Source organism: Rhopalosiphum padi, chromosome 3 (genome assembly GCF_020882245.1).
Source record: "Rhopalosiphum padi isolate XX-2018 chromosome 3, ASM2088224v1, whole genome shotgun sequence".
Taxonomy (NCBI): domain Eukaryota; kingdom Metazoa; phylum Arthropoda; class Insecta; order Hemiptera; family Aphididae; genus Rhopalosiphum; species Rhopalosiphum padi.
The window spans coordinates 52,175,171-52,247,259 of record NC_083599.1 but is presented as its reverse complement, the minus strand read 5'-3'; the positions used below and the strand labels follow the sequence as shown (position 1 = coordinate 52,247,259).

At 28.9% G+C, this 72,089-nt stretch overlaps 1 protein-coding gene across 1 annotated transcript; it reads right to left on the bottom strand.

The window, feature by feature from the left end:
* Window positions 1-34,649: 34,649 nt before the first annotated feature.
* On the bottom strand, window positions 34,650-67,779 carry LOC132924398 (protein big brother-like). Its single transcript, XM_060988685.1, has 5 exons — window positions 67,264-67,779; window positions 60,847-60,933; window positions 60,532-60,645; window positions 39,008-39,124; window positions 34,650-38,487 (listed from the first exon to the last, which is right to left on the bottom strand). The coding sequence occupies exons 1-5, from the start codon at window positions 67,450-67,452 to the stop codon at window positions 38,344-38,346; spliced, it is 651 nt and encodes a 216-aa protein (XP_060844668.1). The 5' UTR covers window positions 67,453-67,779; the 3' UTR covers window positions 34,650-38,343.
* Between the last annotated feature and the right edge of the window lie 4,310 nt (window positions 67,780-72,089).

Genomic DNA, 72,089 nt, shown 5'->3' with positions numbered 1-72,089 from the left:
TTACACGAAATACTCTGTTAATAATAAATTGTCATTATTCTATGTAAAATGCACTGTAAATTCCAGATGTTATATTGCTTCATACCTGGTAGGTTTGGTCTAATATAGCTTGACCTAAGTACGTAATGTTGTCGAAATAGGGTCACATAATAAATATTGAAAAATTACAGACTCAACACGTGTGCCGTGTCAACTCATTTGTGAAATTTAACCCGCGACCTCTTAAGTCCTTAATCGATTACATGACAGCATACAAAATATCCTTAGCTCGTGCCAAAAACACTTCCGGCAATACCTCAAAATGTTTAACGTTTCGCCGTATTTTCTAAACTATGTATTTTAAAATCAGAGTGCACCATCTGGACTATGAGTATTGAAGAATATCAACTTATAACTTAATATATAAATTATAAGATTATACTTATTTGTCATCTCTGTAATCACAGCACTCACGTAAAGAACAACATAGATTAATGAACAAACGATGAATAATTATAGTTTATTCGAAGAAACCAAATCACTAGTTAAATGGTCTTGTATATCAATACATTTTATGGATGTTATTAAAGTAGTTTTATACTATAGAAGCATAGATAATTAAATTAAATATTATCACATTTTAAAATTTGTCAAAGTTTAAATAAGCATGGAATGAAGGAATTTGTTAATGTTTCTAATTTATTCGAAATTATAATATTATGTAATTGTTGAAATTATAGGTACTATAGGTAGTATATTATGCTATTTATGGAAAATATCTAAGACATTAACAATTTTGTCAAGAAATATTAACTTACAAATTAAACAATATAATATATTGTATAAAACAGAAAATCATGACCACACATATTGACCAGGCTTACACATAAATAATGTGACGGCTAAATAGGCTCTGAAAATATATCTTTTGGAAATTCTACTCAGAAAAAATAAATAGAAAATTTTGTATAGTTGATAAATTAGTTGTATAAAATATAAGCTGCAGATACTGTAATACATCACCTTAATAATTGAAGTAGTTGACTTAGACATTTTTAGAAGCGGGATAATTTAGTTATAAGGGGTATTTAGTTATTTAATTATAGTAATTTTAAATTTAATTATCATCATGACATTATGTCGGTTATGCTCCAATGACTTGCAGTTTATATTACGCAGTATCTATTTAACTAAATTAAGTTATATATAAATAACTCACCTAAGTCATTGGGTACCAACGCAAACTATGCTACTTAAATATCTAGCAGTTTTTTTCGTAGATTAAAAAAATGTCAGTGCGGGGGTGACTATATAAAGAACATTGCGATCCAATAAAGTAATAGCAGTTTTAATAATGTGTATATCAACTAATATATATATGCTATAAAAAGCTTTTGAAAACCTTTAATCTTTATGATTTTAAATTGTTCATTTTATCGATGTAAATAAATATAGCAACTGTAACGTCTGTAATTAAATATTTTTGTTTAGGTAATAGATGATTATATTGTACTTATATACAAAAAAATTAACATTAAATCTTATAAACCATTGAAATATACAATAAAAATAGTTGAATTTACATTAAAAATGTATTTTTATGCAATTATTGTCATGTAAGGTTAGCGGTTAGCACACTCTGAATTTCCTAGAAATTGAAAAAACTTTTTTTTAAGTCATTTTTTTCTTATAATAAGTAATGTTTTATAATATTTATATTATTAAATTAAAATTAAATTGAAAAAAAAATGTATGATATATAATAGGATAATAACGGTATCAATGCCAAAATAAATATTATAGTAAATAAATCAAGTAATGTGAACCGTTTCATTACTACGAATATATAATTCAAGATTTAACTACTATTAATTTTAAACCCGATGTTTAAGCTGGTAGGTAAAAAATGTTGTACAATTCATGTATTATGTCTTGAGTCTCTATATGTATTTTATTTTTTAAAGAATGGTAGCTATAACAATGTGAAACCACTGAATAACTATTTTTTTCTGATGTATAATGCCTAGGTATGCTAGCCGCCAAGTGGATGTTATAAACATTTAAGAGTCATCAATTAAATTCGAAATTTTGTCACATTTTCACTTAATATTTTACACTTACATCTTAAAGTTACACACACGATACATCTTCTATTCTTCTTTATAATGACAAGTTAATTGTCAAGTTATACGTTTCCGGAAATTGATCGATCGCATACGAACTCTGTGTGAATAAAGAATAATGCGTTTATTCTTCGTGACAATAATAACACGGTCTACGCAATTCTAACGAATTCTCAGGCATTTTATTCTATGCGACTTTATAAATAAAATAAACTGAAATCAGCATGCGTTCTAGTGAAAATAAATAGGACGTTCCGTTTTAAAATGTCCGATTGTGCAGAAGGTCGTTTAGAAAGTAAAAACTATAATTGCAAAACGATGTATGGTAGTGCCATTGAATTGTCACCCATTGAGAGTTGAAAATTAAATGAAGATCATGAATTGTAGTATAAAATCAATGTTGACTAAAATCTATAATAGGTATACGGTTTTAGATACTAAAGGTTCTTTTAGTTTAAAGGGACTAAATATTGTGTACTATGGGTTTTTTTATTTTTCAAGTTATTGTTATTATCTATTATATCTATCGATCGTAAATACGTAGAAGCCCTATTCTCACACATAGACACAATATTATTTATAAACATACTATGAAATAAAAGGTAGAATCATAAAGATTAAAAATTTGGAAAGTCTAATAAATCTATTACCTGCTAGCTATACCTAAACATTGATGTACAGAAACCATAATAATATCTTACAATTTTTTTTTAAAATAATTTTGTTTTTCATTCTAATAATAATCCAACGCTATAGTATCAACTGAGATTTTCCATAAAAAACATAATACACAAAATTAAAAAAAATATATATATACAACCAAATTATTATACATGTAACAATAATTATTAATTACACTTTAAGTGGAGGACTATGGCAGCGAAATGTCTGGAATCTTCTGATGTAATACGGATGGTAGCAGCGTGTTTTCATACAAATAATGATTAGAGGCATTCCTATAACTTGTGACTGTGGAGAAAAATATATTAATAATACAAATAAGACATTATTGACAGTGTTAAAAACAAAGTTGATTTACTAAATAAAACTATTATGAACATTTTTTTTAAATTAAATTTTATATTTCGTTTTTAGTACAAAATATTAGGTATTTTTTTTTTTGCGACTACCGTAATATACATACATCGTTATTGTTCTATCGTGTTACACTTTAAATTAAATTTTTCAATATAAACATTCCCCGACTGTTTGGAACAAAAAAATTCTTCTGTTGTCAAGTATTTATACGGTTTTTAACGCCCAATCGTTTGGCGGCGGCCGCGCGCGTAGACCTCCCGTGTATAATAGTGAGGCATTGAAAATAGCAGGGGAAGAGCTGCAGAGGAACACAAAAAGGGGTTAGGAATGGACGAGATTATATTACGCGTGTTGCAAATTTACCGGGCATTAAGTTCGGGTCCCCCAGTAGTAGATTTTTTTTAACACTATACCCTTTTATATTATTATTATGATGATTGTGATTTTTTTTCCTTCTTTCGTTACACGCTGGCAAAACATGCGTTAAGCACAGCATAATATAATAGAGCTCGACGGCGTCACAATGACGGGGATAGTTTTAGATCAAAATCGGTAGCCGAATGTCGCATGTACATATACATTTATGAATTATGACATCAAACTTCTGGAACGGATTATTTAGAACGACTCTGAAACACATAAACCCGAATAAATAATAATAATAATATAATAACTCATCGACCATTTACCGACATGTATAAAACGTATACTCGTATACCTCTACCTTTGTTTCCCTTAGAATTACATCTACTTATCATTTTACTATACTACTACATATAGGTATACACACAAAAATACACACCCAGACCCATTCATTTTTTAATATATGATGAATATAATATATCATATTATGATCCAACTATAATGTACAATATGTCATGTAATTTATAATTTATGAAAATTATTTCACTTTAAAGTTTATACATTGTTGCAGTGTCTATCAACCAGCGAGTCGCGGAATAAGTCCAAATATATCACGAAGTATAATAAATGACACAAAATATACAAACATTTTTGACACGATTTAAAAAAAAATAAAACATATAATTTGATATAATTGTTATGATGATTAAAAATAAGTTCTGTTATCGAAATATTTTATTTTACCGATTAAAATTAAATATTACCTATAATTTTTATTTTTTTATTGTGTGTCATAAAATATTAAATATTTAAAAATACTGTGCAACAATAACACAAAGACTGAGAAACATTACATTGATGAATACTCTACAATGTAGTACTGTTCGACATTCGTAATTTGAACATAACATTATACTTTATAAAATTGTATAATAACTATTATTTTTTGTGAAGCATATCAGTTTCACTATAAAATATTTAGCGAAAACTGTAGATATTTGAACACATGCTTATCAATTATCATATAATGGGTACCTGGATATGCAATTGCAAGTTTATTGTTCTTATAATAAATTCACAACAGCCCGACATATGTCTTGGGGGGGTAGGTTATAAAATAATCTGAACATTTCTAATAATAGTTAATAAATATTTTGATTAAATGTTTTGTTAGCATAAACAATATATATGTATGAAGAATAAAAAAACCATTTAGATTTGACATAAAAACGTCGTTTGTATAAGTATAGAAAAATCTGTTATCGTCATTTTTCTAATAGATCCGAGTCAAAAAAGCAATCGTTTCTAACCCTTTTAGATTTGTCCGGACTCAAATGAAATCATCAATCATTTCGTATTTTTCGTACGTAAAATATAAACAACCCCCTTTTTGTATGTCGCATGATGGTTACTATTGGCCGACAGTCAATTGTCGATTATAAAAAGAAAGCTGACTCCGCTTATAGATCCTATGGTCAGATATTAGTACTTACCCCAATGTACTATTAATCCGTTCCCCAAATAATATAAATGCAAAAACGAAAAAATAACAACAATGCCTTATTATATATAGATTGTATAAAGTAGTAAATAACGAAAAAACACAATATAAAATAATGAAAAATAATGAAATGAAAAAAAACATAATATAACCTACAGCAATAATGCACGAGAAAATATTATATTTAGTCAGAAATACTGTAAACACGTATTCCAGTATAATAAAGTATATATTATTACTACACCACTTTAATGTTCATAACAATCATGACACATACAACAATGTTGACATATATTGGGTGGTGTACAATTCTATACCTCAAATCCCACGATTATTTCAAATAATAATTAAAAATTTTGGACACACGAGTCAATATAATACAGACTATCGAACATATCGATTTTAATTTATTCATATATCAATATATAGCTCTTAATAATGAAACTGTTTTAAATAAATATGATAAAAAAGCATACAGTGTCGTTGAGTGTCTAATATGTAATTATCACATATATTTAAATATTAATAATAAATACGAATAATATATTTTGCGTAAAATATTACACGTAATTGATTTAAATTTATGATTAATTTGATTTTATTAATATATATTATGTCAAACGAACCAATATATGAATCTGTGTCTTCTAAAATTTATGTTTGGTACTAAAGCCCCTTATATTTTTCGATGATTTGCGCCAGTGCAGGTTACAACGATATGCCGATACTCTGTAAAACGAGATTATTTTCTAGTTATAGATAATATTGGGGTCCCGAAATAATCGTTTGCTATGTTACATTATCTTTGTAAAATAAAAAAAAGCCATTACAGTCAATAAAAAATAAATGACAAAAATATTTAATTTCCAGAAAAGTAGGGATTTTAGACATATTTACTTATACGAGTTATCCCTATAATATTATAATAGTATACATGTAATTTTTATCAAAATCAGCGAATTTAATTACAATAATTTACGGTTGTAAGCCTAAAATAGTTCTTGTATTTTATGCCGCCTTTAATAAAATAAACTTCCAAATATCTAAGCATTATAGTTGTCTACAATTTTTTTTTACTCATTACTCATTAATCACATAAAATCAAAACTTCGATAAAAAGGTATTACAAATATTGTATTTTTTTTTCCAAAGCAAAATCAAATTATTTTGTTTCATCGTTTACGTATTCGGTACCCATAAAATGATAATAACAATTATGATAATAACATAGTCGTGCACCTGTCCAGACCATTTGGGCTTGTGTTCCTTACGTCCCGGGTCATTAGAAACTCCCGCGCCGCGTCGTTATTGTCGTCGATGCGCACAGTGCCACATCACCGACGAGTGGATGAGTTGATTGGAGGGAAGTCAAGGGGTAAGGAAAAACGATTGATCGCCGGATGGAGGACTAAATTGTAACTCAGACCAAATTACCTTACGTAATTACGGGGCACAATACTCGACGATTTTCGATTTCCGAGTGTTTCGAACGCGACTGATGCGCGTGAGACGTTTATAAAACAATTTCATCGATATTTTTTTTTTACCTATCCACTGTTCATCTTCATTTTTACTGTGCAGGTAAACGGTCGTAATTGTGCCCGTCACAAAAACTAAAAACAAAAATAACGTACAATTATTTTAAACTGCTGGTTTGACTATTATACTAATAAGTCATATAACGCCAGAGAATTACCTTCACAAAACGAATACATTTTGACAGTTCGACGAGGACGGAGGACTGTTTTACAGGAAATATGTTAAGTATGTATATAAATATGCTCATATTTTTATGTACGTAATTCGTTAATTGTTATCTAATAGTTTATACATTGAAACAACAAAACTACTCTATACGATATGATGAGTTTTAATATATATATATATATTTACTGATTTATTTTCAAATTACCCATTTTTTTTAAATTAATTATTAAAATACGTATAAAACCCCGATAAAAATATAATAAAATGCAAAATCAATTTCTGAAATAAAATAGCCTGCAGTTGTTACGATATATGATGATGAAGTATAAAATAGTACTAATAACAAATATTATTGTGTTTATAACAGACGCAAATAAAACTAAAGTTATTTTAATTGATTTTTATACAATAAAATTATATCATAAAACAATATTATTTCTTGTGAATTGTTTTGTTTTTAATATTGACTATTATAACTAGTTATTATTTATAAATCGTCTTTTCTATATATTCTATTGTTCTAATAATATTTAATCATACGACTATTGGAATTAGTTTAGTTTTCTTCATTTTTATTCTTTCTTTTAGTTTCTACTTGTAATTTTAGTTTATTAAAACGTATATAATATTGCTATAATACTGCTATATTAGATATAAATCGTAAAATAAGCAGTGACTGAAATATTCTATATTATTTGATATTATATAATGAACATTAATTATAATTAATGACCTTAAACTTTATAGCTTTAGTTTTCATCGCTAAGTTAATTAAAATCATTTTAATTAGTTAAATATATAAATGGAACAACGTTAGATAACGAAAAATGCAAACGAGTATAATGTAGGGTTCCCAAAGTTCCCTTAATTTAAACAATTTTTTTTAATTTGGCGATGATTCAAAAAAATGAAATATAAAAAATTAATAAATTAATAATTTCTATATATTTAAATAATATGTTACAACCACTTTTTATTACAGTTGATATCCACTTCATGATACGTATCCATTTATTAAAAATAACTATTGACTTCAAATCATGCACATTCATTATTACCTTTTCGTAAATAGATAAATATTAGGTTCACCCATATTGTGTAATATTATATATTTATATTTTAATAGTTCGTACTATAAAATTTACCTACGTGGACGTCAATAACACACGCTTTACAGTTTACACTTATATATACAAATATATTAAATATTGTTGAGCATTGTGTGGACTTCTGCCTCGAAGATTTGTCAATATATAGAACTTATTGCCCCTTCTATAACTGAATTTAGAATCTATATTCGCATCTTTACTTTGCAGAATTTTTATAAAATAGATCGATAAAATACTTTCCAGAACATGTTTACATAAAAAAATAAGGCTTTTGTGAGCGACAGTTTTCGGTTTTTGGATATTTGAAAAAATTACGTTGTCTCGTGCCACGTACATACTTATCTAGATAATTACACGTTAATTTACGGGGTCACGCTAACAGCTGTATTATAAATACATATTGATACCTTTTTATTTTTTACAAATGTATTTATATGTATATAATAAACACCCGCTTTATATTTTGTGTGTAATAATAAAACGATGTGTGGGTGTGCGTGTCTGTTTGTGTTTAGGTTTATGACAGATATAATATACAGGAAGTACATTAAGCATACGGTTGTCGGTCAATTTTAAGACTCGTTTAGACATAATAACAGGTGGATAACACTTAACCGAGACAATACTAAATTATATACAAAGTGCCATAGTTTATACGACTCTTAAACGTGTCAAACTGTTTCTTATTTTGTACATTACCTAATTTCGTAATAATGAATGTATAGAAAAATAAAATCTACTCAAAAACCCCAAAAATAAACAAGCAATATAATAATATATAACTATAATGATAATTTTTGATTATCTTACATTAATTTAAAAATTATAAGAATTAATACAAGACTTAGTAAGAAATAATATTTAATGTATATTGTACAATTTTTATTCTATTATATTAATTTACTTACTTAAAATACATGTTTCATACAAATTGATGTTATGTTTTATTTTATAAAAATTACGTATTTTATGTTATAGTAGGTATAAGAAAGTATATTCTCTTAATAGTTTATAGGCATGGTCTTATATTTTTTAATAGCTAAGAATGAGTAATATTTAGTCCTAGAAATCAATCCAAAATCCAAATCTAAATAGTGTACATGCATTATTTATGTTGCATACAAAGGCCGGAATTGTACATTTCGCAATTAGTACAGTGATTTTAGTTCTCACTGCGAATTGTACAATGTTGCTGTACAAAGTAACTAGATTGTACATAAGTTATATTATACAATTCGTGATGTGTACAATTCCGGACTTTGTATGTGACATATATATTATGTACTAGAATGCTATAAGAGAGCAAACACACAGTATTTTAATATCAATTGATTTACAATCAACTATAGTCTCGTCTTTAGACTTTTTCGACCCTTTAAAAAAATATATATACAAATATACATTATTTATAAATAAATAATACATCGAAAATGTATACAATTAAAAATGGTGAGCATTTAATAAAAATGAAACAATTCCCACTTGAATTCGATCCTTGACACTACCACTCTCAAGCCAAGGCTTGATGTCTATTTTCATTATTATTATTATTATTATCGTGTAGGTATAGTGTGATTAGTGTGAACAAGTGCACGATATAGTGTACAAGTGTACAACACACGTATACGCGGGCAATTATATGATATTCATCATCGACTAAAATTATATAAACACGCATACGGCCGAGATAGAAACAGAAATGCACTTATGATACATCTATTCAGTGTAGGCATTATAATATTATGAGTGGACTACAATGTATAATACGCGACTGGTGCAGGTGGATAAACTGACCCGGCTGTCTGGTGCAGACTCGTGAGAATGTGATGCAATCTATACTCCGAGGGACAATGATACTATTACACACTGTTCGCGGATATTCAAACCATATATTACTATCTAATACATTAGCGATCGCGGACATTATACGCATCGTTTTATATTATAACTATTTTTTTTTTCGAGGGCATTAACGTCGTTCGATTCCACGACGCGAATATAATATGTATACACACGTAGTATGACGTAGGTATATACACCACACACACACACACACACACACACTCACACGCACACGCACATATCGTATATTATGTATAGTAATAGAAAACGCCATATGTTTCGTGGAATGGATACAATATAAATGGTAAGAAAAAAATCGTTTCATGTGACAGAGCGTGTTGTATATGTTTTATGACGCCAAAACCGTGCCGTAGAAAGAAGAGGGTGACTGCATAGCTGCTGCACGCGGTCCATATAATATTGTATTATACGACGTGTAGTGTGTTGGCTAAACATTGAACGTTTCAGCCGTCATCTCTGATACTGCTCAAATTACTTGTGCTGTATACGTCAACGTGTATATATGTATAGGGTATAAGGTGCGAGCGTTCAGACTGTTTAGTATCGCACATTAAATCATTTAATATTTTGTTTAGTATAAGTACTCGAAAAACTTTTATGTGTGGTTTTTAGAAAAAAACAGCTAGGTAAAGGCTAAGACTTACATTGGCACTGAACGGGAGTGGTAAACTGAGTCCCAAATAATTGGGTGGATATTGGGGCTAGGTAAATTGAGTCCGGAAAAATTTAACGTGCTAGGTAAAACTGAGTCCCGATATTTTTCGAAAGAATAATTTATAAATAACGACGATGTACCTATTTAGAAATAAAAAATCTCTACATTCAATGAGTACTGTATAGTGACTAGTCACCAATTGATGATTATCGATTTGCTTACTTAAATATTACATTCAAATAGATACTTATATAAAAATACGCAGCAAAGAGGTAATTAAAATGAAAAACAATAGAAAATTTTTTTTTGAGACAAGAAATGTTGAAATATGAAAATAAAAATATTTCAAGATTCAAATAAAATTTACCATGTACATAATAAGTAATAAATTAATAAATGAAAAAAAATATTGACTTGAATTTGTATATTATATATTTAATTAATTGTGATTTTTATGTACAACCTAGTGAATTATATTAGATACTAAAAACAAAAAAAGCACATTTTTAACCACGCCAGTTGTGTTAACATAACAGATAGTACTAAGCCTGTAAAAATGAGAAAGAAAATGTTCTATTTTGGAAACTAAACTTATTATAACCTAGGACTCAGTTTACCTTTTCAAATCCGGGACTCGGTTTACCACAAAAACGGTATTTTGGACTCAATTTACCTAGCCGTTTTATATAATATATGGTTACGGTAGAAATATGTTACACCAATATAGCCTATAACTCTATAACAGATATATCAATAGGTTAAATTTAAGTATAAAACCTGTTAACTCCCTTTGCTGTATTCTATAGGTTTCGAGAGTGTACCTCATTATCATTAAGTAGGTCATTGTAGCTAATACATTTAATACATTTTAACGCAATGATATAAAATTGTTTATGAAAAACGACTCTGATGAGTGAAGACTAACTGTGTTAGGTTTAACTCCAAACGCTTTTTATTATTATTATAAGAGTATGTATATATTCATAATACAGTAAGTAAAAATGTAAGAAAATATATTGTCTCGAGAGAAGACTAGCGACACCACTTCAAGAACTATATAACTAAAAATTATGTATTTACGATATTTTTGAATTATCGTCAGAAATTTTTACGAGGAACCTTGTATTAAATCACCAAGCTTTTTGATACACAACATACTTATTATCATATAGATATCCCGTGTCTTGTATTATGTGCCTATGCCTTACAGCTGATTCTATCATATTCGAAAACTGGTAAAAATCATGATTCACGTATTAAAATTTAATGTCATCGTGTTGTAACTCTTATATTTCTAGAAAAAGTCCAATTTAACAGTTTCGCGCACTCTCCACGTGCATCTTAGCCAAGTACTTAATATATATATATATATATGTATAAATATGTGAATCTGCGCAGTGCGCACAAAACGCCAGCCGACAAAATCCATCGCCTCTTTTGGACCGGCGCGTAAGCTGTTCAAATAGAACAATTATTCGCACGGCGACTCAGTGCGCGCGTGTGCCAGTAGTGTCTGTGTAGCTGAATACTCTCTCCTCCACCCCTCCCCGTTTGACCATTTTCCAATTTCATTCACCCTCTCTCTGTCACTCCCTCTCTATCGCCACTGATCCCTGACACGCAGTCCTATTGCTATTGCAGCAACGACCGTTAATAATATAATCTGTGCGCACGCCGCACCCGTCGGCGGTTTTACATACGTTGCTACACGTTTTTCCCATTTCGTTCGATCAGCGCCCGTGCGAGAAATAAGACGAAATCAAACACAAGTGCAAAGTACTCTCACGGTGCGGCCGCGGCATATATTAATCATCATCTCTCAGTTCAGTGATGCAAAGCTGCTAAAACACCAATATATACACAGTACATATAAATGTTACATATACTATAATGATTATTGTTTGTGTATAATACATACTTTATATTTATATAATGATATATATAAATAACTGATAAATATTGACGAAACGGTCTGATTATATATCTGTATAATGACCAGGATATGTATATTATATATATTATTTTCTCTCTATCCAAAATATTTAGACAAATGACTAATGTTAATATAACCATTTGTTATATTTTCGGTAAAACTACATGGGTACAAAAAAAAAAAGATTTAATGATGCCTTTTAAAATACTTACAACATTTTCGATACGATATGATAAACGATTAATGTTTTATCTGATGAAAAAAAAATCCTCGGATTTATTTTAAACATAATATAGGTACGTATACTTGTCAACGTTGGTATACAAATTTGAATTTTTTTCTTTTTTAAAATAAACAATAATCTATACATAAGATGCGCAATAAGCTTATACTCGTATGCTAAGGATGGGAGTTGATATGAAGGGATTAATTAAGTAGCCGCCCATTAGTGACACTTATTATCTTTATTAATTTTAAAATTGTACCTATATATTAATAATTTAAAATTTATATTCTTCGTAGTATTAATAGTAAAACGAATAACAATTTGTTGTAAATTATTTTACGTATAAGCATAGGTAATTATGAAAATCATTAATCAGTTATAAACCTGACCTAACCTAAATTATTATTCTATGACATTAAACAAGAGAAAATATGCATTAACTATTATAGTAAGCAGTAAGCACTAAGCCTAATATAATATCTATACAATACTCATTTAATTATAATTAAGCTATTATGAATAATGATATATAAAGACTATTGAATTATAAGGGGGAGAGTGTTAAAGTTTTCATATTTTTATTTTTTTTTTTGATTAATACAATTAGGAGTTTATACGTATACATAAGAGCTCTTTAATATAATAATAAAAATAAACTTTTGAAAATTTACCTTACTTCATTCGATAAAATAGTTAAGACATTTTAAAAATATAGTAGTAAATCGTAACGACAACACTAATGAGTAATGACCTATTTTCGATATTGAAATATGTACATAGGTACACGAGGGAAATATAACAATTTTATAATAATATTAATAAAACTCAAGACTTTTAGTTGTCCGCGAAAATATTCGAGTTAAACAAGATTTTTTCACATTGTTTAAATAGGAAATTCTAGGGACCGGAGAAAAAGTTCGCGGATTTCAAGTTAAAGAAGTTCGAAATAACCAAGTTCGACTGTATGTCTGCATTATAAAATCAAGTTGCGAATAAATTGTATAAACAAGACGGCCCAAGCCCCAAATGATTCGTATTTTAAAATAATTTTTAAATATTATTTTATATACGAATGATTTCATACAAGACTTTGAACTTGAAAACTACTAAAAATAAGGGGAGGGAATGAAGAAATGTACGATGTAGGTTCCTGGTTGTTAATATTGCCCAAAGTGTACATAATACAATGTCAATGTTTTTATACTCATTACTCACCAATTGTGTATTACCTATGTTTATGCTTTATTTGTGGAAATAATAACGATTTGATTCGTTAACTATATTTCAATAATTTTAGATGTTTCTTTTACATTTACGTAAAATTATACATTTGTACGTATTAAATTACATTTTTAATGCTTTTATGTTTGATACCTACAAACCTATACCTATAATGAAATAGTTACTAAACCCACTTCTATATGTAATGTAATTACATATAATGCTAATTTGCAGCCAAAGTAAACTAGTACAATGGGTGGGTGCTGTATAGTTAAGACATTATACACGTGTGTTTTATTACGTTAATTGTTTGTACACGCCAATAAACTCAAATACATATAATAACTAATACGACATTTTATATGATAAATATTTTAATTGTCACCTCAATATTTTATTACAAACGTGTCATTATGGATAAAATTTAAATTAACTTCAGGTAGATATTATAATATTTCAATTTTAGAAATTTCACGTAAAATATTTTACTGTCAATGTAATATATTTAATATGAACTACCTATCATATTTTATGTATTTTTATGACTTTATTTAACGGTTATAATGACAAGTTATATAATGTACACAGAATTTTTCTTCGACTCGTAAAATAGGGGCCGAAAAGTGACATGACTGGTTTATTTTCTCATTGAAAAACACACATAGCTTAGCTAATACTAAACGTTTGATGTTATAAAATCGTAAAAAAAAAAAAAAACTAATTACGCATTCACAATGTGAAACATACCGTGCGATGTGTTCGTCACGCCCATTTTACATTAATCGGCATTTAAAATAGCCCTTTCCAGCATTGTTTCAAAACCGGCCCTTTTAGACGGGTCCGGTTGGAAATTTGAATACAAGAAAAATGATCATTTTTTTTTTCAACGCAAAGTAAATGCACATTGTCCAGAACTGGTCACGCCTATATCCCGTAAAAATATATGAATGGGTGACCAAAGGCCTTTTGTACACATATTTGTTTGGGGGTCGTCCCTTTGCCTGGGGTTGTTATTAGCTTCCCGTAATTAATATTGTGTAATTGTGTCACGCCCCAGATACGATATTAAAATTCGAGGCTATACTATGATTATACTACCTAAATTCAAAGTAATTGTCCATGGTTGTATTATAATATGATGAGCGATGTCATTTAATGAAATATAATATAGCTTGAAAATCTAACTTTATTCTCGACTGCGTCCAAACTATTGTAATTCTCCGATCACATATTATGTAGTTAATTATCTAAACGCATCACGAAAACGGGACTAATTTGCTTTGTGTAAATTGCAATGAATTATTTGTTCGTCTGTTGACATTTTTTTGAGTCTTAACTCATAACTTATTTTATAAGTTAAACGTATACGTGGAATAATAAATGAAAAACATGCAGTTCTGTTAAAACGTTTAGAAATGACCCTGATTTATGGTGATTTAATGTATGTGCATTTTTATTATTTCCTTTAAATTATGTTTATAATTAATATTATAAAAAAGGTTATTTTTTAGTTGAATGAAGTCGTTATTATAAAAATAAAATTGTAGAATAATATATTAATAATTAATTTTTTGATTAAATAATTATGTAAGAAGATGTTTCATCTGCCGCGATAACAAGCTCATATTGGTACTTACAAACAGGTGTAGACTTTTTGACTATAATTAAAGACTATTATTAAGCATACGCTGGTTTTAGCTATATGTATGCTATACAAATATAATGAATGAATAAATAAATATTTTATTTATGAAAAATTATAAGATCTCATTAGTTATTCGGGACAAGAATTTTAATTGATTTTTATAGAAGCACATTGTAAACTTTATGTATAATAATTAATTGACACTATGACAATTTTACTACTACATATTTGTTTTGAAAGTGAAATTTTATTCTAAGGGTTATAAAAAAATCACTGGTTGTATTCAACATTTCATTGTTTTTAATTTTTGCATGATATTGCGGTATAGGACTTAATACTACCTTAAATGTTTATTTAAATTTAGTTTTAAGATTTATCTATTATATCATGATGTGCAGAACTTATATATAAATAAAGTTATTATTTTTTTGACTAAAAATTATATAACAGTCGTATAATAATATGTTATTGTTATTATGTACATTTTATTTGCATATAAAATTAATTTACTACCAACCACTGGGCTGCAAAAAATATCCACTGCAAATAAATTACATATTTTTTACAGCGTTCCGTGCATATAATATATCATATATTATTGTCGAAATCACAAAAATATTATCAGTTCAATTTTCTAGTGAATTTTGTATACGCAGCACCATCGTTGTACAATATATTTTATGTATCTAACCGATGTATGCGGGTATTGTGTTGCCAAGTCCGGTGACTGAAAGGTCCGGCCATGTCGCAGGAATTTGCTTTGCGAATTTTCTCTTAAGCACATCCTACTGGCAGACATCCAGCGTTAACCGGAACTTGGTTGTTGTTGGTTTCCGCGGTAAGTGCGGTGACATAAACGCTATTGATCGTAGTATTGTTTTATTGCGTCACGCGCGTGATCCTCGGAGAACTTGAATAATTGTTATGCGAAATGGTAACGTATATTGTCACGGTGGCTAGTTGTAGTTACTTTTCTCGATAATGGTTTATATTTTTGTAAAAACTGTTCTCAGACATAGTATATAGTACATACTCGTAAATATACCATACCTATTACCAGACATCGTCTGAATTAAAGTTATCCTGTATGTATAGTGAGTAAATTTGACACTCAATTGTGGTAAGAGTGCAATTCGTCTATAGGATGGCAATATTATGTATATTGTTTATTGATGTGATTTAATAAAAATAAAATGATGAACGATTTAAGTTTAAACATTAGATACTTATTTAATACCTTGTACGGAATAGCACAATAACGTGAATTAGTGGAATATCTGGATACCTCGTTTTATGGTTTTTTTCCGTGTAGAATATAGACTGCCAGTATAGTATTCCCGAGCCTGTGTAGAAAGAATTAATAATATGACGTTTAAAATTAACAGTTAGGTATTTATTGTCTTGATATAATATTATTTCCTACTGCCCGCTTTGGGGTTTATCGCCTGTAATAAAAAATATAAGACATGCTATCACTTCATTTTTCTTCTCCGATTGTATTGTTACCGCGAAAACTGCTATGTACTGTGTTGGAAAAAAACTGCAGTTGCATTTCAATAATGCAATTCCCTACGTCGTGATGACACGAAATACACGCGTTGTCTAAACACGAGTAGGTAGGTAGATATTTTATATCATATCGTACGACGTAAGAGGTATACTTACTTTTTACTCATATACTATTTAGATTTAATGTATTGGATATATATATATATATAGAGGCGTGGGTACAACGTGCTCTCTGCGCAACGTCTTATTTATGTACGCGCCGGTAAAAGATGTTCGTTCGGGGGGGTGAAATTTTCGGCGTACCTATATACAGTATTCCCTTTCTGGTAGTATAATAACATGCTACTTATTATTTATTATCTACGCGGATCATCTGCCCCTCGCAACGAAATTGATACGTAACATCGTGTACGGGAGGATAATCATACGCATATATACTATACATAATATACACGCACACACACGCGCGCTTGCTTATCTACACAGTACATCTCCGCGGGGCGTTATATATACTTGTTATTTCGTCGGGTATAATGTATACACATTTTATGGACACTACTGTTTCAGAGACACCGCGCCGCCGCCGCCGACGACGACGGGAAAACGTGTTTTTTTTTCAAATTTCGTTATTTACCCTTCTTTTTTTCGCCACCAAATGTGACGGGGAGTTTTTTTTTCATCGTAGGCCGCTTGCTCGGTTTGTGACTCAGAACGATTATAAATATATATATATATATAATACGCGCATGTCGTAGTGTGCACTACACAACTGAGTGTATACATATACACTCTATATATAGCTGTATGTATGTTGTATTATATTCATCTCACATTCTCACCCTTATTACCGTTTTCCGTTTGCTCGTGTTTGTGCGCGCACCGTACGTTCCGACTGAAAATGTATGACGATGATGATTGTTATTATTAAGTATACACATTATTATATAGTGTACGTAAAATATATTACGTACATGCGCGTACGGCGTAAACAGGATGTTGTACTGACGCAGTGACGCCGTTTAAACGAGAAAAAAAAATATCAAATGATTTTAAACGTCATGTTATATTAATTCTACAGCCATAAGTTTATCAGACATGGAAATACTACTACCTAAGGACTTAAAAAAAAAATAATAATAATAATAATAATAATATGATAATAAACTGAAAAATTCTATAGCGCATAAATATACGCAGTGCAATAAATCATACTCATATAATATGTACTCTATGGTGTATTCGATATTCATTTATTTCACCGACTTTGGTATATTGTTGTGCATTTGTGCTTATATTACGAGTAAACAATTATACATCCAAATATGAGCTATGACTTCTGACTCAGTCGTCTATTATTGATTATTTGACTTTTGTTGCAGATATCGTCTTACTTATATCTGTAGATTATAAATCAAAGTTATTTTTTTGCTTATATAGGGGGTGCTGCAATCTAATTTATACTACATTTTATATATATACAGTGTATCACTTTGTTTATTTTGCAAAATATATTATATATTTATTATTATTAATAATTACATATATATGACTTAATAATATAAAATGCGTCCGTATCGATACATCTGTAAAATCGTTGAGCAGTGTAATGCGTATTTAATTCAATTTTCTTAGTTGTGACTTTTGTACACCGCCGACTGTGATTACATCCGGTCGACATCCCAAATTTGACTCCGCGGTGGCCTATACAGAAAAGGATTTTCGTTATACTTATAAATATTATAATCGCTTTAATGCGACTCCGTTAATAGTGCCCTCCTCGCATACGTATATTATATATATATATGTATGGCGTAATTCGATGTTACATTTCATTAAATTAACACGTTGGCCATAATTTACGATTATCTAAATCCGCCATGCAAATGCGGGGTCGTTTATCGAGCTTATAGACACGTCGCTGAGCGACGAGGGTGGACAAGAAACGATTTGAATATCGTCGTGGATCGTATTATATAAAAAAAAAAAATCCCCGGGCCGTTGTCCCCCCTCCGCTTTCTCCGTCTGTTTTTTTATAATTGTCGCAGTCGTAAAACAACCCTTTTCGCTTTTTTATTATTTCATTTATATATTGTTTTCGCTTTGACAAATTGTTTGTTAATTACGATATTACACATGTCGCGCCCGATAACAGTGTGCAGTGCTGCTGCAGGTGCACTAAACGATCGTCGATATTTCATCGGACGAAATATGATTTTATAAAAAAAAATAAAAAAATCTAATAACAACACGACTGAGAGCGTTTTATTGAAAGGGGTCGTGACAATAACCCTTTGCGCGTAACGTATGTCCTAACTATATTATGTGTGTGCGTACGCGTAATTTGAATTTTTGCGTCGGGCGCGTTGCCGACTTACACGCACACAGGCACACATGTGGTTCACAGTTCGTATGCATTATAATAGTAATATATATACGACTCGAGCAAGATTTGCGAATTGTTTGGATTTTAGAAACGGGCCGACTTGGCTGACCCTGGACGGACCCCTATTATTTAACAATGCGTATCCTACTATTCGTATACGCGCCCGGCCACTGCAGTGGTTTATTAAAAACGAACAAAATATTACACACAATAATAGGCTCCATCGATTGGAATTTTAATAACATCGGTATATTACGCATACATGCGTGTATAAACTTCCTACTACGAGTAGTGATAGTATATATAAGTACGTCGGAAAAAAACCAATATAAATACGTTTCTATATTAATATGTGTATAGTAAAAAATAGTAAAAATGCACTTGTGCGAACCGAGTAGTATTTCAATGGAATAATAATATCATTTACGTAATTAATATTATTATTATTATTATTATTCGCCAGTGTAGACGTTCATTATTAATTTATCAATATAAATTATTATAGTTAAACGTACATCACACGTGTACGTTGAAAACCGTATCGACAGTAGTGAGGTTTTCGTGAATTTTTGCTTAATAAATAAAAATTAGATTATCTCATGAAAAATGTCGAATTATATGGCAAGGCAGTGTTTTAGGTCCCGTTTTGTTCATACTTTATATTAATGCAGTTTGTGACTTAGATATCGATGGCAAAATTGTGACCTACGCTGATGACACTTATCTGTTATTCTCGGGTAAATCTTGGTAAGAGGTTCACCTTAAAGCCACTAAAGGTCTAAACTTATCACACAAATGCATAAGTGAACTGGGTTTAAAAATAAATTCGGATAAAACAACGTATGTGAAGCTATCAATTAATAAGACCAGTAGTGACGACTTTCCTTTAATAATACATAACTGCGAAAATCAATTGATTTGCAATATGCAAGTATGTAAACCAATTAATCTAATATCAAAAATTCGTTATTTGTGTATTATTTTTGATAATAATCTAAGGTGGAACCACCATATTAACAATTTATTGGGAAAACTCCGTTATATTTTACACAAATTTGTTAAACTTAAAGACATATTACCTTTACAAACTCTACGTACTGTCTATTTTTCATTTTATCAATCCATATTCCAGTATGGCATTCTAGTTTGGGGAGGTGTCAAAGAAAGTTTTTTAAAACCTCTTCAATCAAATCAAAATAACGTTCTAAGAATAATTTTACATAAAAAATCTTTAGTTGGCTCAACAAAAATGAATTACATACATTTAGGAATTCTTCCTATAAGATACCTATAAAAAAAATTTGCAATTTTATTTATAATAAAAAAAAGTATGAACCCCATAGACAACACAAATTTTTCACATATTAGAGAGCATAGAGCCTACAATATATCTGTAAAATACTCTAAAATAAGTCCTTTGGACAATCTTTTATTGATTATTTGGGTGCAACGTATTTCAATCAAATGCAATTACTATACAAAAAAAATATTCATGAGGGAGTAATGAATAGGAAAAAATTAGTCTATAAATGGTTATTTTATGAATTAATGACTCCCTAAACAAATAAAACTCATATTTTTTGAATTGAAATGAGGCAAAGGAATTTTAAATTTGTAAATTTTTTTATATTCTCTCTTTTAGTTATTTATAAAAATTATATTAGTATATTTCATTATATTCAATTATGTTAACAATCTGAATTTGCAGTTTCAAAAATATACTCTTAATTTCTATTTCTATTTATTTCAATCTTATGTAATCTTAAATTAATTAAATATGATTTTTTTGCTAATTAGTACCATTATTGTATCTATACTATTGTATTAATTTTTATTTTGTTAATCGTATGCTATATAATGTAATCATATTTATTTTATTTTGATTTCATATTATGATGTTACAGTTGTAGTATTCTTATTTTATTTTTATTTTATATTTTATTTTATTTATTTTATATCTAAATTTTAGGCATCTCATATAGGTGTTTTTATGTTATGTTAACTCTCTACTCCGCCACAAGCTTAGGCTTAAAGGAGTAGATATATTTCTTTATTGTTATTTGTATGAGTGTTTATGTAATAATAAAGAAAAAAAAAATATGGTCTTATATAATCCCCAATATATATTATATCTATGGGCTACATAATATAGCGAAAAAACTGTCACATAAATATTGGTATATTTTTATGTATAAGTTTATTTGTAATTATACGAGTACAACGTGTGAAAAATCGAATTTTAACACAAATGGACAGATAGTATAATATATTAAACAGGTATACCGTAAATACATCTTCGAAATACCACTGCTTTTTATTAGTACTTGCTACTTACCATGTCTGTTATTTATATGATGTGATAACTTTAAGTCAAATATTAAGGAGTATTGGCTGGAAATATACTACAGCAAATCTAAAAAGCTGACTATTACAATTTGAGCTCAATTAAAAATAATTAATAGAAGTATAGGTACTTATTTGAGCTCAACATTTTATGAAAAACTTGTTTCATTAGCGTACAATTAAAAAAAAAAATTGTATAAAAACATTATTCTAGTAATTTAGTAATAAATATTTAAATTTATTTAAAAATACATCATTCTGTTCATTAATTATGTTAAACCCATTACTTGTGAAATGAACAAAAATTAACCTAAGCCGATATTTTATAAAAAGTGTAAACATTTTTTTTTTTATGTATTCTTGCTTTAATTTTAAAATAACAAAATATTCGTTAATATTATATTAACTTTAAGTGTATCTAAGTGCATTAGTACCGTATATTTTCCAAAAAATATACATCCTTAAACTTTTTTATTGAATTAATCCGTTCTTGTAAAACCAAGAAAACTACACAGGATGTCGACTTTAATTAATAAAAACACATTAAAAATATTAAAATGTTCATTAAGAATAAATTACTTATTAAAAAATAACATATATTTGTGTTTTAATTTTTTAAATACTGTTTAAATTTATTTGTAACACTCTTAAAAATATTAGTTATATAAAATTAAACGGGTTCTACATTTAGCAAGGAAAATATATAATATTATAATAATGACGTTAAAGATTTTTATATTATTTAAAATTTAACTGAAAATAGTCATATAAATGCTATACACTTTTTAAAAAATACAGATGTTTTCTTCGTTTCACAAGTAAGGGTTATCTTAACGAATAAATATAATTTATATTTTTAAATTATATTACCACAATAACATTTTTGTGTAATTTTTTTAGTTTTTAAACCTCAATTGGTAGTTGGTACCTACACGACAATGAAACAAATTTTTTACTTTTCTATTAAAATCAAGATTAAAGTGCGATCTGTTAATTATATCCAATAAGGCTTAAATTTTATCGAACAGATGTTCATATGTATTGAATTAGATTTCTAGTCAACTAAATCCAAAATTTAAAACTCCAAAAATAACACACTCTAAAATACAAGTCTTACATACACAATAATATCCATATTAAAGGTATATTTATATTTATTTTAATAGTTATATATATTTATATAAATATTATTTTACCGTGAAGTAATATTACGAGTATATATAAAGTACCTAACTATTACGCCGCCGTCATCGCCATCGTAATAATTGTAAAGTCCTTGGTTTTAATGTAATTTTTTTTATTGATGACTAATACATATTTATATTCATATCTTAAATACTAAAATTACCTGCGGCGAACAACGAAGCGCAATAATAATATTGCGTTTACGTAAAAAAATAAAAGTTTACGATAAAACTATAATTTAGAGATTTTATCGTTATGGCCGCATATAATCGTAATTTCAAAAACAATATTTACTAATACGCAATTATTATTTTAATAGGTATACATAATATGATTCATTATTTTTTCTTTAGAAAATACTTTGAAGCTAATTTATATAAATTGATAATTTTTCGGGTCTTGCGACATATTATATATACATTATTATTCTAATATATTGCGCTATTTAAAAACGTTTTAAATACTCAAAATGATAAAATAAATATAAAAAACTATACTTTATTATTATGAATAATTACCAAATTACACTGATGATATACTTATTACCTTAAAAAAATATGAATGTTTTTTTAACAATTTGATGGTCACCAAAATTACCCTAATGATTCACATCGGAATATTTTTTGTAATCAGCTGGACGAAGTTGGAGGACCAAATTATTCATGTACATAATTTTAAATAATTACAAATCACCACTGAAATGACTGAAATGAAAGTACCTCGCAAAATATTGTTTTGGAACGTCATAAAATTTATAATACATTTATAATAGAGTAATTCAATAAACGTTTAGCGTACTTTTCATGAAAATATGTGATTATTTACCTTTAAAATCTCCATTATACCTATATGTGTAGGCAAGTATATACTGTTGGTCAGTGACATTTTGCGTGTGGAAACAGTGGCTGAAATACTATAGATTATACCACTGTCTGCTATTTCGCCTAATAAACAAATGTGTTTGTTACCGCGTGAAAATTACTAACACATGCGACTCGTGCATCGCGAAAAACAATTGTAGATCATATTATATTATTATTTATTGTATATACTCTTGTTTGTGCGTAATATATTTCCTATGGTCGAGGACAATTCGTGGGAAAAAATAAACGGAATAAAAAGAGAGACAGAAAAATTGTGTTCGTTGACCTCAAAACGACATAATATATATATATAGGTACGCATTTCTTTGGATCGCGTATAGATCTTTGGCGCGCATTGTGCCGGTTCTTCGAAACCTCCGAATATTGTAGGGCCGCATAATAATGTATACCTCGTACAGCTTCCCCAGTCTGCAGTCCGAGCGGTCTGTCCGCTTTATACAGGTATATAATGTACAATATTTTAAATAAATTATATTATAATAATATGTATATGTGCGGTATGTCTGTGCGAGTGATGCTCGCGCTATAGGGGACGCGCAGTGAATACTGTGAAAGAAGTTCGCGTCGAATAGCGTGTGTACATGTATACAATGCCCGCGCGTTCTGACGTCGTCCTCATACAATATAATAAAATATGTCTAAGGATACGTTATAGATATACCATCTACAAGCGTGTACATTGCGTACATATACGAATCCTAAAAGAAAACAAATTTATTACTCAATCAATTTACGGAAATTTAAAGAAAAACGTTGAAATATTACCGCCGAAGATCTCGCTATTTATACGGGTAGACGGATATTAATCGATTCTCGACCCCACGTACGTATATTATTATTATGTGTATACTACATCATTGGAACATTATACTGCTACTTAGTAAAGGGAGACGATTCGAGACCTCAAGATTATCTTTACCCAATATTCATCTGCACGCGCGTTCACTGGTAAAATCCCGAAACAACACTCACTGCTTTCGAGGGATATCTGTCTGTGTAGGGAATGTATATTATTTTCGGTCCTTTCTCACCCCCCTCACCCCTCCCCAACAGACTCCACCTTCGCCACCACGGCCGTCGGCGATCTCTTATCTTTGCGCACTGCACAGGTACTACTAATAGCCTTCCATTAGTATAATATATGATACCGTTGTGTATAACATTATATGTTATACGGTGCGCATACCTATCCATATAGACACAGACGAGACGAGACATTATATTATATACTATAGAGACAGACGATGTATGAGACGAGACTGCAAACTGCGTGTGCAGACAGACGGATGTATTGCAGTCGAATCATCGCGGACGACTGAAAATAATATAAGACGAATGATATTTTCGAACATCACTTATAATCAATACAAACATAAATTATATAGTTTCCAGTTATTGATTTTCATCGTTTTTCGTTGTATGATTGATGAACGACACATGTTTGATATATATATACGTACATAATATATACATGTCCTATATATATATATATATATATATATATAGATAAGTCGTGGGTCCATAGGCGCCTGGAGGGGGGGGGCTAGGCGGGGCATTTGCCCTCCTCCTTGGAATTAAAATAGAATGTTGAACATTTTAACTTTTATTTTGGTTTATAAAAATTTCATCGATATTTTTACTTTAGTGTGTGGGGTTGGTATTTGATTTCATATAATTCTAACACATTTTATATAGTTCACAAGGATTAAACATTTTTTAATATATTTTTTGGTGTTTAATGTCATTATGCCCCTCCCTGATAAATTTCCTGCGGGCGCCCATGCGTGGGTCACTTCGTGTGATACAGTGAAAAAAATATCGTCGAATATACGTATGCATATATGTATATAATATATATTATATATAACGTATAATATGTATATGTACGAGTATAATATAATTTCCACGTCAACGCAATCTCTATATACGGCGTACACACGTAGATATTATAACAATGCGTTTGGCTAATACGTTTCAATTTCGCGTCCCCTTCAATACATCATCTATATATAGTGTGTATGCCCATATTATATTATATTATACGAGTAGGTTTATATTTATATATATATATATTACATCACACACCGCTCGACGATCTTATGTCGCGATTATTCTCGCCGATCCGGTAGGCCGCTGCACCTGTTGCCGCCTGACTGTGATCTCTTAAATCCTCCGCACACAGCAACGTGAGAGTTTATGTAGTATATACTATAATAATAACTTACAGGCGTAAATACGGCGAGTTTGAAGGGAAAATAGGAATGACAGGATGTTAGGATGGCTGAAAAATTTTTTTTCGGCTACCGTACACAATTACGATCGGTATATATCTAGTGCATTATAATATATTATATAGTATTTCTATCACGAGTACCTACAAAATTATGTTTGGGTTGACACACGAGTCGAAGTTGTTGGTCGCCGGAGTGAGTCCACCGTGTACAAGTTTAATATGTGTTTCTTAAATATTATCTGCAAGTATGATATTATCTTTATGTTTTACTTTAAGAATTATATTTGTTTCTTTTGGTTTTAAAGGAATTTTAAGTTTTACATTACTATTTATACTATTCGCCATACAACATAATACAAAACATTATTCCGTTTTTTAATCGTCGATAGTAATTTCGTTGTTTCTTGCTTATTACATTTTTATTTTAAACTTTTCACTTCACTAATTAAAAGTTTATATTTTTAAGCCTGTTAAAAATAAAGAATTAGCGTGCCTTTTGTTAGATGCTACAACGATAAATTTCCCGTTTAAAAATAATGAAAGATAACATCCTTAATATAGTGCAAATCAATCATATAACTATTAAATATGACGAATTACAATATTGTCAATAATATATGCCTATACTAAATGGTATAGTTTAGCGTGGCTATATATATTATCAAATAATATAATGCAATATGTCGGGTAAGATAGTATCAAAAAATGATCGACTAGTACGATTAATGAATACTTCATAATAATGTAGTATTATATTATCATAATATTATTATTATTAAAGTGTCAATTTTTTTTTAAATATAATTTATAACATGGATTTTTTTTTTAATTTGATAAGAATTTTTTTCTTCTTCATCACTAAAACCTAAAACGTATTGTGATTTTCTGTTAACTATTAACCGTATTTGTCATTAAAAATGTTATACGGTTGATTAAATCGATTTCAGCGAACTTTTTTTTCAAAATCTAAGCTATGCAAGACATATCAAATTTGCGTTATTCAGCAGAATCAATTTTGTGTTGTCAGTTTCAAATTAGAGAATTATTCACTTATTGTAAGATTTAAAGATTAGAATATTATTTGCTGTTTTACGTTGCCTCATTGGATTTTTCACAATATTTGAGTTTTATGATTTTGTTTAAAAAAGTTAAAAATAATCAATGATAATATATATCACAGACAAATTGAAATATCGTAAATAAATGTCAACGTGGACAAGTAAAAACACAGATAATGTCAATTATAATTCATAATAAGTAATAACATATCGTAAACTCTGATATAATTTTATTTTAGATTTTGTGCGGGAGCAATGAATGTACGATGTACGTTGTACCTATATTGATTACAGTGTTATTATTATTATTATTATTATTAATAGTGTAACTTTTCCGTAATCTAGGATGATAAAACTTGAAGAAAAAAATACACTAATAGTCAATACCTATACCTCCCATATAACTATGTAAACGTCAATATCAATAATGAATATTTACATATAGTGCAACTTTAACCAATAAGTCACATTCACTACAGCACGTACTATTTAAAATTTGAATAAATAAATTATCTACAATAAACAATACATAATAATATACTATCACGGTAAATGAGCAGATCTCACGTGACCAATAAATTATATATTATTATTGCAATATAATGTCTAATATTATATTCTCTTTTAAATATTATGCTATACACATTAATCTTAACGTGGTTTTGGAGAAAAAAAATCTAGTGGTTTAATTTCGTTTGTACATAGTTGCAAATGCAGTGAATGCCATTATTATATATGAGTTTTATTAAATGCAAATTACCCATGTATTGTTGCAAAACATAAACATAAAGACCGATAAAATATGATTTATTGTAAATTATAAATCAATAATGACCACTCGACGCCATACTCTGACCGCAAATGTCATAAAAAAAAATCCAACATGCGATATAAAAGAGAAGAAGATAATGGCTCAAGTATACTTAAACCCAGTGTATAATGTATAAACAATATATTATATACTTATATTTATATAGGCATGTACTGTACTGTCTAATATTGAACTTTTTTTTTTTTCTACTTAAAACTTGTGTCTACAAATGGTGGACATTATGAAAATAGATGGGCATCCGCAAGGGCGTCCTCGAGAGGGAGTAAGTAGAGACAGTTATCCCCTCTTAGACTTATTTTCATACAAATTTCACTATTTCGAGTCCATGACCATAACTAGAGCATAGATTTTCGTGCAATTGTATATTTTTTTCTTTTTATACTTTTGGATTTTTTTGTGAGTTATCTTTACGAATCGTAATAGTGTCAAGGCAATGAAAACATTATTTTCTGCACACTTATTCAACGATTATTATTTATTGCATATTGAATTGATATTAAAATATATTTTTATACTATATTCAAAATCTAATGAAGTTATAAATTAATATTTCGTCTATAAGAAACTTCTAATAATAAACTATTTATTTTACATTTATACCTAATTAAATTTTTAAATATATTTTACGTTTTGTTTGGTATACGATGCATAAATAATTATGAAAAAAAATTTTTAATAATGAACTTTTATTTTTACCTATTTTTTGTAAATAATCACGAATTTTACTACATATTATTAAATACGCGAAAATGGTATACCTTTTATTATTTAATGTATAAGAATCTATGCTTTTTAATTTTTATAGTCATAATAGTAATAGCTGTATGTTAAATAATACATCTTACAACAAAAATAGTGACAACATTAATTATCAACTTTTTCATAACTATACAATTTTCAGAATATCAATATAATATAAAAACTTTTTTTAACATTAAAAAAATTCTTACGATGTTTTAAAATTGGAAATTAATTAATTTATAGTTAATGCAACGACAAAAATTGTTCTAAAAATGCACGTTTTTCGTCATGAAAGTATTATATTCTATAATTTTTAGTATTAGTATTATATTTTTATTATTATTATTATACTTACGTATCAGAGTATATTTTAACATAAAAATTAGGTTGTATGAGTGCCACCCTGTGGTTAATGAATGTGCACTGTACCCCATACCCCAAGTTTGGAGGCACATAATTATAATTATTATTTCGTTATATATAGTGATAGTGCCACCTAGTAAAAAATTCTTAAAATATGCTCTGAAACGTATTGGTATTTTGGTTTTTCATGAAATGGCAGATATTAATAGGTAGATGACACCTACATAATTATTACCTGACTATTCAGGCGGATCGTTATTAAACGTAAATAGGTATTATAATTTCAATTCAATAAATAAATATTTATCTTTAAGCAGGCGAAAATCTCCCCGTTAGTCGTTACAGTGGGCGTTTGTTGTTCGCTTATGTTGATGTGTATAAATCGAAATTGGCGGAGCTCCTTTCATCCGAAAAATGTTTCTCATCATAATATATCTGACCCAGCGAAATAAAATATAGGCACTGTTTACAACACACCATAAATGGCTATAAATAAATATATATATATATATATATATAATGTATAGTATATGAAGACTTATACTACACAGGCGTATGGTCAGAATACATTTTTTGAAAACTTTGTTTGGTAAAAATAAAGAAATGTTTACACACAATGGGGTAGACTTCAAAAGAAACCGTAAATCATTTACGCCAGCCGTCGTTGTGCATCGCGGAAAGTAAAAACGTTTCACTCGACGCCGAAACATTGATGATTTATGATATTCCCCCACGGTTTCATTATTAATATTATTATTATTATTATTATTATTATCATTGTAACGTGTATCTCCGTCGAGTGCGAAAAAGAAAATAAAGGAAAAATGATATTACACGGAATAAAACATTTGACGTCGTTGAAATGGTACAGCAGGTATACAAATACAATATTATGTCGTATGTACACTGCGCGCGGCTCTTTTGTACAAGTCCGATGAAAAATACGATTTTTCGTTTTCACTCTTTTCGACTGCCACGAGACACTTTTGAATTCCTCCGGGGCACTCGCAAACACAGCCATTATATATAAATATATAATATATTACGTCGGGACTTCGGGAGACATTATTAAATATTTTATCACTCTCCGTACAGCCCCATTGGGACGTGTGACAGAATAATACGCATCCTCCCAAACATAACGCACAGATCACGGAACGGATTTTATTGAATTTTTATATTTTTATTTTTGTGTAGATATAAATTGCATTTCATATTTTCGTAAATAATTGTATAAATGATACATTTTATATTTATATCACATTTCTCTCATTAAATTTTAAGGTCTTTTTCATATTAGACATTATACACGGATCCGATTGAGCTCTACAACAACAGATAATTATAAAAATTTTAAAAATATATCCAATAAGTTATTTGTTTTGAAAACGTTTTTTTAACAATTTAATCACTGAACTATAGTGAGTTTAGAGGCGTCACTGTCATTTTCTAGGTCAAGAGAACCCGCCAGATCTTCATTTTACCAAATTTATTGGACCGAATTAAAACGACATTTAAAACTAACCTATATAGAAGATAAAATACATTAAATCGAATAGTATTTCCGTTAAAATATTGTATTCCTTATTAAAGGAAGAAAAATTTTCCATTTATATAATTTTTATATTATTAGGAAAACAATGACAAGACTTTTCGTTATAACTTCGGCAATTTCTATATATACCTTATGACCTATATGAAACGAAAAATTCATATCTCATACGAAAATATTTTAAAAAAGTCGTTCATAGATTAAAAGATATTTATGCTTTTGAAAGGAAATTTTTATTTCATTGTATTTTTTGTGTATTTGTTTGTTTTAAAATATTAAAATAAATTAATAGAATTTATATATCTTCTAAGGTACATGCTTCTATATTAATAGTTTCATTTCAAGACCAATAAATAAAATATCCTATCTTTTTAGTGTCATCATGAAAAGTATTAATTGATATTTGCTTGACTAACCTGTGTGCGGGAAGGATGTAAATACAAAAGATTGCGTTTATGTATGACGTGTATGATATCGAAAAATTGAAATATATAACGATTTCTTATGATGTGAAAGGTTACACGGAAAGTGACAGGAATTTTCAATTACTGCATGACGTGTTGTCGTGTTATATTATAATACAGATATTTTCGAACAGGTATCATCGTGCAGACACATATAATACAATTCATATTATATAGGTGATCGCAATCTAAAGTTTAGATATGAATATACTCATATAGACTAATAACTAGATACATTTATAATTTTTTATAGCTACTGAAGTATAATATGTGGTAAATAGATTGCAAGACACTATATTTATCTAACATCCGCATTTATTTTAAAAAACAAAATTAATATACCTGCAGTAATAGCTCTAATCTTGTTTTGTTGTTTATGTTGAAATAAATATAAATCAATATTTTAATTAAATATAAATAATCTTATGTTACGTAATTATATAGTATTCCTATAATATTTTTATTGACTCAGTTTTGCTACCTTTTAATTGTAACGACAACGAATACCATTTAAGTGCATAAATATAATATAATATAATATATTAATAGTGAAAGAACAACTCACCAAATAGAAGTGATGTTTCATTTGATTTTTTTTCAAATAGTAGAAAATAGAATATTTTAAAACCAAATCCTTTGGAAAAATGTTCGCTATATATAATAATATACAGTGGCGTATGTAAAATTCGATGAGAGGAGAAGATTATATTTTCACAATACGAAATAGTTTTCCCTCCTCGAAACTCATTAACTAACTTTTTCACTTTTTTATAGTAATGTTTATATTTTTGATTCCAGGTAGTAGGTGGATTGATATATTTATTCACTTTACAAAGATGTGTGTTTTTTATTTTTACGTCTAATGAGTGGAGAAAATGCCTTCATTTTTCAAATTGAGAGTGGTTTCTGGTAAAAAATTAGACAGGGTTTATATTTTAGGCTTTATGGTGTTAAAAGTAAAAAAAGAACTTTTCAAAATAGCTAGGTCCAAAAAAAAATACGAGTATTTTATATTACTAAATTAAAGAATTGTTTGATATTGCTCTTTAAATAATGTATATCATAAAATATACTTTGTAAATAGCCTTACAGATCGTTTTCGCTTAGAATCGTTTTTTCTCCTATACAATGATTCGTTATTGAATTAAAACTTGACACATCTATCACAGTAGCCTATTTAATTACCGGTGATTCACGATTCCGCGTGTACCTTATCATTCACACAATTCCACACAAAACTAATTTGTAACGTTGCCGATTGTATTTTAAAAATTATTTTAGACATAAAAATGTCATATTATAACATTATTTAGGTTCTTCCCCTAATGCTAGCCGAATAGGAACAAATGGACGTAGCCGTTTTGATTTAATAATAAATTGGAAGTAAAAAAAATATATAAAGAAAATAAATAATATTATAATAGGTTATCATCAAAATATAATATATATCAATCTAACCTAAAAATTATTTAATGGTAAGACTAGTGTATTTTATTTTAATTTTAGTAAATTAAAATATTATTTTTACACGGATTCGTTCAAAATATTTCTCTGCATTAAAATGAAATATTAATCATTTTTTAATAAATTACATAAGATAAGTAAAATAATTAATATAAATAACTATATTTGACATTCATACATTTTTTAGATATTTTAAACAATAAATAATTTGTTTTATATATTTTATATACATTTTTAAGTAGCTACTAAAATAAATATATTTATGTAATAGAAATAACTTTTTTTAATATTATATTTTAATTGTCGGCGTACCTATTATAATAAAACATTTGTTTTAGATATTTTTTTAATTTTAATATTTTATATAATGAAAAATGTGTATATTTAAATATTTTATATTAATTTTTGACTTATGTTAATAAACATAAATGGCTTATTAATTGTATTTACTGATTTATATTAATTTTCTTTTTGACGTCTAATTGTCCCTATGTCCAAACGGCTATACGTCCATTTGTCCTAGATCAAGTATTAGCTTATCTGACTATAGTCTACACTACCTACTCTACAGTATATTACATATGTTTTATATAAACTCATCAGTTCTCTGTTCGATCCCCGTCCGTACGTATATATTGCGATCGCATTATTGTGTTTTACATGTTAATTACAAAAATACAAATTAAAATGAATAATTAATTCCAGTATCAGAATAAAAAAAAATATAATGTTTTTCCAAGTTATGGTTGTTCTGTATAACTATGATGTGTCTTAATAACGATGCGACGATTAGAGGTTAAACAACTCGTCTTGCAGTTCATCTCGGCAATCGGAAACTATTACATTTTTTTTTTAAACTGCAGCGTTCAAAAGCTATACTATATTGACAAAATTATCGCTTTTGACCCACTGTACACGCACACTGCAGTCCAGCACAAGAATTGATAAATTTAAAAAATATATATATATATATAAAGCATATGCACCGAGGACGCGGAAATCAAAAACACCGTTATGCAATATAGCAATAATATAATTTATACCCATATAAATATAAATATAACGTTTATACGCGGTTTTTATATAGTCCGATCAATCATCCGTCAAATCGAAGCCAAACCGTCTACAAAACCGTATTTCCTGCAACGGGGAATCGACGATGATAATATGCGCACGGGGAAATCGAACATTATATTACTACGGGTGACCGCCGATTTTTATTCGGCGCGTCATATTTTTACTTTTGCGCGCCAATATTGTATTGCATTATTATAATATAATATATATATTATAACATTTAACAGATCGATGACGTTTCGACGCGATGATTGACCCGTCTGTCAAGCGACATATACCCATCGCTGTATCCGTTACGATGGCTGAACGTGGGTACCTATACATATTATCCTCGTGGATATGCCGCGCGACTGTTATTATTATAATTCACCGGTCGCAGCAATGTGACATCGGCGGACGGGGAAGTGCTCGTGTCAAAAAGTGACGAATTGGCGACGCGTGCACGCCGCCGTCTCATTGTACGTCGGACTCGGAGGTTTTTTTGAATTTATCTTTTTTTTCGTCACATACCGTGTAAGTACGCGGCGACCGCTTTTTTCGTCTTATCATTGTTGTCGGTATTGTTTCGTTTTTTTTTTTGCCCCCCGTCAAAAGGTGTCCGGCCGGCGCCGAGGTGTCGATCTATCGGCCGCGTGTCACTCGATCGGGGGAAATCGACCGTGAAAACTGTATACGATCCGGGGGGGGAGGAGAACACTTGAATGACGGGCGGGCTGACGGAAAAAAATAAACGGTCGCGTTTCGATGACAAATAAGTAATAACCGTATACGTATACTGGTCGGTATAATAGGTATACACGGATTAGATATGCGTGTTTGATATACGTACTCGACGACACGATAAAACATATTTTCTGCACCGCGGCTAATGTACACATATAGGTACGCTTTGCGAATGATGTCAGGCCCACGGCGTCTTCGGTTGATCGAGTGCCATTATTTCTTTATATCGTTCTATGACATCATACGTAATATTGCATAGAAATTCCGCGCACGAGTCTCGACCACGTTTTCGATTTCTTGCGAGTATTATTGACATTATCGTGCACATACGATGTAAGTGATAATATTGTATTCTTCTGCTGAGAGGAAAAGGATAAACCAGCATGAAACGGTTATGGATGAGAGACTGTGAAGAGAACTGTCGGAGAGGATCGATGACCTACATGGAAAATACAAAAATAACCAAACAACATAATTATTAAATATCTGTATATATTATGATGGGTACATATAATATACTATAAAATATGATCAGAATACAATTATTTATAATATTTAAATTTGTAAATCGGTTGACAAATTTTATAACCGTACAATATATCGTTATAAATTATAATGCATTATATTAATTATATGTTTTACAGTTGAGATTACAATTCAACAGTGGCGTATTTAGGATTTCTTTAAAGGAGGAGATATACTTAAAATTGTCGATGCCAAACGGCTCAAAATTGTATTAACTACTGATAGAGTGATAAATAGAAATAAAAAACACAACTATAACCATATAAAAATAGCTAAAAAAGATGGGTCAAGGAGGGAGATATATTTCCATAATCTCCCCCCCCCGTAAATACTCCACTGCAGTCCAGTGGTTTATTAACGGTTGGTCCGTACCCCTAGAAGCCGATATTATTTTTTCCAAAGATGGGTAAGTCATTGACAACAATTAACTTGAGTTTAAAGGTTAAAAATGAATATGCGAAGAAAAATATAAACTTAACTCAATTAAAAAGAAGTTAATGAATTTTTTTTAATAATAATTACTTCTTGGGACACATATAATATAGTAATTGTGCAACTTTCATATTTTTGAAATAATAATAACTAAACATTATGTTATAAATTCCGGTGCACCGTAACTGCGCACTTATCGTGGACATTTTATAATAATATATCACTTAAACTCCGCATGCAAAGTTTTTTTTTAATACCTTAACTTTACACATATGTTTTTGAACACCGTAACTCCGCACACAATATAATATATATATATACATATATTAGATATAGGAAATACCGGACACGGCCTAAACAACCTGATTTAATATTTATATCTAATGAAATTCATGTCACTACATTAGTTCAGTGGCGGATTAATTTTCACGGCGCCCTGAGACACGCTCAGTGTTTACAGCCTCTTTTTTTTTTTTTAATACTATCCAAGGATTGTAGTTTAAATGGGCTAACGTCGAAGAGTGATGAGTGATAGCCGCCCCGGGAGTGAAAAATAGTAATGGTTCAATTTTTTTTTTAGTTCATTTTTTGGGAATAAAAATAAAATAACATATCAAATTTGTTACCCCCCTACAAGTTGCCGCAGTAGGCTTGAGCCTCATGAGCCTATATGCCTATATGCACTATAGTGGTTAATCCTCCACTGCATTAGTTGCTATTTTAAGTTTTATTAACTTTGAGAGACGATCAGTAATATAATCAAGTCCCATTCGTTTTTTTCTATTACTAATCGTTCTAATCGTTATTTATGTCGAACAATAATATTGTTATCGAATGTGTCGATATGTTCATGCGAATGTCTATGCTCGGTAGAGTACGATTGCACGTAGTGCCGGAATAACAAAGAACACGAATTTGACTATTCAACGGCGTACGATTGCGCGTGAAATTGGGTGCGACATTGCGAAATTTTCTATAACAGATTTAAAATCATGGTTATTTTAATATTTAAATACAGATACAAATGTCAAATACACCATTTAAAACGTTTAACATTAATGAATCTTCATTTTACAATTATTTTAATTGTTTAATGGCATCTTATAATGATGTAGGGTAGGGAGGGGAGTTTAATTAATTATAGAAGTTTAGTTAATTTTATTAGCTACTATAGATATAGTACTTGTAGCTTTTCGTTTGCAACTTTCCCGTAAAACTTTACTATCAATTTTTTGATTTGAATCTATACAGAGTAGTTATGTTTACTGTATAGACCAGGGGTGCCATACTTTTTTTGGTCACGATCTACTAAAAATATATTTCACCTTTGAGGATCGACTTCCATAGACAATTTTTTATTATTGAATAACTATAATTATATACAACAAGTATTATAAACTATAATTACTAATAACAAATTCTAACATGATCGAGTTTGAAATTGTCCGCGAGACCGACCGTTTGGTGCCCCTGGTATAGACGTACACTGTTTTTTACAGGACTTCCATCTGACATATCCATCAGTCCACTGTCTGAAGTATCAAAATGTGCGCCCATTCACTTACTAACCAATCACTTCCCCTTTCCGAAGTATCGCACCCATGTGAATGTGTACCCGATTCCTGCGAAAAAATATTATCAACGGCAATTGTGTATAATTTTGATTAACATGTTTTTTGTTTGCATTTCAGTCCGATTTATCCGGATTTTAAGTCTGTATACTTGAAATATTTATAATTTCTTTTTACTATCAGCACATTTTTTCGTTGACTGTTTACAACAATTATCTTATTTGCCATATTTAAATAAAACTTAATTAAATGAATAGGTAGATATGTAATAATTTAATAATTTTAAAGAATAATATTTTAAGCAACTACTATAATTAGAAAATAAATATATATGTTTTAACATTATTAATTATATTAGTTGTGTGCCACGCGGACGTTTGGTGTTTAAAATATTTTTAGAATGCGGAGCTACGCGTTCGTTTTTTCGACCGTGCGGAGATACGGTACATGCAAAATTATTATACCTGTATTGAAATCATGATCTAACTTATTATTTTAGATTCTAAGCGGCTCCAATAAATGAATGTATTGATTTTACAATGAGGTGTGTTTTTCTTTGTGTGACATAGTTATTATTATTGCAATGTATGTTTTTTTTTCCTACGATTTTTCGACTATATATTACCAAATTTAAATTAAAAATGCACCCTTTATTCGTATTAAATAATTTTAAACTGTTATTGAAAACGTAAGAACAAATAATAGTTTCATTTTAGAAAGAATAGCTAAAAGTCACTGGAAATGCGCCACTAAATCTTCTATGTTAAAAAAGCATATCTACTATATTATCAAAAGTATATAATATGTATATACCAAGTTGCATAAAAAATTGATAAACTTAACGGTTTTCTAAAATTTAATGGACCAATTTCCGGTCACTAAATCATGTTTAAGAGGCCATTAGCTCATTAATCATTATATATTGATTCATTGAATACTTAGTAATTATCACTGTTGTTTATGCAACCTAGCAATAAAGTTACAACGATTTCCAAAAGTATACGAACGGTTTTACAATCGAATACAGTTTGAAAGTTTGTTCGAAAGATTAAATATCGATTTTTGCACGTTCCTCAAAAACTTATTTAAATTTAGATAATATAAAATATAGGTATATATAATGGTATGATGATATTTTAAACTATTGATTGTTTGACGTGCAAACGCAATTCATAATAATATATAATAAATGCATTATACGTAAATCACTGCAATGGCGGATCTAGGATTTTTTTTGGGGGGTTGCTTAAAATTTTTCATATTTTTATATATATCATGTCATATAATTGTGTAAGCACAAACACAATATTTAGGATTTTATGTTATGCTTTACAATTAATATAATATAACTGTCATGGGGGAGGGGGGTAGAACCTAACCCCTTGAATCCGCCACTGCGAGTCAGTATAAATATAATATATATAAAAAAAAAAATAATAATAATAATCATAATATAATAATTCTATAAATAAGTAACAAAAATAAAAACCAATTATAAAAAAAATAATAAAAACATGAGTATTTTTTCACACACACGCACATAAATACATATAAATACAAATACACTACAATATTATGTTGATGTATATTGTGTATACGTATATGCACGTATGTCGTATCTGTATGTAGGTATCTAATGATTTAATAGTTCAATCTTCTTTTCACGTCTAAATCCGAATCGGTAACACCGCGCTCTTGGTGTCTGTAGGCACGAGGTTTGTCCTGATATTCTCTGATACGATCGTTGTATCTCTCGATTTGCTCTTGCAACATCCTGTTCTCGATCTATCGTAACGTAAAAAAAACCCCGTTTAGATAAAATTGTTACCCACAAACAGTTTTTGGGACACCATTATACCATAATAATAATAATATAATATATTTATATACATCGAAATATATTATAACGGTTCGTTAGTAGGAATGTACATAACTTTTCTATAAATTATAGCTTAAAAAATCGCTTTAAAAAAATTGATCGAATGTCGGCAATTGACTAAGTGGGCCTAACCGACGCCGATGGCTATTATATGCATTTAGACGTAATAAGTATCTCTTAGAATATAAATATATAATATATTAATATATATAAGGTATACAAGTACATAAAAACTCGTGAACACGATTATGGATGAAGAAAAATGTGTTGCTTATTAAATACATCAAACCTATGTGAATTTAAATTGTTTTAAAACGTCAAACCCAAAACGCTTATAGTGGAAAATTGAACACGCGTCGGATACATATTGTTTCCGGGGGGCACGATATTCTCGGCGCGCGTATAGCAGTAATAATATGCACTCACCATTGCTCGTTCTTCGTCAAACTCCAGACAACCGATGCCGTCCAATTTGTCCAAGTCGATGCGTCCTTTCCACCGGACGCACACTCCATTCATTATGAAATGCGACAGTATGTGAACCTGTGTGGGCAAAGACAAATCGACGAAAATTAGTTACAAGTAAGTGCAGTGCAGTGTGTTAGTTAAAATCAGAAACAAATAACAAAGAAAAAACAATTATACCATACAGGTATTATACCAAGCTATAATATAATATACGACCTATTCGTATACATTGTACACGTGCACAACAAGGTGAAAATATTTTTTAGGAAAAAACAATACTCTATTCATAGCTTTAATTTTAATTGCTAATTAATAATTATTGATAACTATGACATATAATCATAATTCAGTAACTTGAAATTTATAAGTAATGCGTAATATATATATATTTGTTTTTTGTGACGAAAATTAAAATTTGTTCAGTCAGATTACAAAAGCTGTTAAATATCCACTGTATTTCAGAAGTATATAATTATGATTTGAGAACGCGAAGAAATTTAAAATTCAGCTTTTAAAAACATAATTTTGATTTACATAAATTATAGCTCTATAAATTAGCTGCATTCGCTTGTGTAATAATATTTTTAATGTATTCGTTTATTAATTTTAAGTTTAGGTAAATTGAAAAAATATATAAATCGTATTTTACGACTATACCTAATATACTATATAGCAACCGTGACTATGCTAATATTTAAAAAATATGAATTAGAAAAAAAGTTATAAATGGGGATAGAGACGGTAAGACATGTATAATATATTTCAATTTATAATAACATATTATATTATTATCTATTTACATTCCACCACTGTCGTGTTTGAATAATGATTAATATTTTATTTGAAAACCTACCATATATTTTATTTATTAGGTAAACAAAACCATTATATTTGATTTAATTATTATCATATCATCAAATGTACAAAGTATGTATATTTTTATCTTTTCTCTATAAACGGAAAAGACCTAAATTCTCGTCTCACTCGTATATTTACGTAATAAATATTAAAAATTAATACACGTGTAAATTATACAAGTATGTATTATGTCCTGTCATATCTTACACATATATAAATACTGGAAATCTATAATAATATCGTATATAATCTAAAAAATCGATAATAAACAATTAAACATAATTTCCGCGTATAGAGCACGATATTATGCCGTAAATGTATAACCGTTTATCTGTCGTATTTAATTTACTATTTCTATAATCAAGGGCTAAGGACATCACATGTATATCACATGTATAGGTTTAGTCATTATAAATTCAGCTAGGCCGTATACGTACAAAGCGTATATATGTTGTGTGAGAAAGAAAATGAGCGAAAGGTAGGGACGAAACGATGAGAAGAAATCGGCGGCGTGTCGGTCAAAACCGAAAGGCAGAGAACACGATAAAAAAAAAATTAGTATGGGGTCTTGGCAAATTAAGAAAAAAAACAAAGTATACTTATTAGAAGAAACGACGATATTATACTCGCATACTCAAACACGGTCGCCGACAAGACCGTAAACATCGATTTATGTGACCCCCTCAACCACCCACCCACCCACCCGCCCACCCATTATTATAATAATATTATATACTTATATTCTGGGGAGGAGTAGAGACGGACGGATGGATACGGTGCTGCTAGAAACCAGTACTGAAATCGTCGATAAATTTCATCCTCCGAAGACACAAACGGCCTCTTATTATATATAATATATATATATATATACCTCGTCTGCGCGATTGTATTTCTTGAGACAATATTGGAGCCGAACCGAAACAAAATGGTTTTTTTTTATTATTATTTTTTCTCTTTCCCTCAATACCGTCACATTATAATCTGTTCGGTGTCGTGATTATTACAATAATTTCTAAAAGAGTAACGTAACAAACCCCGAAGTGGGTAGGTATGTATACTATATATACGTCCCGTGGCGGGTTGTTTTCAAACGTACCTATGTGCGATGCCGCCGCTTCGTTAAACGACGAAATTAATATTAATAATAATAATCCGTCACAATTACACTATGTGTAGGTACCTCCGTCTGAAAAGTAATCATCTAATAATACCTGAACCACTCGCAGAATCGTAAAAATCTACGACCTAATTTTACGACATTCACGCCGACCCGCAGCGCTGAGTTTGTATACGATTAATCGTAATCGAGAAGAAGACAAAACATTGTATGGCTAGGCGCCTAGGCATACGATAAATTATTCAGATGGTGATTTTTCAAATACATATTATATTATTCATAGTGATTGTTATAAAATATACAATTTAGATGAACGTAAAGTATCCAACTGAGCCAAAAACAGCAATAGAATACCAATAAAGTATTTAAGCCGCACAAAAAACTCGCCCATCGAAAAAACAATATTTTATAAAATTGTTTTAAAATTAGCGCTAAGAACTGGAAAAAGGTTATAACTTATAACTCATAAAAAAATAAATTGTACATATACGTATAGTGTTTACATTTTACACCGAACTATCTCTCTCTCTTACATAGTTACGAAAAAAAAAACAAAAAATTGTATTTATTTTTATTTTTATTTTTAATTAATTTTCTAATGATTCTGGTGACTGTGGGCCACAAAAGAAGCTTAAGACAACGTGGTCTGATGGTGAGATCTTGGGTTTGAACGTATAACACACATGTGTATAAGTATATAGATTATAGCCTAAAGGTATATACTAACAGGACATCAAGTACTACCCCAACTCACGGCGATATATGCAGTTATACGTATATATACGATCGCTACAAAAAAAAAGGGATCACGAGCGAGTCCTTTTGTTTACCAACATCCAATTAGATGTGAAAACCGAATACAATCGCGTCGCACAGTAACGCATTGTTTTTACTCTGATCTATTGTGGAAACACGCGTGCCACGTGTTCTCCTCAAGACGTGTGCTTCTCATTAGCGTTGCACGACAAAATCAAACAAAACAAAACAAACGCGCGTACGACGCATTGACAATAATATTATAATAATAATAATAATCGCGAAACGTATACGTGCCGACGTCATAGTGCATTATTCACCTATATATTATATTATACTCGTACAAAGCACGCGGGAACATATTTTACTAAAAATAATATGATTTCGTTCGGTGATCATAATACACTCGTGTATGATTTAATAATAATAGTATAATATATAGATAGGATTTAGCGAAAAATAATCATATATTATAATAAGAACACAGCGTCAGTGTTCACAGTGCGTCCTTTGTCCCACGTTATACCAGAACTCGTTATTAGCGTATGCGCATACAATAAGATTATGTTTATACATCGCACGACGTATATATTAATGTAATCCACGTACAAAATATTTAATGCCATAAAATACGTAGGTACCTATAATAGGAAAGGCGATAAGTTTTTAATTTCCTTTTACTTTTTTTTTTAGTTAATAGATTTAAATTTTAAAGTTTCGAGAAGCGCAGCAATAATGAAACGCGCGATGCTCGAATTTAACAACAATTGAATGATAATATTATAATTTTACCTAAATGTCTATACTCATTAACCGTGGCATACCCGTAGGTACATCAAACAACCCTTAAAAGTTAAAACTGTGTGTTTTTACATATTTTTCATAAATCGTGTGTACCTAAATATAAACTGGGCAATAATATCATGTTAAATATTTATTTTACGATTATTATTCTAACCATTTTCGTAAAAATTATTCCGTATTAAAATATTTAAAATTGTAAAAATTTAAACAGTAAATGGCCGTCAGATAATGTATATCGGTCTTTTGTATTATAATAGATCTACCAACCTGCAGGGGTGGATTTAGAATTTTTATGGATCAGGGCAAAAATGATTACGATCCTCTGGATCTAATATATTTTTCTTCGTTATTCGGTTTTTGCGCGAACAGTTGATATATTTTATTACGTTTAAGTGTTTAACACAACTAGTCTACGTAATAATTGTCAGGACAATCAATAATGTAATCTAAACCAATTAACTGCGAGTATTCCAAATTAACCTAAGCAAATTTTGATCAAAAACTCTCTTGTATTTATACACAATGCAAAAATATATTGTATTATTATTATTTGTATTATACCTATTAATATATTCACATTTCATAGTCTATTATAGGTACTGTAAATATGTTTTAAGATGATTCGATTAATACGCATTTATCCATCACAGAATACTTAGCTAAAATGTAAAGTGTAAAATATGATCCACCACTGTTATGCACCTATAACATATTCCCGCAACCCTTACTACTCGTATACAATATTTCTGTAACAAAAAACCATTATTTCTGAACGGTAGATCACAATATACACCTGAACGCAGGCGTTTTGATCCCGTATACAAATATACCTATAGGTATGTATAATACTTCATACTTGTTTACTATTATATTTATTTTTCTCGTTAATTCCTTCATTCTTCTTTCTATTTTTTCAGAGGCGATGAAACGGACCCGAGTAAACACACGCCATCACAACAGTGGCGTGAATGCGGAGAAATCGATCCCTTATAGACGGAGTATAAACACGTCACGGACACAACCCTTTTTTTTTCTTTTTCGATCATCCACACACAAGTTTCAATAACGATATAAAGTCACGAGAAACCGGATCAACGTCAAATAAACGCGAACAATGAATACGCCACATTTCTGTCCTATTTGTATCATACCATACACTTTGAAAATAATTTCACAGGGATTTATAATATGTATAATATATATATATATATTATTATACGAGCCCCGTATACTGCGAATAGCCCCCTCGGCATGCATCCCGTCGCATTCTTAATCAACTCTCAGCTGCTGCGTTTTAAATTTACTGTACATAATAATATAATATATATATAATATAACAAATATATATGGAACATGTTATTATATTGAATATGGAATTTCTTTCTTTACAATTCTATAGGTCGATTTATTGCCAAAGAAAAAAATTTAACAACGTTTATAAAAATCCAATCTGCAGAGCATGTCATACATATTATATTATTGTATGAATAGCTGTATATTTACGAATATAATATGTATAATATTGTACAGAGACACTTGAAAATATTATTCCAAAGAGTAATACGGACAATAATTATTTTATTTTAAATGTTTCCAGGTATACGGATTCATTAATATAATACAATATTAAGTATATCACGATATAGGTGTATTGAGTAAGTCTTCGTTTGATGCAGTGAAAACACAGTAAAATTGTGAGGGTCCTCGAAGGATAATCCCTCAAAATCTTCAAAGACCCCTAAGTTAAATGTCATTTATACAAAATTAAAACAATAATAATAAACATAATATTATATTATAGGTATATCAATAACAATTATTAGTCTAAACACCCTAAACGATATTATGATGTAATATATATATATTATAAAATTTCATTAAAAACCATTATTTATCTAAGGTTAAATATTAAATTACTTCAATACGACAGCCACAACGTGACCTTTTTAAATAAGTAATAATAACCACAAGTTTCAATTTTTAAACAACATGAAATCATAAATCATTGCATAACACAAAAATACATCATCAATTTAACAGTTTAACACCTCATAATTCATAATTCATAAGAATATTATCTAATATTATCCGACATCCGTCCAATGTTTTCTAAGCCACAACAGTACTGTACCTACTTTGAAAATTTATCAATACAACTTTTTACAATATTTGCTAATATTTATATTTATTTAAACAATTTTAATGTTTTGAAAAACATAAACATAGAATGTCCATTAAAACTAGAAAAATCTTCGGGAGTCTTCGGTATTTTACGTATTTAAAACCTATTGTGGTTTCCTAAGATTAAATATTGTAAATCTCGCAGGGAAAGTATCAATGTATGAACATCTATAATATGACCGCGAGTCCGCGACAATAATAATGTATTTCATAAAAATATGATATATTTGAATTTAAAGTGTTTTTATACTTCATATATAGAGCGTAAATCATTAAAATAAAACGAAAAGTGAAAACTACGTTTATATACAACCAATAAGTTTGTATTAGAAGCGTTTCTCAACCTTGCAAACATTTGACATTACGACCACATTTGAGGAAGCGACCAATTTTAATTGAACACTACCAATTAAAATAGTTTTTAATTGTTACAACTGAAACGTCTAAAACTGATCACAAGAACTGCAGAAAAAAAACCATATCAAGCTTTCAACCGAATATACGCAGTTTATTCGATACATTAAATTCGAATGGTTTTAAACGACAAGACCACGAAAACTTTTTGTATCATGAATTCATGAACACATATATTTTTCGTACATCGAAAATCGACACTCTATATAGGTATATAGGTATATTTTTACGATTATAATCAGTGTTGTCATTTGTGTAATGTCGGATACAAGGGTGTATTGCATTTTATACAATATAGACTCATCGCTATTAAATTTGATAGACGTCTTTTTAACACTAATCATAAACATTTTTGATATTTTTAAACTTTTTAATGATAAAAGTGATAAAAGATTTTTTTATATTTTGATTCATCTTGTTAGTTGAATACATTTATTAAATATTATAAATACTTTTATATTAGTTAAATATCTTGAATAATTTTTTGGTATTTATTTTAACTTATTGATAATTTTTCATGACAAACCATAACTACTAGTCTATTCTTGAATAAAGCTTTATTTTACAACTATAGATGTTTAGGTATCTAGATTTAATTTTATTACAAAAAAAAATAATGATTAATTATACAACAATTATGCAATGATTAATAATAATTGTTTTAACTGAAAGTAAGGGTATATTTATTGAGTGATTTTTATTATGATTTGTTGTCTGTAAATTATTAAGCATTCAAGTCTTTTACGCAAAATCCTGAAATGACGCATCCGGGCTTAATAATACTCGTGTACTTTTACTTTAACTCTCGTCTCGTCACCGCGCATCGATAATATCGCTCTACCACTACCTATGCATACAATATTCAATGCACCAAGTTGCAGAAAACCTAACGTGGCTAAATATCAATAAAAATAACACTCGTATAAAACAACTCAATAATATATATTATACATATTATGTCAACATTGGTCGGACATTTAGCGGGTACTCTGCAGTTTCATAAATTAAAAATTAAAAAAATAGGTACCTATCTATGAAGTATAATAATATATTATTATATTTGAAGATGTCGCACACTATGTGAATGATATATAGAACCAACAATCGTTTATCGTTTATTGTTAATGGTCGTCGATCGTTTGCCATATACACATTAATAGGTACGCATTATCGTCTACTTCGAAAATATTTCGCCCATGGCAGATTGAATACAAAATTGAATTGCCGCACTATGACTGACAATACATCAAATTATAATATTATTGTTATTCTAACAACAACTCGTATATAGATACAAATTATATTATACGCTTGTGCATTATTATAATATTGTTACATTATATATGCCTACGAGTTTGAATTGATCGACTCGGAGTGCTGACGGTTTGACATCGTAATAATATTATATTATTATGTATTACATAATATACACTCGTGCGCATTGTTTAATGTAGCTGCTGATCGCAGGATGGGGAAGAAATTGAAAACAAAATTCAACGTCCCCGCTGTGACGTATTTACGTGTGCGCGGGTTCGTCTCAATTACCAGACGACTGGCAACGGGTCGCTATTAATAATAATAATAATAATAATAATAATGATAAAACATTATTTCTCTACTCTTTTGTTAAGTGTCCGATGCGCGGATAATCGGTGGATAACGACGATACGCGACCCGTTATGTATATATGCGCGAGTTATACTACAAGCCCGCCGACGAAGAGCGATAAAAAAATGAAAAAAGGGTTTGGACATTGTACTCTATCTCTCGCTCAATGCAATGTACATGCACCGCGTCGTACTATACACCCGTTTAAATAATAACAAAAACATAAAACCCTTTCGCTGCAAACTGCCGTAATTAGATTTGTCACGAGTTTTTATCATCACGTGAACGCGTCCGAGTCATAAATCCGTGTTGAACACGCAATCACACGGTCGTTTCTATATAATATTATATTGTATCATGTTCCGTCCGTGGACTAATCCGTGAAACGGACGAAACGGTATCTCTCAATCTATAAAATAAAACTGACGGCGGCGTATGTATTACAGAAAGAGCTACTACATCCCGCGTTGACATACAAAGTGATGATTCACCAAGCATGATCACCTCCATTTATTTATTCAATAACCAATTGATTTAAATTATGATTTTTTTTGTACTACTCAAGAATTTGTGTTGTTTGAGTCATAAAATGTTCTGTTTATAAAATGAGAAGCCTCGTTTTTCTGTAAACTAATTAGACAAGAATTTTTTTAGAAAATTTTAAGGCTTAATAGAATTTAGTATCGTATATACTATATACGATATACATTCATTATTGTAAGTAGTCAGTAGATGCAATACCTTCTAATATTAGGATATGTTTCTAAGCTGAATAATAACCAATACAAATTTTCTATTTATAATAACCAAAGCAAAGTATTAATGTATAGTAAATAAAAAGTATATAAAATGTATAAAATGTATATGTAAACTATATTAATGTCTATAATCAATATGTTTAACAACCAACTGATTATAAGCATATCAACTTTATCAAAATCACCGGAATACACGTTTATGATTATAATATTGTAAATAACAAAATATGTGTATCTATATGTGCAAGTGATTCTTTTAAAGGAAAGTAATCAGTGAATACTAATCACTTATTTTCTCGTAAATTATTAATGTTTTTAGAAATATTTTTTTACGTAAATTTGATATTCATTAAAAAACAACATTCATGACAATAATTATGTTTTTACTATTTTTTAAATTTTTTATTTTTTTGACAATTTCATATTACATACATATTTAATTTAATATTCCAAAAGTAATTGGATTAGTATTCTAATTTCATTCGAATATGTTTTTAAAAGTTCCAATTTATAAACATTTAATTTCAAGACAGTAGTTAAAAACGTATAACGTTATAATTTTTTTTCTTGTGGTAATAACGTTATGATTTATAAGTATAACCGAATGGAGTGATAAAGGCCTCAGGACGTTCTCGCAAAATGTTTGTCAACTACTCCTACTATAGTCCTACTCCACTATTATCTAGATTCTAGATCTATGGTTTTGATTCATAAATAAGAAGATTCAACGAAATTCGTAGGACTGCTTTAAATATTTTATTGATCGAAAAATATTGTATACGTCTCGCGCTTGTCTTCTTGTAATACACGCACACACTACGATGTAATATTCATCATTGGACGTGTGTGGCCGTGTGAGTGTGATACTACATATATAGAACTATAGAAGACGGCACTACAAAATATGGACTCGGGCTGTGTGCGAGGTAATGAGCAAATGCGAAGGTACGTTACGACGTCATTACACCACATATATAATATCATATGGGTATATGGATACATAGTGCAACATACGATACATGCGCATACCGAGTTTGCCGATTCGGAAGTAACGTCCGTAGACAGGGCCACCCAGACTATAGCGGCTGTAGCGGTCGGGTAGATACTATATTATAATGTTATACTATATTATGCGATACATTACGATGATGATGTTACTCGTGACGGTGGTTTTATATTTTTCTCCGTCGTCTCCACGCGCGCGCACACATGCACAATATATTATTATTACTATTATTTTAATAATATATGTGCCTATGTGCGCGGACGTATTGTTGTGATATATTATAATGGTATGCCCACAACTATAGCATACACTTATATTATATAGGATGATTCGCCAAGCATGGTTACCTTCTATTCTTCAATAATGCACTTATTAAAAAACGATTTTTGGAATTTTCAAACATGCCTAAAGACCGCATTATTTTCAAACTTTGTATTACTTAAAGAGTACACTGCAGAGTGCAGATATACAAACTTGTGTTTTGGCAAACGAGAAACTCTCGTTTTACCGTAAAGAGAATATTCGTTCTAGTAGTTTTTGAGTTAACTTTGAAGTGTATACTACGGATAAAAGCATCATTCTGATATCTAATGGGTTTAGAAGATATGGGAACTACGGTGATTTGAAAACTTTAATCGTTTATATTATTCTATCAATATTTATAATTTATAAAAATGCTCCAAGTAGGTTTATTAAATAATTAATTTGATATTACTTCTAATTTATAAAACCGTTTTTAAAAACTATCTAAATTTTATCTTATTATATTAAATTTGAATAACTAAGAAACTATTTGTTTAAATTTTTAATTAGGCATGTACATAAAAATGTTTGCTTTTTAATTTACTGTAGAAAAGGAGGTTTGTAAATTAAAAAATTTGTTTCACCACAGGACACTGCTTAAGTAGTACAAAAAATGCCAATAATTTGAATACATGGTCATTGAATAAGTTTAAAAATCCGAATTATCAAATGAAAAATAGGGGTTAGTGTGCTTGCAATCCTTCTGTACATAAATAATATTAGATAGCTATGAATAAAAAAAACCTAGTATAATATTATATAAAGGTACAAATACCTATACTGTTTTCAGGAATCGGTAGCCAGTGTAGGATCACGGCAGGACCGGAGATATAATATGATGTGTATGTGTGTGACTCTTCGATCGCGGTTATGATATTATACGCGTAGCGGCGGTCGGTCGGTCGGGGAGAAATCGGATATGTAAATTCGATCTTCAAAAATCACTGCGGTCGTACGTGTGTGTAATAATAATCATATATTGCGGTCAGTACAAGTCGGTGGTTTTGGCCGTTGCGCGCGCGTATCGTGTGTCCTGCGCCAGGCTTTTTTTCGTATAATCAAAACAATCCGAAAGAAAAGTAACGACCAAAAGCAAGAAACAAAAAAAACCACACGATATGCGTCAGTAATCAGTATTATATTATATTATGATTATATCCAGTCAAAATATTATTACACGGCCGAACGACTGCAAAATATAATACCCGCATGTATTATAATATAATATAATGTACTATAATATTATTATGTAACGGACAACGGTCGACACCTCATCTCGTGCGATTGGTAAAAAGTGATCGCTACTGCAGTCATTATATACATCGCATAAATCAGAAAAACAATGCACATATACTATGCCGAGAACGACGTTTCCGTCACGTAAGCACCACGCATTAAAAAATATTAATAGTTTTCAGTAGAAAATTAGCATCATGAATTTTTCGGCTAATTAGATAAATAATAAACAATTCGCGAAATAAATATAATATACCTATAAGTACCTACGTTCGTTTAAGCTGATTTCCGATGATTTTTTTATTTTTATGACGCATGAGTTGTGGTGTAATTTACGAATCTAATATTTATCCAATAATTATATTTTAAACTATTTAACAATATGGTTAGGTACTCATGGGGAATACACGTAAGTTGCGTGAACTGCGAATGAGGCCAACGAGAAAGTCAAAACTGACACACATCGCGATGACTCGTTTTTATGTCTATAATATAATAGTGTCTATACGCACACAATCACAATAATATTATAATATTATAAAATACGCGACTTTATGGATTTCGTTTTGCGGACAAAAACCATAAAATGGTAGATTCCTAAAAAAAAAAATCTTAATTCCTAATCTATTGTTACCTACGTAGTTATATATATACACAGTACACATGCATATTATTTAGGGCGGCACGCGTATTACATATCATATTAAATGTACGTTTAAACGGTTGGCCTGCACGGCTGCACAGTGGGCTCGTTCACGTCGGCGAATAATAATTTATGGACATCGATAAATAAAATAAAAATCGGTCGCGGGCAATAAATGCATAAAAATCGCATATTTGTATAATAATAATAATAGATAGGTAATATGCGTTTAGCGGCCGATCGGGTTAGTGGGCCATTTTCACGCTTGTCGTTATTTATTTAGAACGGTCGTAGCTAGGGGGGTGGCGAAGAGGGCCCGCAGTGGCATAATATAATATTATTTATATATAGTCGAAAATGTGTACATATTATATAATATTATGTATGATGGGGACGGACAAAAGGGTTGCGTAAACGGACTCGGCGGCGGTGACTGTTGACAGATGTCTGTCTGCGATAAACAAACACGTATACACAGTACACACGTCGTATGTATGTATATAGACATAAATTTAATATACTGATGATGGATACAATTATTTATTGTTATGCGTCCGTCGAGTGCGTTCGTTTTTTTGTTTTCGCGTACAAGTGCACCGCGCGAATCATTATCGTAAATGCACGTCCGAAAGACTCGACATAATAATATATTATATTATTATAATACGTTCGCGAACTTCGCCGCTGGACTTACATGCAAGGACAGCGGATGCGATGTGTACCTATAAACACATACATATTCGCGGTGTTTTTGGATCACGCTGGGAGAGTCAAAGAGGCCTTAATGTGACGACAAAACGTTCACGCTGGCAGTTGTACGCGTACGAGAGGGTTCGAATAAGGTACAAGTCATTACGACACGAGGGTAAATAATAAAAATAAAAAAGGGTAAAAATAATCAAATAATATCAACGACGTGTGTGTGTGTTGTTTCCAGCTGAGAAATTCTTCCGAATCGACGCGCGTTCTCAATCGATTGGCTGCTGTATAGGTAGGCAACAATTATTATTCTACACAATAATATAATATGAGAGGTACATGTAGAAGGCACACTACAGACATGTACAACTGTTTTATTTCTATAATATCTCATACGCGCGTTCGAGTGGAAATCAATTAAAACGGTTTCGTACGCTAAATCTTTACGGAAAAAACGAACAAACTTTTTTTTTTGTTCATCGATCATCATAAATATTTGCTTTTCAAATTATATTAAACACACCAATACATCATGCATTATAAGCGCCAACAATAAAAAAGGGGGCTTAACTACAAAAAACTGATACATTACGTAAAAATGTATAAGTATCATAAAGAAATAAATTTGTCAAATTTTATAAGTATAACTTATCAAGTAGCTCCGCATACCCTCGAAAAATGTGAAGCGCCTATATACTTATTGTATATTATAAACTATAAAAGAAAGACTCAACTACTTAAGATAAAATATCCAAGACAAAAATGTCCAAATTGACATATTATATTTCACGACGATGTTAAAAATTGTAATACCAGCGATACAATATTTTGTTTTCAATTAAGTTTCAGTGAATCGTGGAACATATAATATATCTTAGGCATTAAAATTATATTTACGGGTTGCGCTTCTTTCTTAAGACGAATAATTGCCGATAATTGAAATCTGTGTGATCACGTCATGTTGATTGGTATAAATAGCTTTTATTTAATATTTTAATGTATTATTATGTAATTTGTTATTATTTTAAACAACTCCCGTGTTGTTTTTAATAACTTTGTAATATAACGATGACCACCGGCGAAAAATCGCTCGCGTTCTTATTTTAAGTGCAGCACGTATAAACTCATCCATTCCCACGTAGTTAGTTTTGTTTACTCCGAACAATGCACCATATATAATATGAACCTATATTATTTTTTTATTATTTCATCACGCGTTCGTATTAACACCAATATCCGTCGTTGCAGACCGGTAACGCACGCGGTCGTTATAAACGACCCGCAATTAATTTCCGTGTCACTCGGGACAAAACAAATAACGTTTTATAAAGAAATTATTATAAAATAGTCATATGAAAAAAAAATAATAATAAAAATAACAACAGAAAAAAACGTAAAACAGATCCCTTAAACGGCGGGAAATTTATATTATAATATATACGCAGGTATAACGACCATGCGGAGGTTATAGATAGGTACCTACGACACGTTAATAGATGTTAAAATGCTCTTCTTATTGTTTTAACGTGTCACGATTATTTTACATGCGTTATAATGCTGGAGGACTATCGGATCAGCTATAGTTACCCTTGGGCTTTGACAAATGTGAAGTCGTTTAGAGGGTTTAAAAAGGGGCGCGCGCGACGTTTCATTATATATAATAACGAGCAGGGGGGGCTATTATTCTTGAAAAATAACTCAAACAGAATAAAACGTTTCGGGACGAGGTCATCTGCCGGAGCAGCAGCAATTTATACATATATATATACTATACGTATACACTATAATATTGCATCGCTTAACGACGACGACAACGACGACACCCTCCGGCCTCCCCATACACGTAGATTTTCGTCAAGTCATTACAGTACTATTATTATCATTATTGTTATTCAACAACGGCAGGGACCAAATAAGCAGACCGGTCTGCAGCAGTGTACACACATAATATATAATATTATTATGTAAATACTAAATACATAAATTGCACATATTATAATACACCTATTTATAACACACGATGCCGGTCTAACGATGCGCAATAATACGCCGCGGAGTGCAGGTTATACACCTATACACACATAATACAACACGAAGTAGTGTAGGTGCGTGTGTATGTTATATTATAGGTACTATCTGTTGCAGTGACGATTGCAGTTTGCAGTTGTTATTATACACTTTGAACGCCAACACTGCGTATATAATATAATAATAGTATTAAATGCGTATAGTTACCTAATATGCTGTCACACCTGTTCACCGTTTAGCCCCTCGTTTTTATACATTATAATTATTATTTATATGATGACTGTGAGGATAGTTGGTATCGTTTAAACGTTTTATGTGAATAAACGTTAGAAATCATAGTTTTATAATTTTGATACGCTATCGATGTTGATTTTTTTCAAAATAATGTAAGTTTTTATTTATATTTTTTCTAGACACAAAAAACTATTAGTGATGAATGATGATAATTAAATGCACGATAATAAATGCACAAATAAATGCTTTGTTGAACGTCAAACTGTACTAAAATACTGCTGCTCTAAATTTAGTCTCCTCGCTTGAAATCACTTGATAAATATCACCTGCGCTTACCAATAATTACTATGTATATACATTTTTTAAAACGAAGATCTACGCATCAATATGCCAACATAATACAGTCGACTACTGGAGATACCGCCATTGTGCAGGTAAATTTGTAACACGTTTCGTTTCAGTCAGTTTAAATAATTCCTCAAGAAAAAAAAATATCTTCATTACTATCATCCGCACGGAAATGCATTCACTCAATTTCACATAATCCGGTACTATAACAAATCGTATCTAATATAATATGTAAAGGAATACCCAAAAGATCCTTTTTCCTTTCTATAGTATGATTCTTGGATCGCACCGACCAATATGTTCTATACTAAAAACGTAGAGGTTATTTTTTTCGAAACCTTAAAAGAAACATCCACGTGGACCGAAGAGATTTAGATACTTATGTGTACCTCCTATTGTATTTTTTTAGCTAAATGACCATAATCTGTTTTCCCTTTTATTATTACAAATCGTTTTTTTTTTGAGGGGGGAGGGGACATTAATACCACCACCAAGTAACTTTTAAATATATTGTATTCGTTTTAAAGATAACGGTATTTTCATTCATTTTATAATACCTATATAAGGTACCATTAACTGCAGCAAACTATTGTACTCAACTAAATAGCCGTTATAGAAGATTATTATATTATATTACCAAATAAGTACCTACTAATACAATATTGATAAAAGTACAGTAAGTACATAAGTAGATACATTTCTATATTATATTAGTTATGCTTTCGTGGATTTCGGAATTCGTCTTAACATTTCCATACTCACATATTATTATTTCTGAATAAAATTAAATTATAAGAATGGACATTGTCACATTGATAGTAAATAATAATGCTCTGATTTGGGTAAAGTAAATTCAACTTGAAAAAATGACCATAGATATCAACGTTACAAAGCTAGCAGTCTAACAGAATATAAAAAATATTTTTCAAAAACCGGTATAAATAATGTAACGTTAGGTATATACATAGATGGTATAATACACCTATATAATATTATCTATATCGCGTTTTTAAGTCTAAATAGAGCAATTACATAGTATATTATACAATATACATATTGTCTTGTTATTCTTATAATTTTTTTTCATATTATTATTACAACCACATTTTGTTTTACATATTATTATTAAAAATCATCCCAGACCGTGTTGAATTATTTCCATTCTTACGGCGCCAATATGGTATGGATGAATACCAATATATGTGAGTACAGCATGTTTTTGTGTGTCCAGTAGATAGATATATACAATATACACGCTTTTATATTATAAACGGCTTTTCGCGCTACCAGTTCGCGATAAAAGAGCATCCTATACCTATTTATACACTTAAGTTACGGTGTACGGGGATATGTATTTTTTTTTATACAAACATCTGAAATTGAGACCCTGCAGTATAACATTCAACCGGCCCTTCAGAAATTTGTCAAGCCTGTCTAGAACGCATGTATGCTATCAAAGAAACACGTCCACATGCCCTTTTATTATTTTATTGTTCATGGCCAATTTTGAATGTGACGTACAACGTAACCAATTGACATGAAGATATTATGCCGTCGACGATTTTACACGGTAGTCATGTATTCTAATTCAGCGGTGTATATAGAAACACTGACATAAAAAATATGCATTACCTATTCGCATTATAATAATGCAACTTGAGTCGATTTCGATACACGAAAATTATGCGAATCTTGTAGGTACTAACGAATAAAATTGATTTTATAATTAATGATTTTTCAAACAAATATAAATTTGGAGCAAGAGTGCAAGACAAGTATATATATATTATATATGTATATATAAAATATTATAATCAAATTAATGAAATCAATTTTTATATTTAGTCATTTAAATGCGGCTCAAATTTCCAAGACCACCCCGTACGATTGACGATATATATTATGGTCTTTATTATATTATACGTACGATTTGAACACAATCATATATGACTTGAGGGTGTATAATTTCACCGAATATATTATTTTTAAAGCTTTTATTGCAAATTAAACTATTGTGAATGTACCAGGGTAATTTTTTTTATATTTTTTACCCAGCGTGCGTGTGTTCGCAGCATGTCGGGATTTGTTCGGGAAACAAATAAAAAAAAAAGAAAAAAGAAACTACTATTTTTTTGTTTCCCCGACAAAAGTCATAAAAGAGAATAAAAACATATTCTGAATATTAAACAATGGATTATTGTTAATGATATAATAGGCACTCAGGGTGGCGGATCGGCGTGAAAACTAACAGTTCCAGTCACCCGTGGTGATTTGACAGACAGCTAACGTAGTGACGGGTATGAGTTTTATATATGTATAATAATATTAACCGTTTTGACACCACCCTCGTAGATTGCTTTATTTTTTTTAAATAGTTATTGTGTAGGTGGGTTAAACGATGTAATAATGAGCTATATCGCGTATAAAACATGTCTAATAACTAAATCATGTCCATTGCCAGCGATACCAAAAATTACGGAAATAATAAAATGTGACTTTCGCTTAAATATTTTAACAAAATATATGGTCATATAGACACTATTTAGTATTTATGGAAATAAATAAATGTACCTATTTAGAATACTTATATAAGTATGTTAATATAAATTATACTCTTAATATTCTGGAATTTAAAAATACAGTTTGGTAAAGGTTAATCAAAGTTGAAGACTAGAATACCAAAAGTAAAAATCTAAACATCTTCGTTTAATCTTATTATATATAAACTCTCCCAATTTTAATGGCCTGTAAACTTTCCCAATGATACACTTTCCCATGTTTACCTATTTCAGTACTATCTAAAGGATAAACGTTAATTTTCCTAAGTACCCGTCTACGCAATAACATCGTTTTTTTGTCGTGTTATAGTATCATTATAATTTATCTTTAAATTAATATGAACATACAAATATTAAAAAATTCAAGTATATAAATTACGTATAGTAAATAATATAAATTATTTTCTTTAACTGTGCGCTATAATAATAGTAAAGATACCAATAAAGTATAGGTTTTAACTTTTAAGTATAAACTATAAGTATAAGTTGATTATATAAATTTCACTGTTTCAATAGCCTAAAACTTTGAACTTTTAATTTTGTGCAAAATATTTATTATATAGATACTTCAGATAATCAATAAACATATTGCTAACCTGGAAAAGTTGATTAATTTTAAAAATCGGGAGAGTTTACCATATTCCCGCTAAAATATCAAGTAATGAATGATAGTAATAGGCAACAATAGCTTAAATATTATAGTTTATAACTAAGCAAAAGTTTTATTTCAAATTAAATTAAATGTAAACATGTAAATTTAAGTTAACTAGTTCATACTGTTTTTTTTTAATAATATTTTTACGTAAAAATACATTTTAAGAGTTATTTTCTATTTCTATACAATTGAATATAATAATATTAAATTCATAATACATATACCTAAAAATTTAGTCAAATAACAGTTAAATATTGGCCATTCTCTATAATTCCACGGTCCTATGGCTTTATGTGTCGTATAAAACGCAATATTAGGTACATAATAATGTAGTAAAACTTATACCTATTATATATAGCAACTCGTCATAAATTATATTTATTATGTTTGTGTCTGCATTCTGCTGCAGTGATGTCTAATACGCATTTCTAAACAATAATATATGATGCATATAATGTGTTTACATATTATTTTCGGCTATATAACGTGTGAAGTACGATAAAATGGTGCATATCTGTTTTTCCATTTTTTTAACAGCTATACAATTAGGTTCGAAAAGAAAAAAGTCGTAAAAAAAATAAAGTAAAACATCCGATTAAATGTTTTGTTCGGCTTTAGAATAAAGAATGTATAATAGAACGTCTTTGTCGGTCTTTTTTTTCGGCGACACATGCATATTATACACTCAGGCGATATCTTAAATAGCTATATATGTATAAGATTTCCTACATTTTTTTAAACTTAAACTGGCAACAAATCGGTTACAATGGCCGTCGCATCTGGTGTGCGCCCGGAACAAAATGGCGGCGACGGCACCCTTTGCGCCCTTTTTTTCTCTTTCACTATTGATTTCCGTTTCCCCTTGTATAATACCATACACGTATTTGTCGCCGCCGTCTCTGTATACACGTACAGAGCCATTTGGCCGAGTGAGATGTTACATGTGCGCTGTGTCTATGTGTGCATGTGACAATAATAATATAAATCCCAGAGGAAAAAAGGGAGAACGCGTCCCTCTCGTGCATTACATATACATATATGTTACGTATATATATAGTTACAGAATATTACGAGTATTATATTATTATTTTAAAAGGATTTCTTTTTTGTCTCCCCTACTTGCCCTTTTCTGAATATAATATACCTAACCTACAATATAAGTGAGCGTTTGTATTGTAAAAAAAATCGTAATCTACGCGAAAATCCATACAGACACTCCTCTTCCTGCTGCATTTTCGTCGCGTAAACACTGCCCCCCATTGATTGTCAACGCGTCCATATTGTTATTGTTATACTATTCAGTTGTTGATGAAATGTAATAATAATATATTAACATTGATAACACTGCGTATACATATATAAGTATATATCGTGTATTATATGTGTGTGTGCACGCGTGTAATATATAGATGAGTAGAATTGCCATGTTTGTATTTTTCCCAACAGAACGTTTTGACAACCTAAAACGGGCTATACGAGTGGAACACTGATTAATCGATATTATATGTGAAAAGAAACGTGCCGTCATCAACTATATATATATATTATAAATATAAAGGTACCTACCCACATACATACAGTATACAATATCGTAATTTTCGTTCGAAACTTACGCGCCTATATCTATACTATACAATATATAGGTACAAAGTACGGTTTACACATATTTATACGTATAAATGTGTAAGTGTATAACATATATTTTAATTATAATTTGAACTTAAGCTGTACTGGCTATACTTAGTTAAATGTATTTGTATTGAGGCTATCTATCCTTATTCGGTTTTTGTGATTTCCTGTATGATAAAAGCTCATAAAGTAAAAGCATGTGAATTTCATATAACCATATATATCGTTCGTCTATATCGAAATAATAATCCTATCTTCCGTCTTGCATTATTGAAATATAATTAACTAGTAAGTAAATATAATCGTCTGTGTAACGTAAATATAGGTAGGTAGGTAATACATTATACGCCATACGTCTGTAGAAAATATTTACATTTCGTACTACGTCTAAAAATATTAAAACGGTTCATAATGCCATTATAGTAGGTACCTATACTAATTGATAGAAGAGTTTTATTCAATTGTGCATAAACTATCTTAAACTACAAGATACCAAATAATTTGAATACCTTTTAGAAACATTTGAAGTACAGGATAAACTCAAATTAAGTATACAAAAGCCCAAAGGTATCTAAATATTATAAATAAAATAAAATATTTAATATTATGTACAACCATATCTTTGTTCTTTATTATATTTTTAATTATTATTACGATAGTTGGCTAGTATTATAAAACAGATTTTGCATTGGTATTATGATAGGAAAATAAATAAATATTATGCATCCAACCATTTATAATAGTTCTATTATTTTCGTTATAATTAAAAAAAACTACATTTAAATTGATTTATACTTGAAATAAAATAATAATTCAAACAATGGCGTGTCAAGGAAAAAAAAGAAAAGAGCCACATGATGAAGACAAATATTCGTGCCAATATTGGAAAGATGTATACAAGAAGAATAAGTTTACTTTGGATTCAATTATTTGTATAGCGTGTTTTGGAATTGGAGTGATTGTATCTAACCATTTGATTAGATAAACGGACCTTTTTTGTCGCCAATTCAATGCAACTGTTTAAATAAAGTATACTTACACAAATCAATTTTTGAATTTTAAAATGCATTTATTTTTATACATTAAAAATTTAAAAATAATAAATAAATAAAAAAATAAAGTTCATCTTTCAAAATATATAGACACAATAATATTTTTAGAAATATGATATTAAATTTAATATTATATACGTCTGTGTATTTGTTTAATTAAAAATTAAAATGACAAAAAAAATACTATTAAACCGATGCATTTTTTTATCATATTAACGTAATCATATAGAATTCCAAATTATGTAGTCATTATTCTCATGTTAAATTATGAAACGTGGGAGTATAGTTTATACAAACCTATCATATTTTTCCCGCAATAGTTAAAAACATGCTGTATCAACCTAGATAAAACCATTTGCAGCAATAATTGACCTAAATTACTTCGACCACAAAATCATATTATACTGAGTTATAAGCGGCTATTAGTTATTATATAATGTGTTGTTATAAAACTATAGTAATCGAATAATGTAAAAAAATAATTGTATGAATAAAATATCAAATAGAATATATTTTTGTAGGTTTTAGTAAATTTTTAAATTATGTTTATTCTTAACTTCTTAGTTATTTTTTTGCAGTTATGCGTTTTACTTACCATTCCCCGTTCTTTTTCGAAATTACAAGTACCATTGGTAGATTGATGGTATGGAGGAATTGGCATACTTGGAGTAAACATTAATTGCAAATTGGTTCCAGTCGCAGTGAATGCCTGCAATATAGATAAATAAATAAAAGATTTAGGTAGTAGGTATTTGGGTATATCATAAGAATATTATATTATATATTATTTTTTTACATTCTTTAAATTATTCTATGTTAATTAATAGTTATTGTATGAAATGAAAAAATATTTAAATACGAGTTTATATTTTAATCATTAATAATTGTGTTTAAAATAAAAAGAACTTACAATGTCTACATGACCTTCACGGCATCCGATTTGAAATCTACTTTGGCGTTCTTCGTGTGGTCTGTCTCTGTAACCGGTGTATCGAACCTAAAATCATATTATAAAACAAGTTATTTATATTTCAATATACAATATACATTATACATATTTGACAAAACATTAGGACTCGGAATGTATATATTATGTTGAATCTAACTTTTCAAAATTGTATCATAATCTACTATATGTTTGATATACATGAATACTATTAAAACTTTCAACTTCTAAGTTAAAATAGCATATTAGCGTATCATTGCTCATACTTTTTTTACATGATTAATGAAAAAAATTTAGTTACTCTTTTTTATTAAATTTTGATATCATTCAATTTATTGCATTTTTGGTTAATTACATTTGTCAATTTTAATCTATTGCACTCAGTACTTAAATAATATATGTTTATAGAAACAATTGAATTTATAAGGATTTTCACAAAAATTTTTATTTTTTTAATAATAAGGTTAACTATTTATATTGTGTTAACTATTTCTCTATGACGGGATAAGTTGGTTTGATTATTTATTTTTAGTTTTATTCGTTTGATCAATTACAGTTTTTTTAAATAAAACGATAACTTAAATTAATAATATAGCTTAAATATTAGTAAAATATTTAGTGTAGTTTGAGCTTTTAACTTCAAAGTCACAACACTTAATGAATTTAAAATATAATTAATATAAAAAGTAAGTCATCAGTCTCTTCTATGTAGTTGTTTAATTAACTTATGTAGTAGATTTTTAATATCTTGAGCGAATTACTTATTGATACAACACCTTTCATATCATAAAAATTATTGTAAATTTATATTTTTATTTAAACCAGTAATATCTCATATTATTTTTAAATTCACAGGACAGTCTTCAATAATAAAATATATACTTCCAAGTTTATCCAATATTATAATTATTTATACGTAGTGTAGAACTATATTAAGGCATAAAAACTATTTAATAATAAACAATTTGACCTCAAACTCATAAGTTTGGAAATTGTATCTGTATGTTATCTTGAATTGTATGTATATATTAATGTTTTTTATTATTTATTTTCTATAAGCACACAGACTAGTCAAACTATCAAGTTTAAGGCATAAACACAGTACCAAGTACATTAGTGGCGTATCCAGCACAAAATAATTTTGTTCTGTAGTGTGGGCTGGATTTAAACTTTCAGATGACAAGGGCAAATATTTATTTAAGGTCCCTAACAGTAAAAAATTTTAAATACCCAATATTTAAGTAGTTAAGGAAAAAAATTAAATTCAATATTTGATTGAAATGAATAATTTTGTGTTATATCATCAGTGTTGAGTTATATCTAAGTACAAATTAAGTACCTACATCTGCTACATCTTATATAGATTATATAAATTAGTATCTCGTTGGTAACTAAGATTTAAATTATGGTATATTATATAAATCTCGATGTGTTATGCATTTTCAATGATCGTTTACTCATTTAGTCGTTTAAGCATTTTACATTAAATATAATATTACCACAACACTATTTATATATAGTATATACGTATGGCTATATGAGTACAAAATAATAATGCTAGGCTCTTATACCCTATAATAATTCTCTTCTATGCTGTTGCCATAGTTTTTAGATTATAATATTTTAATGTTCGGTAAATCATAGAACTATTCAAACGTTTATATTTATATACTAAAATATTGTTCTCTGGATGCCCCAATGTTGTTCTAGTTAAATACTCAAATTACATCTTGACGTATTAATTTAAACCCCAAATTATAAAAATACAAATCAATATTTATTTTTTTTGAAGGTGATATATTTTTATACAAATTTCCTAAACCAAGGGACAAGTTGTTCAATTTTTTTTATAGTATTCTGGCATCCGGATGCCCCTCAAACATCTGCTGTCCGGAGCAAATGCCCTAAAAACCCTCCATGAAATTTGGACTGTAATTATAACTATTAGGGTAGATTTTTCCTATCACATGGGACATACGTATGATAATAAGATAATAATATTCAATAATAAATATTAATAATAATAATACTAAAATTTTTATTTTTGATAAAAAAAAACAAAACAGTCAAATAAAAATTGGGTAGGCCCGGACCAAGTCAGTATAGTCGGCCTACCCTGTAAACATGCCACTTATTTTTATAAATACGTACAATGTGTTATTATACCTCCATATTTATATATATTACGAATAAATAGAACATATATTGCAATATTTGATTTTACTAATTATACTAGATAGTAGATGATAATCTAGATAGGTACTAGGTATATGTAATTATGTTTATAACAAAATAATTTTCATAAATACGTATTATAGTAGTATTACATTTGTTAATAACATCTATATATTTATGTGTAAATGGGTTGTGCAGACTATGTAAATAAAAAGGAATAAATCATTTTGGTCATTTTTCAAATAGAAAATAAAAACATTAGTAAAAATGTATAATATAATATAGTAATTTTAGATATAACTATAACCATGACACAACCTCATCGTCATACTTGTGAACGTAACTATTGTAATTAGTCGCAAAAAATATGAAACTCGTTTTATGCGTTCAGTACAATATACAATAATGCGGTTAGTTACTTATAAGTAATAACGCATTCATTAGGTAAGGTTGGGAAAATTCCGTGATTCACCTTTCATTTTCTGTTGTACAATCTTTAACCTTTTTTTAGCTCTTTTAGATGTATGTCAATAGTATTATTAAAATATACAAATAGACTGGAATATTAGATAGGTAGGTAAACTGAATTACTCACTACTGTTTTGAACATACCTTATATGTCGTAGTAAATACAGACTTCTTACTCACTATACACAGTCATAAACTCAGCATTGATCATGCTCATGCATAACAGGGTTTTATAATAAAAATAAATAAATAAAAAATATTTTATAACAGGTCAGTCAACATTGTCATACAACAAATTATTTAGGATTTGAAATACCATCGGTGTATCAATGAAATAATAATATATTCATATAATATACAATGAAGTAACGATTATTAGATCTACCTATTATTATATGAACTCATATAATCTACTCTATTTCATTAAAAGCTAAAAATAATATTATATTTATAATTACGTTGAAATATATTATTGTATAAAGTTATTATATCGAAACTGATTTAATATAAATACCGACATATTATAATATATATTCCCATATTGGTGCTCTAATATATATTATTTTATTTACTGTTTAAGCAACTCATTGCTATAATATGCTTTATAAACCCCTCCTCCCCAATCTAAATCGTCAAACCATCTCAGGTATTTTATTTAAAATATTTTTCTGTATTTCAATACTCATAATTGTCTTTTATTTATTTGAATTATTATTATTTATTTATTTTTGGCTGTCATGCTAGTTATAAAACAGTGAAAATAAAAAAATACAAAGCTCTTTTGTATATTTAATAGAAAAACAAATAAGTGAGAACTGTGAAGAATATAAATTAATTAATAAAAATATAAATTATCAAAACATCTAATTATTTATTTTTAATAAAATAACATATAATGTATTGTGATTGTGTAATATTAATTAAATTATTATATTTGAATATTTGATTATTAAAACTTTATTTATATTATATAATAACGATAAAAGGCGTCAACTAAGATAATACAAATAGTATACATTTTTAAACCTTATTTTTACAAATTTATAATATAATCCGTATGAATTACAAAATAATAAAAGTTTATTGAAAAAAAAAACCCAGTAAATTTTCTATAGTTAAGTACCTATGAAAATGTTCATAAGTAGTGATGATGTACGTCAGTTTAAAAAAATTAGATTAAATGAAAATCACTACTTATCGTATTAATTATTAAATAAACACTTCAATTTAACTGTAGACATTATAATAATATCATTATTCATTAAATAATAAATAATAATTGTAAACCTATACTTGAATTTTATACTTGAACAATTTTATAATGATACATTAAAATTTGACGACATTAACTAATTATGTATTTTTGTACTTGGTCATGTATATCTACTTTCCTTACCACTGTACTTGTCAGTGTTAAATGAATTTATTACAACCCAGAACCCTACTGTAATGATCATAATCATAATAATATAACCCTATGTAATAATAATAAAAGAATACTGTGTCACCGAATTCCAATGATACAATACCCATACACTTAGGCCATTTATATTGCCGGCCGACTTTTTCTCATTTAAAAATTCAATACCTACTCAAAATGCAATTCATACCATGACGTGATAAATAACAGTCTTTACACCCACCAACCTGAATCAGCGGGGGGCTGCTTTGAAATACTCGAAAATCGTTTTAAACACATATCTACCATTAACCAGTTGTACCGCACGATATATACTATACATTTAAGTCACTAGAAAACCAAATTTCACGGTTAAATTATTCTGTTTAATTATGAATATAGGACTTATAAAAATACACATTCAGTGATAGCTATGAATTATTCTGTATGTATTTGATATATTTTTTATGATGCTTAATAAAATAACATAGTTTTATACAATTGAATATGAAAATGAATACCTCTATATGGGGCTTTATTATTTAAATGTATAAATATGCATTATATCTAAAAAAATTAATTAATTAATTAATCAAAAATTCTTTTTTTTGTATAATTGTTGGTATAATGGCATAATGTTATAAGACTCCATACGTATTATTAACGCAGTATCATAGTACATTTTAAAATATTCTTAACTTGCTTCAAAATTAAAATATCAGCAAAAAAAAATCTAAACAATATTCTCAGGCACTTTTAAATTTTACAATAAATCAATTCACTCTAATATTACAAATAACATAGTAAAATGGATTCTTCATTCTTAACGTATGAATGTCCTCTCTTAAAGAATATAAACTGAGGGTTTTCACACTAGTGGGTCTTCCTCCTCATATAATTCATGTAGTATTATAATAGTAACAAACTAAGTAACTAAGTAAGTTTGTTACTTAGTTATAAGCTAATAATTAATAGAAATATTTATCTGTATACCTATGCTAATTTTATATTTATTTTAAAATAATACAAACTCCGTTCTTGTGTATAGCTATATACAAAACACAAATAACCAATACCAATAATAGGTATAGTTAAAAAAAAATAGTGCTACGTGTATGAAAACACCAATTTATATAAAATATTATATTTTTTCTGTAACAACTAATAAGTAAAGTATTATAATATCTACCCGATAAGTAATTAACCTACTTATATTTTTTACTTAAATGTGAGTTAAATGTTTACACAATATACTATAATTTTATATGTATAATATTATTATTTATTACATTGTGTATGCGATAATTTATATGACTTAAGTCAAAATAAATTGAAAATATTAATAAATTGTTCATTCAAATATGAAAATGCGGTTTTTCCATACTACCACTATAATGTTCAGACATACAAACATTAAATTTCGTTATTTGCAGTTAATATAATAGCAAGCTTTACCAATAAACTTATAGCTTAAATCCTGAAATCAATATAATTTATTTTCTCAATAATTTATAATTACAACTTACTATAAATAAATACTGGTAAGATTAATTTTAAATGGAACAAAAAATTTATGTAGCCTTTTGTTAAAATATATATAAAAAAAATAAGGCAAGTTTTATAATATATAGTTTTTGAAACGCAGATATACGTTAACTGATAAGTTATATACGATATACTTAAGTAACCACAGTCAAAATAACATTAAAACTACACACTTTTATAAATAGTCTAAATACTACAATATTATAGTATGATTGTTAATATGTATAATTATCTAACACTTAACAGTCTACTTAATCTATACATCTCGTAGTATTCAGTGCTACTCGTCTATATTTATACGAGGAAGTACCTACCTATATTATGAGTTATAACGAGTATAGTCAATAGTAGGTATATTCCTATCAAATAGTAAAATCATATATAAATAAATAATATCAAATAATAATGTATTTTTTTGATTCATGACATGTAAAAACAATTTATGGATTGCATTGCGTCGTATAGCTTAAATTAAACTTATAAGTTACTAAGTTAAATATTATTATACCTAACTTAGTAACTTATAAGTTTACAAAAAACCATAATATACATAGTTAGATATGAAACTATTTAAATTTGTATAATATAGTATGTAGGTACCATACTACCATTATAACGGAGTGTATCAATAGTAAATACGCTTATAGGTATCTATATGGCCATATATCATGAAAATAATAAGCCATAGGGTACCTATAAAAAGTAGGTGCCTATGTATAATGTATAATAGGTATTTATCAATGGGAATGACTTTAAAGTTATATAAATATGTAGTGGTAAAATAGGTTACTCACGTCACTCTCACGACTCAAACGCCTGAAAAGTTCGTCGGTTTCAAATTTGTTCTTCTGGTCGGGCACGACGCGCGGCATCTTGAATATGAAGCGAGGCTTGGGCGGCTGTTGCTCGTAGAGGCTGCCGCACATCGGGTCAAACGGCATCATACCGGCAGCCATCGATCCCAGATCGTTCATCATCAACATTATTTCAATGTATTTCGATTGACTTTTTGATTTTTAATATACACCTATTACGTGTATATAGTTAAGTGTATACGTCGTGTGAACGGTACAATATTGTACGACTGCAGTGGTCAATGGTCAAAAAAAGAACACTTATCGGCTATAGTATTGTCTCAGAGTACCAAAATATGATTTGGAGTGTGCGCTGTGCGCAATAATCGTGTAGTGTAGTGTGCGCGTGAAAATAATTACTAGTAAAAAATTTTCAAAAAATCCAACGTGCGTTCGCAGAAGCGGACGGCACGACGACGCGGAACCGTTTGCCGCGCGCGGACGAGGTGACGGCAGCAGCAACGAGTTTCTGGGGGGCGCGCGCGTCCGTCCCGACCGAACGACCAATAGCGAAATTTCACGAGCAATCCGGTCTCCACCCATTATTGTTAGCGGCGGCGATCAGAGAGGGTTCTTGGGTTTTCACCCTTCGCCGACTATTCGATGTCTTATTAAAATCACAATTATGCAATATACTTCACTGCAATTGTGCACGACGTGAAAAATTAAAACAATATTTATATGGTCCTGCAATGTCCATTATATATTATTATTTTATGTTCTATAATACTAAGCTGATACTGCATGACGTTGTTCGTGATAAATTAAATACACACATTCTTAAACTGCATTAAATGTTAACTGGGCAGATTTTTGGTTATTTGGGTTGTTTTGACCAAACATAAAATACAGGTCTAAAATTATATCTAATCATAATAATCATATATGTACCTAAGTATATATAATAACTATTTTTATTTTCTGTAACAAATAGCGACAATGTATAAATTAATAAATATAGTTTTTGTGAGTCAAATATATATTAAATATTTATATGTTAAAAAGTAAAACGTAGCATATGATAATACGGATCTATTGATGAATATTTTATGAAAATCATTCGTAAACTGTGGATTTGCATAAGTCGTAGGTATATGAGCCGTATGTTTTTGACCTTTGACTTTGCAATGTCTATAGTAAATATATTATTAATTAAAGCTGAATGCTGCATTGCAAATTTTTTCAAATACAAAAGAATTTAGGTACTTACCTACTATTTGACGAATTTTAGATTTCTAACACTTATAAAAAATAATTGCACTTGTACATTTTTATTATTTCTAAACTTTTATAAAAACAACTTACGAACTACGAAGAACCATATATTGCAATATTACATTTTCCAACTTATTCACTGAGAACTTTTATTTTTAACAACATTTAAAGAAAAACACTAAAATAATTTAAAATGATTGTGTCTATACCTAACATAAAAACAGTGACAGTAACGTACCAATGTTTTTAGACACAAGACTATAACAACTAACAAGTTGGAGAAGTTTCCCTAGTCAAGAGGAATAATATTTACCACACGATATTTTTTCGCAAATATTTAGTATAGAGTATAGACTATAGAATAATTTGTATGAATTTATTTTATAATAAACTAGCAATATGTTGATTTTTTAAACATGCTTGTCCATCTCTACCATAAAACAAAGTGTTTTCGGCATAAACTTTTTACGTATTTTATAGGTAGGTACCTATTTTTAATTATATACGTGGATAAATCAGGATTTTTCCGATACTCCTCCAGATGTCTGTAAAAATATATTCATTATCGTGTAAAACCCTAGAACAACTCAAAACCTATACCTACGGCTTTACCTATCTAATAAAACTATTTAAGTTTGAAAACTGATAAGTAAAAAAAAAAAAAACTATATTTATTTTTAAAAAATAATTATAAAAACAAAATACCTACTTTAATATTTTTAACTAGGTATAATAAAATAAAAAATATAAATAGGTACTTCATTTGCTGAACAATTTAACTTATAAATAAATTTAATAAAAATAAATAAAGTAAACAATAATAATAAAAATAAACAGATAATTAAAAATTTGAACAAACATTTCCTTAGTTGAATAATTGTATAAACAGGCATTCAATTTTTTTTTGTTTCTATTTTTAATACAGCTAAGTAACTGGTGATTTTAAATTTAAAAAAAATATATATATCCGATTGAAGAAATATTTGTTTAAATAAATGATTAACTAACCATACATTTGATGTTTTTATACAATTTTTCTAGAACACTGTTTTGAGTATTGATAATAATGACAAATACGAAATGAATAAGAATTTTTTTCGATTTGATACGAAAAATCATCTGATTGATGAAAATATTTAGTAACATAAATACAATAAAAATATTTTATTCCAAGAACGCTTCGCCTATCGCTTAACCTCGGTATTATATTATAATATACCTACAGATTTGATTAAAACAAAATCAGACTGTTTCAACCACGGTTTATAATAATAGAATATTATAAACCGTGGTTTCAACTTTCAAACACAGAATGACGATTGGTAGGTAATAGGTATAGTAGGTATACATGTATAATATTTAAAAAGATAAAGAATTACGTACCAAATACAAATTTGCATTCTATATTTCTATTACACAGTGCTCGAATCGGTGGCGGGAGGGTGCGTAGGGGAACGGAGCTCCGCTATTATTTTTTTTTTTTTTTGCGTACTCCAACTTTATTTTTTCACAGGAACGGGCAAAAACTTATGTCCAAAATAATTTTTATTAAAATGTGGATTTCAATTTATAATACAACGAATTTTACCAAATATTGTTCATATTCTAACTAATTATTATGTATTTTAAAACAATAAAATTTAAGTTCGAATTTATAGGATTATTTTTTTACTGACCAACAACCATTTTAATTTCTATATTCACAATCAATCCTTATACTATTCATTATTACACATTAAATTTAAAATATCAAACAATTATTTTTCAATTCCAAAGAGTAGCTATAAATGCCATAAAAACCTTTTTATTTAAATATTTTTATTTTCAAGTAAAAACAGTATCTACATTTTATTGTTATTTACAATTTTTCTTTGTTTTTTTTTTTTACGATACGACTAGTGACTTGAGCCATCCACTTGCTTATTGTAAGTGCTATTTCCATATCGGGAATTTTTTCAAATTTTGAACAGGTTCGAATAGCTTCTAAAGTTCTAATAACATAAATAGTTAAACATAGGTATAAATAAATAGTACAATCAGAAAGTAAAAGTATTATTAACTAACTCTCACCAAAAATAATTTTGCAACATTTCAAAGAAGAAAATTAATTTTTGTCTTTAAATCCAGTATAATAAGAATAATTGTGTAACCAAAAAATAATTTTTGCATCATGCGCCTTATTTTTTCTGAAATAGTGTTTCTGACAGAAAGTGATAATTCTGAAATCTGAAAGATAAGTAAATAACATACCTACTATGTTGAAATATTAAGTAATAGGTTAAATTCATAAATGTCTAAATGTTGATACTTACTTTATCTCTATGAATAGAAGATTCAAGTAACATTTCAAAATGTAGTAGATAGAGTTTCCTAGTTATATATAGGGAAGTATTCACTATTTAGGTAATACAGATACAGTAGTCAAATCAGAGTTTCTTGTTACACCTAGTTCTAAGATATTGTTAACATTTTCTAGCATTTTCTTAATTGATTCCGATACATATGATAAATGTTTAATATCATATTTCAAATAGGGTAAATGATGTTTTTACATAATATTCATCGAGTCCTTGAAAAAATAAATAAAAATAAAGCACATCAATAAATGCAATCAACTATATCGCCTATATCACATTGAACTGAAGATCTACTAGCCCGATGAGCTCTTATATTTGGAACGGAGTATACATACTACGTAGGTACCTAACCTAACCTTACGTATTAAACAATATGGGATTCCGTACCTGTATTGTATGCATTTGTTTTGAAGCCAATAAGCCATGCATATATTATTCCGCCAATAATGGCTATTAATATAATGATGTGATAGTAATTTTTCATTCAATTGTATGCATCGATGACACTTCTAATAAAATTATAAATTCTGGTCCAATTTGATTTAACCATAAACATATAATATAACAATACAAATTGATGTTAAAATAAAATCATTTAAATGTGCCATTATAATTTAAAATAAAAATTTAATGGTATATTATTAAAAAGTTTAGCTTAACTTTTAACTTCTGAATTATTAAATATCGTAGTATAGTTATATTCAAGACCAGATTAAGGGCATAAATATTAAGGGGGTACTCACAAATACGGTAATCGACTTTATCACATTTTTAGTGACCAATTTCTAGGCACCCGATCACCATTCCCTACCGAATTTCCGGTGAAACGATTTTCACTCAACCACCTCGAATGTGCCGAAAGTGGTTTCTACATATCGGAATCGAGTTTTACCAGCCCCTAGTAATAATAATAAATTAATAAACTATTATCAAATATAATTTTAATACTAAAAAACGGCACAAATTTATGTCCAAAATAATTTTTATTAAAATGTGGATTTCAATTTATAATATAACAAATTTTACAATTTTCAGTACCAAAATTATTTTTGATAATAGTTTATTAATTTATTATGATTATTATTATCACTTCTATGGCCCTATATATATTTTATTTTTTGTAGTTTGCTTATTAATTAATTATAATATCACACTGTTTTTTGCCTATAATTTATTGTACATATCGATTCTGTG

Coding starts and splice junctions, on each gene's coding strand:
- LOC132924398 (XM_060988685.1), bottom strand. CDS start 67,452: ATGTTGATGATGAACGATCTGGGATCGATGGCTGCCGGTATGATGCCG. Junction 39,125..60,531: donor TCGAAAAAGAACGGGGAATG/GTAAGTAAAACG, acceptor TTGCCCACACAG/GTTCACATACTGTCGCATTT. Junction 38,488..39,007: donor TTGACGAAGAACGAGCAATG/GTGAGTGCATAT, acceptor ACGTTACGATAG/ATCGAGAACAGGATGTTGCA.